Source organism: Ochotona curzoniae, unplaced genomic scaffold (genome assembly GCF_017591425.1).
Source record: "Ochotona curzoniae isolate NIBS_2020 unplaced genomic scaffold, NIBS_Ocur_1.0 scaffold_2453, whole genome shotgun sequence".
Classification (NCBI taxonomy): Eukaryota; Metazoa; Chordata; class Mammalia; order Lagomorpha; family Ochotonidae; genus Ochotona; species Ochotona curzoniae.
In genome coordinates, this window is record NW_024467094.1 from 31,160,556 (window position 1) to 31,229,744 (window position 69,189).

A 69,189-nucleotide genomic window follows, 5' to 3' on the forward strand; every position below is an offset into this window, starting at 1 on the left:
GAGCCCCTCTCTAGGTGCTTCTACCTTCTGCCTCGCCCCACGCGGCACAATCTCCAACAATCAAGGCTGGGGTGGCGTGGGAAGGACTCCAGCCAGGGACACTGAATTAGTGGAGCAGGGAGACCTGGCTAGAAGTCTGTTCTCCAGTGTGTGTGTGGGGGGGGGGGGGGCGCTGAGGGCTGCGCCGGCGGGGGTGGAAACGTGTCCTCCGAGGCTGGGGGAGGGGGCCAAGCAGCGGCCCCTCAGCTTCGCCTCTCCCGCTCTCCTCTCCCGGCTCGGGTTCACAGGCGCTGGGGGCGCCTGCAAGGCTTCCCTACGGCGCCGCTTCTTTCTTCCGCAGCAAAGGACTTTCAGATGTTGGAGTGGCGGCGGCGACTCAGGACAGCGACCCCTCCCCCTAACGGCCGCCTCCCCCTCTCCCCCTCTCCCGCCCGGGCTCCCCCACCTCTGGGAAGGCGCTGGGGGTGTGGCCAGGGGCCGGTATAAAGTCCGTGGGGGGAGCCGGTCCCGGGCAGCCGCTCAGCCCCCAACCCCCGCCAAACGCCGCCTGCCTAGTCCGAGCTGAGGATGCGGCGCAGCGCCCGTGCGGCCACGCTCGCTCCATTCCGGTGCGCTTGCTAACTTCCTCGGCTCCGTCCCGGTCGTCCAGCCCGGCCGCCCCTTCTCCCCGCGCCCTCTGGGTCGGGTCCTCCAGGTGCGCCAAGCGCTGCCGCTGTTGTGCCCCTAGCCACTAGCACGCGCGTCCGCGCTCCCTGCTCGCGTCCCGCGTCTGGTCCTCGCCCGATCATGCTGTCCCTCAGCCTCGTGGTCGCTCTGCTGCTGGCCGCCGGGCCCCGGCCGAGCCTGGGCGACGAAGCCATCCACTGCCCGCCCTGCACTGAGGAGAAGCTGGCGCGCTGCCGCCCCCCCGTGGGCTGCGAGGAGCTAGTGCGGGAGCCCGGCTGCGGCTGTTGTGCCACTTGCGCCCTGGGCTTGGGAATGCCCTGCGGGGTGTATACCCCGCGCTGCGGCTCCGGCCTGCGCTGCTACCCGCCCCGGGGAACGGAGAAACCCCTGCACACGCTGATGCACGGGCAAGGCGTGTGCATGGAGCTGGCGGAGATCGAAGCCATCCAGGCAAGCCTGCAGCCCACCGGTAAGGGTCCTGGCCTGCACCCACCCTCCCTCGTACACTCTCCTCATCCCCTTCCCGCTCCCAGAAGCTTCTTCCCTCCTTCCGGTTGACCTGGAAGGCTCTGGAAAAATCTCCGTGAGTCGAGGAGAAGGCAGGGACGTGGCAGAGCCCAACTGGCATGCACAGGACAGACTTAGCTGAGAAAACTGCAACCCAGCTCTCAGCAGCCTGTTGCCTCTGGCAAGGGGATGGCGTCTCAGCTCTCCCACGGGTGCTGTCTGGGGAGAAGCCTGGCTGCCTGTGCAACAGGGGCAAACAAAGTAACCCGTCTAGGCCAGTCAGCTGTCTAAAACTAAAAACTGGAGCATGGTGATGGAGTGGGGGTAAGGGTGGAGGTGGGGTAACAAAACCATGGCCTGCCCCTCCTTCTGGATATAGAATGGGTTGAGGACCTGGGGCCTGGACATCATCACGTGATGGAGTGGAAAGTAGAAAGGAGGGGGGCGTTGGTGGTGGCGGTGGTTGGGGGCAGCCTGCTGTTCCCTAAAGTCCTGAGCCAGCTCACCTTGCTGTTGGAGGGCTATGCACACGTGAGGGTCTCTACCTAGCCTGGGCCCCTCTGCCTGCCCTGGTCTACAAGCTCCCTTTTCCTGGCAGGTGCCATGTGAGAAGTCTTGGCTGCCAGCCCAGAGCTGTGGAAACCTCGCGGGTGTGGGGTAGGGGCTAGAGATGGGGAGGGAGGGAGGGAGGGAGGCAGGGGGGCGGGAGGGCCGGTGGGACTTAGCAGAACCTCTTGGCCCCAATCTCATCCTTCCACTCTTTCTCCATTTCTCAGTTTCTCCCTAGAATCTTTCTCCATCTCTTTCCCTCTTTCTCGTGTTCTTTTGTTCTTGCCTGCTTCGTCTCTGAACTGCTAGTTTCACCAGTTTTCTTTTCCTCGATGTCTGCCCACGCTCGGTTTCTCTCGTTCTCGCTCCAGCTTATTCCAGGTTTCCGTTTCTGTTGCCCTGCGTCTCTCACTTTCACCTGGCTTTGCATTTCTCTGCAGCCCTTTCTCTCTGTGGCTGTTCTCCTTGAGTGATTTCTGTGACTCCCGGGATCTCTCTGTCTCTGTGTCTCGTTCCCTCTCCAACTCCTGTTTTGTTCTCCCTGTACCTCTGGATCTGGGTCTTCTTTTTCCTGCTGCTTCAAGCTTCCATTGTTGCAATCCGCATGCCTGACTCTGGCCCCCTTGAGCTTCCTGCCCTAGGTCCCAGACCGCCCCACTTCCTCAATCCTCTGCAGTCTGTAAGCTGGCCAGAGAGCAGGATGCAGGGAAAACAGGAAGGAGGTGGGCCCAGGGGGTCTGGTCCTCAGGCCTCTCTGCTCTTCCTGCCCCAGGGCAGGGAGAGATGGGTCAGCAGAAAGCACTCCACGAGGAACGAACGCCAGACTGGCACCCTTGGGAGGAGGGGTCCTGGGGAGGAAGTTGCAGATCCTAGGGCGGATAAGCCAGTGCCAGCCAGTGAGGCTGGGAGTGAAGGCCGAGCCCTTGGACTCCCCCTGTGTACAACAGGGCCACTTGCCTTCTGAATCTCTAACCTTCTCCTACCAGTGGAGCTGGGTGAGGGGGAGGAGGGCACTAGATTAGGGTAGCTGGCTACCTTTTCCCGTTAACCTGAACTGAAGAGCCCTCAGAGGGCTTTCCCCTTCACTTGGGTAGGAAGACCCTATCCTTGGGTAGAGAGGCTGATCTGAGATTGTAACCATTCAGGAAGGCATGGCACAGATAGTTGGTGGCTGCCATGTGCATCCAAGGCCTCCAGAGGAGTCTAGAAGTGGGATGGCTGAGTTTCAGAGCCCAGATCCATGAATCCCCTTCTCTCTCTCCTCCTGGCTATCTCCCCCACCTGGGCTGAAGCTACAGGTGTCTGGAGAGGGCGAAGGGGGAGCCAGGGGGATCTGGGAACCTAGAAACCTGCTTGGCAGGCAAGTCCCAGGCCCTGTCACCTCCTGGTCATCAGAGAAGCCCGTCTCCTACCACGGCCTGGGCCAGGGTGTACTGAGGGAAGGACACCCCCTAGAGTTGTGCAGTGGTTCTGCAGGGCTTTAAGTGAGAGGTGATCAGGGCTCAGTCCTGATTTTGCTACACTTTTTTGCCTTATTTTGTCAATAGGTCCTTGTCTCTCCTTGGATCCCCTCCAGCCCGGGAATGTTTGGTGGAGGGTATTGGGCTGGTTTTTAGAGGCCTGAGCTGCAGCAAGCAGGTGTCTGGGGGAGGGCAACCCCTTGGCCTGGCTGCTTTCCAGCCAGTCATGGTCCCGCTGCCTCTGCCTTGCACCAGGGGCAGCCTCCTCCCCACTTCCATCTCAGGCCAGCCCCACCTCCCATTTCAGCTTTTGCAGCCAGCCAGCCAGCCAGTGTGTGGATTAACACTCCTGAGACCCCCAGAGGTGGGTGGGCCGTGTGTATCACAAGCCCACAGTTCTGCTTCACCCCGCTGACCCTCCTCTCGGAATCTGGGGGAGTGTTCAGTGTGCAGATTAGTCTTGGCTGGGTAGTTCCTCAACTGGGCCCTGTGTCCCTCCGGGCCAGGGTTAGGGAACAAGCAAGCTGGGTTAATTTTTAGTCAATGCAGCAAATATTGTCTTCACTACTTCAGTACTGGGAATCTAGTCATGTCATGGGAATTAGCCTTCCCAGAAATTCTGTGCCTTGAGGGAAGGGAGAAAGAGGAGCCAGGCTGCTTCACATTTTTGTTTCCTTCTTTAGTGTTGGCAAGGCTAAAATTATTGGCTCCTTGGCTATCAGAAGTCTTTCCATTTAAAGACATAGGCACTGCAGAGTTAAGTCTGCCCTTCCTGTCCCTTGGTTTGTAACGGGATAAGGAGCAAAGCTCAGTGACCTGGTGTTGATGAGGATGGTGATGAAGAAAGAGTTGATGCTGAAACTTGGGAGCCAGCAGGCCAAGGGAGCCACGTGGGGAGGACATTGAGGGGCGCTAACAGGGGCAGGGTGGGCTTGGTGCCTTTGTGGCTGAACACATGGGCTGGCCCTTCAGCCTCAGGCCAGCACAAAGGTGAGGGGCCGCTGCCTGAGCCACACCTTGGCTGCTCTTGGATCGGCCTCCTAGAGGGCCTGAGTTAGAGGGAGGGCAAGGAAAAGGTCTTTCTGGCTGGCCGGACAGGTGGGTCAACTCCCAGATGGCAACTGGAGCTTGGTGTCTGGGCTGCCTGCCTCCCAGCCTCGCTGCTGGACTGGAGCTGAGGGGTGCCATGGGGGTGACGTTACACAGCAGGGAAGAGGAACTCCTCCAGCTCTCGCCAACTGTGCAGCCTCTCCTTGCTCTGAGCTCCTTCCTTTCCAGAGACCACGGCTGTCACATGTGGGTGTCAGCACCCAGGGGAAGCTGGAGGAGGATTTGTCTGCTTTGGGAACCCCATTTACCCACAGGCTTTTCAGAGCTGAAACCTTACAGGGGGTCAGGTCTGACTGCAGCCTCTCAGAGGGAATCCCCGGGCACGGGTTCCAGAGGACACCATGGGAGTGGGGTATGATAGGCTGTGTGAGCTGAAGCAGGCAGCTAGAACTCTGACATGAGCCAGAAGCAGCAAGTATCCAGTCGGTGTGGGAGATGGGAAGGTGAATGTTTTCAAGAGACGCAGAGCCACAAGCTGGGCTCCCCAAGCCCCAGTGCCTAGGGGGCAGATCCTGCGCTGGGTCGTCAGTGTGCCAGTTCAGCAAGCTTGGGCAGGGAAAAGTTACAGATTAAATAGAAAGTCAACAGAGGCAGGTGATGTCAGGGTGTCCTGTCTGGGGTCTGTGTCCAAGCAGGGACAGGGTGCCCGAGTGCCCTGTGCATGTGTCCTGAGGAACACACTGCAAGCATAGTCACCTGACTGTGTGTTTGTGATTCTTAAGGGTCCGCCTCTCTGTGTGTGAGCAGGGCTGGGAATTTACTCTGTGGCCCTGTGGCCCCAGGAGATTAGGTCTAAGGCTCCATTGTCTCTCTCTGGAGGAATCTATTGTGAATTTAGCCGGAAGCCAGGTTTCGGTGGGCTTTGCTGCAAGGGGGTCTCCCAAGAAGGAGGCAAGGCTGGCTGCTCTTGCAGGCTCACCCCATGCTGTGCTATCCGCAGCTCTGGGTTTCAGTGTGTGTATGGTTGTCCTCTTAATGGTAAGCACCCACGTATCTGTTAATAATCCCCCGAGGGTGAATCACTTGCCATCTTCTGCTCTGAGACACTCCCCTCGGGAAAGCACGGCAGTTACGAGATGCGTTCTCTGTGTGTCCAGGGAGATCCCGGAGGCCTCCTACCCCTGGGGTGGACAGCTGGCCACCTCCCGAGCAGCCCTTTGCCTTAGAAAACTCTTCCTTATCCTTTGAACTCTTCAAACCTCTGAAATTTCTTAACCAGAGGAGGTTGTTTTCCCACCAAGAGGAACAGGAGTTGCTGTACAAAGCTGTGCTTTTCCTTTATGGCTGTGAAAAGAAAGCAAACTCAGTAACAATAAAGACTGGCCCGCCTGGGAGGGGACAACCTGGAAGTGGTGGCCAGGGCGGTGACAGATCAGTCCTGAGGATCTCCTCTGCCTCCAGCTGTTCCCAGGGCCTTTGGTCATGGCTTCCTGCTGCTTCTGTTCTGCCAAGATTTGGCTCTCATTCTGTTGTGTTTTGTGTTTCCTCTTTCCGTCTACTGCTCAGCTCCAGCCGACTCCCCTGACACCCTGTGACCTCCATCTGCAAGCCTCATGACTTTGCGCAAGGTGGGGACCCAGGGGAGGGAGTCCTGGGCCCGTCTGGATCTTCTGGGGACAGGAAGGTTCCCTGAAGAAGGCCTGGCTCCCAGACCTTCTCTTTCTGATTCCTACAGGAGGTGTGCAGGGTCCGTTTTCTTACTGTCTTCCTTCTGCTGCAGTTCACCACCCCTTATTTTTTGGCCCCCTGCCCTTCTGGGAGCACTTGCTTTGGTGGACCCTCAGGAAATTGATGTGAGGCTGGAGTTCTTTCTGCACTGTCCTTCTGGGGATGTCATGTGCAGATAAGGATGGATTCTAGCTCTCTGCTCCCTTTGTCGCCTCTCTCAGGCAGCCCTCCACCTGTGCCCAAATCTTTTTCCTCCTCTTGATGACTCAAGGTTACCAGTAATCCTGGCTGCGGGACCCTGACAAAGACTTTTTGAGGGCCTAGATTCCTCCTTGTCTGGATTTCCTTTATCCACATGCTTCCCCCTTGCCTACCCATACTCCTCTATGTAGGAGTAGAGAGAGAAGCAGTCCCCAAGCCTTGGCTAGAAGAAAATTACCGTTTGACCCAGAGGCAGTTCTGGGACTGCTGCCACGCACGGAGAAACCTACTAACTCCTCAGGAAAAAAAAAAATCTTGACGCAAACCAGATGTAACCTCTTGTCTGGCTGCCAACATCTGGAATGCTGGCAGGAGCTGTGCGCTGAGGCCCACAGTGAGCTGCCAAGCCCCAGCCTTGCAGAGGGGGCTCTAATCCGCAAAGAGGTCTTCCGCCATCCTTCCAGCTCAGCCCTGGATTCTGGTTGAGGCTGCCTGGGCCTCTGATTCTGGGACTTTGGGATGAGGTTCTCAGAAAGAGCCTCCAGGGAGGTCTCATGGAGGGGGCAAGAGGCCCTGCTCCATCCTGCTATCTCCAGGTGTCCACAGGCATGAGACTTTGAGGTGGGGGCTGGAAGCGCCACAGAGGTGCTCTAAGTCTTTAAGTCTGTTCTTTAAGTCCTGGGGCCTCATAGGGAGACACACACACACACACACACACACACATATACACACACTCACTCCTGCTCCTGCTCTCCCACCCAGCCAGTGGGGAGAGCCTGTGGGCCACATTTCTCATCTCTCATGGAAACTCTGATTCTGGCAATTGGAAAGAGTGTCTGCAGAACAGCCGCCTGGGGGTCTCCTGGCTAACTCAGTCCACACTGCAAAGAGCAGGAAGGGAGAGCAGACAGAGAGGGGGCCGGTGGGGAAACAGACTGGAGGGGGACACGACTGGGGAAGGAGCCTGCCCGCCTGCCTGCCTGCCTGCCTGCCTGCCTGCCACAGAGCTCCCTGTGGGGCCAGAGGGAATCTGCTGCCATCCGGCCAGCTGCAACCAGTGACTCATTGTAGGACTAGGCTGGGTAGGGTGAGGGACAAGTCAAGGACTTTAAGAGAAATATCTTTCTGAGGGGACCCAGGGCAGTAGGAAGGAACTGGGATGCTGCTTTGGTTTCTTGCTCTCCTCCAGCCCCCAGTGCCAGGCTGCAGAGTCCCCGAGAAGGAGAAGGCAGGCAGAGGGGGACTGGCAGGATGCCTTGTCCTCTGGTGCTGACTCTCCCCATCTTTGGCCTCCTGCTGCAGAGAAGGACGAGGGTGATCACCCCAACAACAGCTTCAGTCCCTGCAGCGCCCATGACCGCAGATGCCTGCAGAAGCACTTCGCCAAAATCCGAGACCGGAGCAGCAGTGGGGGCAAGATGAAGGCCATGGGGCCACCCCGAGAAGAAGCCCGGCCTGTGGTGAGGACCTCTGATCTACACACGTGCATATGCTTTCATACGTGCACACGTGTACCGGGGCATGCATCTCCACCACACTGGATCAGGGCGAGTTCACGTAGCCGACACGGACTAAATTCTGAGGACACCGACAATAGTGTGTGTCTTGAGGATCCAGGCAGTCTTTCCTTGGAATGATTTGCCTACTTGGTGTGGTAGCTACCCTAAGTCCCCTGTGGATTGCCCAACCCACACCGTTGCAGTAACTAAGGGGTTAGTGCCGATTACTGCATTCGCCCTGTGCACCCTGTTGCAGGGCTGGCTCCTGTCCCTTTCGGGATGGGCTTCTCTGAGGGATCCCTGCTTGGGTTGTGAATTACATTGCAGGCTCCCTGGTCTCCTCTGTGGATCCCTCACGTCACACCCCACCTTTGTAGAAGCTGGTTGTCTCGAGACCCTATCCTCAATGCCCTGCTCTCTCTATCTGAGCCCTCGGAGCTCACACCCTTGCTGCACCTCTGTGGGCCCTGCCTAGCCTCCAGGACTTTTTTTTGATTCTTCCTTTTGACCTCAGCTCCCAGTGAGCCAAGTCCTGCTTGCCCCTGCTGCCTTTCACCACTGAGCGGTTTTGTTTTTTCTTTTCCCTAGCCACAGGGTTCCTGTCAGAGTGAGCTGCACCGGGCCCTTGAGCGACTGGCCGCCTCGCAGAGCCGCACCCACGAGGACCTCTTCATCATCCCCATCCCCAACTGCGACCGCAATGGCAACTTCCACCCCAAGCAGGTGCAGATGGAAGAAGTTTCTGCAACTCAGGCCTAGCCCCTTTGGCTTTTCCCTAAATGCTACCCTGCCCCATGTCAGAACCTCACTCCTGTGGAGATAAGATGTGTAAGGTCCAGAGAAAAGTAAACGGGCTCAGGCTGGCCCAGAGTCAGAGAGAGAGAGGGAGAAAGAGAGGCACCTTGCCTCCCCACACAGGGATGCCTCTGTTGGAAGGAAGGAGCAGGAGAAAAGGCACTGAGGTGTTCCGCTCTGTATTGCTTTCTGCCCTTGGAATCTGGGGTTCCTTCTAATCTCCTGGGTGGAATTGGCCCGCCGGAAGGGAGGTATATCTGGTTGGGTGCCAGGACCCTTGGCCTGGGTCTGCTGCTCCAGCTCTGTGTGGCACAGACACAACCCTTCCCCCACTCCACAGGCTGTGGACACATCCATCTGGGCAGCAGAGGTCTGGCTGCGAGGACACAGGCTGCTTTGGCTCTGTACTCTCCAGCAGGGCCTCAGGAGGGTGTGAGGCCTTGTATAATGAAAGGAGGCCCGGCCCAGCATAATAGCTTAGTGGCTAAAGTCTTTACCTTGCATGCACCAGGATCCCATATGGGTGCCAATGTGTGTCCCAACGACCCTGCTTCCCATCCAGCTCCCTGCTTGTGACCTGGGAAAGCAGTCGAGGATGGCCCAAAACCTTGGGACCCTACACCCCTATGGGAGACCTGGAAGAAGTTCCTGGCTCCTGGCTTCGGATTGGCTTAGCTCTGGCTGTTGTGGTCACTTGGGGAGTGAATCAGTGGATAAAAGATCTTTCTCTCTGTCTCTCCTCTCTGTATATCTGCCTTTCCAATAAAAATAGATAAATCTTAAAAAAAAAATGAAAGAATGAAAGAAAAGAAAGGAGGCTCAGGGAGGGCTCCTGCTAATCAGTGCTTGACTTTTATCCCAGCACAGATTTCATCCTTTTTCCAAATCTCTAAGCCTTCCCCTTCTGATTTTTTTTTAAAAAATGAATAAGCATTTTCTTAGAGCAGTTCTAGGTTTGTATAAAAACTGCAGGAGGCCCATGGTTCCCAAGTACTGCCTTCTTCCTCCTGGCCAGTTTCCCTTGCACTTAATAATCTTACATTGTGGGACTTACTGGTTGTAATTGAGGGGATCAGCATTGATAATATTATTATTATATTTTTAAAAATTTTATTTGAAAGGCAGAGTTACAGGGAGAGAGAGAGAGAAAAAAAGCAAGAAAGATAGCTTGTCCATCTACTGGGTCATTCCCCAAATGGTTATAGTGGCCAAGGCTGGGCCAGGCCCAAACCAGGAGCCAGAAGCTTCTTCTGGATCTCCCACGTGGGTACAGGGGCCCAAGCACTTGGGCTATCCTCTCCTGCTTTTCCAGGAAGCTGGATGGGAAGTGGAGCAGCTGCGAATCAAACTGGTGCCCATATGGAATGCTGGTGCTGCGGATGGTGGCATTATCTGCCACAACCCAGCACCTGCCCCTGCTACAGTAACTAGAAGTCCATAACTTGCATTAGGATTCACTTCTTGTGTTGCATGATTGTATGCTTCCTTCTATTTCTACCTCCCCTACCCTGCCCCAATGAAAGTTGTGATACCTCATTCCAGCTCTAATTCTGACCCTGAAGTCCACTTTTGCCCTCATCCCCTCTTACCGTCTAAGCCAAGCTTAAGCTTGACTCCAGTTGTTCTGACCTTGACTTTTGGCCATATCCCAGTTCTGCTGACCCGGGCTCAACCCTTACCTAATTCAAGTTTGATTTGCAATTTCTAACCCAATTGCAGCTCTAACCCTGGTCTTATCCCTAATCCCAGTTTGGTTCCTGCTCTTAAATCCAAGTCCATTTTTAATCCAACTGGAGTATGTCCTGAAACATCTCTGACCTGAAACAGTCTTTCAAAGCCAGGCCTTTGCAGGGCCCTGCCTCCCCAAACTCTATCTAGTTGGCTTCCTCAGACGAATACCTTGGATGCCGGTGAGCTCAGGGGACCCATGCTCCAAAAAGAGCCTCTTCCCTCAGACATGCTTGTGGAACAGTTGCTCTCTGGCTTAGGGGCTGAGCTGGGATGGAGACAGGCTATCTGGGACCTTTCTTTTCCCTACTAAGGGCTGACTCTTCATGCTCTTGTCTTGGCAGTGTCACCCGGCCCTGGATGGGCAGCGCGGCAAGTGCTGGTGTGTGGACCGCAAGACAGGGGTGAAGCTTCCAGGAGGACTGGAGCCCAAGGGAGAGCTGGACTGCCACCAACTGGCTGACAGCTTCCATGAATGAGCCCTGCCAGCCAGCAGGTCGGGGGGACTTGTCACCCCCTGCACCCCCCCTGCTCTGGAGGCTACACAGCTGACCCAGAGTGGAGTCTAGATCTGAGTCCTGCTCTCTCTGCCTGTGGTCCAGAAGTTTTCTTGGGGGTGTGTGTATGTATATGTGTGTGCGCACGTATGCGCGTGTGTGTCTTTATAAGGGCATAGAGGTGCCTAGGGGGTGAGCCGGAGCCTGCATTATCCTCTTGGAGGTCAGAGAATGGCAATGGGGAGCCCTGGTGTGTTTCCAAATTGATTTTAGACCTGTTCTTCTGTCCACCCCTCTACCCACCCACCCATCCACCCAACCATCCAAAAACATTTATTTACCACATACTATGTGTCAGCTCTTATTCTGACTTCTTCTGACTTGGGCACATGGGTCACTCCTTAAGGTGGGCACAAACCTGTGAGAGAAGTCTCAATCCCAGAGTTGGAGGAGAAGAGACCGTTGTCCTTGACTGATGTTCCTCCTGCAGTCCAGGCAGGGTGCTGGACAAAGGGAAGGCATGGGGTAAAGATGACCTGAAGATTGTGTGACTTGAACCCACTCCCCAGGCTAAGGCTTGCCAGACTTCCCTTCCTTTCTTCTCCCAGGTCATTCGGGAGAAGGACCTGCAAGGACAAGCCACTTTGGGGCCCAGGCATCCTTTGGCTTGGTTGCCTAGCAGCTGAGACCCTGCTGGACAGGAGGGGAGGGGTCAGAAGAAGGTCTACAGAACAGAGGGCTGGGCGGTGGGGACAACTCTTGGGGCAGAGTGGGAAGAGAATGTAAGCTGGGACCGAATGTGCCTCATGGAGAAGAGGATCCACCTGCTGGGCCAGGGGCTTGCCTGGGGTCCTGCTCCCTGCCCCACTGGGGGGTGCAGTCACAACATGACCCCATCCTTCTGGTTCCTCGCTGCCATTGGCTCCCCCATCCTCTCCTTCCTCAGCAACTCTGACCCCATTTCCCAACCCCATCTCCCTGGGCTCTTTCTGGCATGACTGGATAGAAGGAAATTTAAGAACCTACCAGTTGGCCATCATGTCTTTTTCTTCTTTACTTTTTTTTTTTTTAACAAAACAAAACCAAAAAAATGTCCAGAATGTTGTGTTTGGTTGCTTGATTTACTGTTGGGGAGTTGGGGAGGTGCCAGGTTGGAGAGGGGGCACATTTTGGGAGGTGGTGGTGCTGGGTGGTGCCCAGAGCTGCCTGCTTGGTGAAGGGCTGCGGGAGGGTGCCAGCACACCCTCTGTTTCCCTGAAGCCTGTTCCTATGGGGGTATCCCTGTCTCTGGAGTGGCGACTGTCTTCTGGCTCAGACTCTTGGGGTGCAACAGTGGCTCCTGGAGGAAGGGTGTGACTGAAGACAGCCCCATCTGGGGCCAGCACACTTCCTAGAGTCAGCCTGTAAGTGGGGTGGGCCACTGGAAGTACCTGTGCAGTGAGGCTGCTGCCTTCTGGGGGCATCCCCTCTCCAGTTCTAGAAGTGCCCCCAGAGAACTGACTTCCCTGGCCCCCAATTTCGATGGTACCCGTACTGTCCATGTCTTGAGGCTGGGGCCCAGGACCCATCGCTCTACGTCAGTGTTCCAGCATCTTACAGCCATCTTGTCTTCTGGAAGCACCACACCGCTGCCAGCAGCAGGAGACAGAAAACAAAGCTGCCCTAAGGATGTCCTTTCAGTCTCCTGACCACCCAGCCTAGCAGAGAGCCCACTCTTTCTGGGGCCTGGGCCAAGGCATGTCAGGGTGGGAGGTAGTGCCGGCTGAAGATTAAGTTTCAAGTCCCAAAGCCAAGTTCAGCTCTTTCTTTCCCTAATGCATCACTTTCCATCCCCATTCCCTGGCTTTGTGCCCTCGGCAGTGGGGTAGTAGATTTAACAAAGGAAGGGCAGTCTGGAGGTAGCTTGTGTGTGCCTCCATGATGTCCAGTGCCCGTGTGTGACAATAACATGGGAGTGAGGGTCTGGGCTCTGCAGGTTGCGTATGTCCTCACTAGATGGTTATCAATGGGATGTATACCTGCATGGGGGTCAATGTGAGCTGTGGCAGTCTGAGTGAACAGAGAAATGAGAGTTGTCTGCTGGGTCTTACTCGTTACGCATCCTCACTGTGAGGCCTATGGGAAACTCTGAAGTCCCAGAGAACAGGGGAACACTCTTTAGGGAGGAGGGAGAATTCCATAGGCACACTGCGTCTGCCCTTACCTGGAGCTGGATCCTCAGTTTCAAAAAGAGAATTGAAGCTGCCCCATGTTTGGCTCTGGGCTGAGCTGGGATGGTCAGGCTGCTGGGGTGGGAGGTTGGGTGGGGGAGTGGAGGGTGGGGAGGGAATTTCTTTTTTTCCTGCCCACACGATGGTGTATGGCTGCGTGCGTAGCAGCACTTCCAGCAGGGCCCACACTCCTGTCCCAGTGGGAGCCACCATACCTGGATGACCTTGGAATTGAAGTCAGTGTGCTCTGCTGGGCCTCCTTGGTTTGCTGCCTGCACGCCCTCGCCCAGTGGAGCCGAGCTATATACAACCAAGCATGTGGTTTCCATTTCCCAGCTTTTTAATGTAAATCAAACCCTGATGTGGCTGAGGGCTGGGGGCTGGGTTTTTCGTTGGCAAGAGGGTCCGCTGGGGGAAGGGAAAACGAAGTAGAGACTTGTACTGACTCTTGCACTGGATTTTGGCAAGAGTGAGGGATCTCTTGAGAGATGGTGAGGCTCCGGGTCTCCTTCGCCCCAACCCCACCCCCAAAAACTGTACTAGGCTCTGGTCACCAACTCCTGCACAGACAGGGAAAGGCCTGTTGTTCCCTGCTCTGTCCCTCAGCTCTCACAGAAAGGAGGCATGTTGCACAATGTGGGGATCCTGTTCAACGTCCCGGCCTGTGAGGTGTGGCTGTATGGCAAAAGACCCCCAAACATTCTCAGCCAGAAGGAAATCCCCCTACATTCCAGGCCCCAGGCAAGGTAACCTCTGACCTGGAGAGAGTGGAGCTGCTGGGAGTGGAGGGAGCTGCTAGCTGCTGGCACCTTGGGTGGTCACAGGGGAGGGGAGGGAGCATATTTGGTGGTGATGTGGGAGTGGATATTAAGTAAATGGGAGACGATGGAGCCAGCCTTTGAGGTCACCGCTGGATGGGGCAGAATCAGCTCCTGCCACTCAGGGGCTAATGGGAGCTTCACCGTCAGAGTGACCTGTTGTCTCTGTGCCTGAGGCCCCCAGGGTTGGGGGAAGTTGGGGTCAGGGAGTAGATGAGGAGGGGGAGCTGTGCTTTAGATAATTAGAAACATGCTCTCCTGAGCAAGCAGGCTCCAACAGGACCTCCCCTTCCTTCCCCTCCCGCAGCCCCCTTCCCCTCCACCTGGCATCCTGTCTAGTCCTCCCCACAGCCTCCTCCTGCCCCCACTCCTGGGCCCAACTGAGGGAGGGGCTGGGATAGGCTGCCTGCAGAAGCTCTGTGAGATCGGCTTCCCAGGCTCTTAACTCCGAGTCTAAAGTGCAAACAGCATATTTTCGCCATGCAGTGGTATTTAATTACACGTAAAAACAGAGCCATGAAACTGAAATTAAACCCTTGTTGGAATCACTTAATTCAGAGCATGACAAATTGCTTTCAGTGGAGGCGATGTGCAGTCCCCAGAGCAAAGATGCAGATTGGTGGCCTCCATGCCTGGCTGGGTCCCTTCCTTCTTGGCCCTCTTGCTCTTCTAAATTCTGAAACCCAGGGCAGAGCCCTCTCCCTGGAGACCACCCAAGCTAATGGGAAGTGTCTGGGTTTTCTCAGTTTGGTAGGATCCAGGGACTGGGGAAGCACCCAATCACCGGTCCAATCCTGTTGTAGACAACTCCGCCTGTTTTATGGAGGGAAACATCAAGGCCCAAACGCCGAGGTAATCCAGAGATGGGATTAGAACCTTATGACCAGAGAGGCTGTTTTATTCAGGTTTGTGTGCTTGACTCTGGGCCTGGAGATGGGCAGCAGAAGGTTGGGGAGCCACAGACTAGGAGATTCTGAGAGGGGAGGGCAGAACTGGGTCCCCCCTGCTGGTTCCCAGCAGGGAAGCCAAGGATGCTGGGCCTGGGCCATTCCCTCCCTGGAGGACAGCCTGCTGTCCAGAATCTGGAGTTAGATAACCTGGTTCTTTAGAAGCCTTGCTCTTCCCATCTGTCAAACAGTGGTGTCATTCCTCCCCAGAGTTGATGTCAAGACCAGTGGCTTAGTGCACCAACAGGGCTCAGGAAAACTTCAACAAGCTCTGTTAAGAGTTTCCTTCTCCAAGTTCCTGCTTCACTGCTTGGGAATAAGCTAGAACTCAGGGTAAGACTCAACTGAGATCTGATGGTTTCTAGAGCCTTCGGGGTCTCTCTTTGCAGTCCTTCCTCCTTCTAGCTCTCTTTCCTCTGTGATTTGAAGGTCTGATACAGGCAGAGGTCTGGGGTCTGAGATCAGACCCCCGGGTGGAGAGGGAGGCCCTTGTCTCTAAGGCCTGACCCCTGCCTCGCTTCCCTGTGGTCCAGTGTGTGTGTGTGAGGCCCATCTGGGAGGTAAAAGGAAACAAATGGGAGGGGGGAGAATTGCTCTGGGCAGGGGCTACCCTGGGGACAGCACGGGGAGGTCAAAGGGCTTACTGTGCCCGCCTCTTCCCCCCCCACCCCCGCATTCTCTGGGATCTGATTAGAACCAGATGGGGACTACGGAGGCCAGAGGCCTGTCTGAGCATTTTACTGGCTTAGTGAACTCTCCCAGGAGGGGTGAGAGGAAGGACTGGTGGGGGGAGTGGGGAGTGTCTTTCCTTGCAGGGGCCTGGAAGGGAAAGCCCTCCTTCCCTTCTTCCCTACTCTCCAGGTTTGAGGGTGGAAACTTGTGCAGTCCTCCAGCGCATGGAGGGTAGGGACAGGAGGCAGCCAGCTGAGGACAAGTTCCCACTGAGCTTGGGTGGGCACTCCCCTTGGGACAGCAGGGAGCGGCTCTCTGTCCTGCTCCCCATCTCAGCACCAGGTTGCATTGCTCTCCTAGAGGGGGGCCACAAGGTGCATTCCCCACATCCTTGGCTCCTTGACCTTGTGGGACGGACCCTGGGTGGCTGGGGCTGGGGCGGGGACCGGGCCCTGGGTTCCTGTCATGTCAGGCCTGGCAGCCAGCCAGCTGCAGATGGCTCCCCTGCCAGCCTGGAGGCCCACACAAATGCTTTGCAGCTGCCATCTCCACCAGCTCGCCCAGAAGCCTTGGGACAGAGGCAGCAGTCACACAGGGGCACGTGTGGTGGGCCAGGCCCAGACAGCTGCGAGAGAATGAGAATAACAATTGAGCTTGGGGTCCAGCAAAAGCTGCCCCAGCTTGCTGGGGCTGGAGTGGGGCTGGGTGCTGCCAGGCGGGAGCCGAGCCTTGGGGCTCTCTCCCTCCCTTCCAGCTCCTGCTCTCTGAGCTGAGCCAGAAGCAGCAGGATGGGAGGAATCAAGTCTTGTGCTCATGCAGGGGAAAATCAGACCAGACAGCTCAGGAGATAAATGACCTTCCCAGCTTCCGGGAAGGCGAGCGAGGCAGTAAAGGTTCCACTGCTGCCCGCCCACACGACCCAAGAAAGAAAAAGAAAAAAAAGCAAAAACGGGTCCAGCTGTGTTTGGCTGAGCTGTTTGCCCATTTCACTTCTCAGCTATAGTTCAGGGCTTCTTATTCAAAGTGACATGTGACTACTTGGTGACCCTGGCCTGCTCGGCTGGTGTACAAGAGTCAGCTCAGGCCACAAGAGGCAGACTGGGCTTCTGGGATCTGTGACTGTCCCCTTGGTGACAGTCAAGGCCTGCAGGGCCCTCTCCAGGCAACCCCCATCCTTTATTCAGGACAAAGGCAGAGCCTGTGACTGAAAACAAAAATAGGAACTGGCTGTGTGGCATAGCTGGTAGAGCAGCCGGGACACTGATGTTCTTTATGGGCACAGTTCCGGTCCCTGGCTGCTCTGCTTCCTGTCCAGATCCCTGCTGATGCACTTGGGAAAGTAGAGGAGGGTGACTCAAGTGCTTGGGCCCCAGAAGAAACTCCTGGTTCCTGGCTTCACACTGGCCTAGCTCTGGTCCTTGCAAAGCCAGGAGCCAGGGTGAGAGTTCCGAAAGGGGAAGGCCAGAGTGGGATGGGGGGTGGGGGGGAGAGCTGGAGAGGAGGCTGTGTCTCTACCAGCTCGCCAGGAAGCTGGTGTATGTGTGTTTGGGGGGTGATGTAGGGTGGGGGTGGACAAGGAATGAGGTCATGGCTCTAGACTGGGAGTAAGCATTTGCTCCCCAACATCTTGCAGTGCAGGGAGCTCTGGGTACCCCAATAGGAAAGTGAGGCTAAGTCAGTGCTGTTTTTTTGGGAGGAAGCAGGGCAATGGTGGTGGGGGGAGGGCATGCATTTTCCTGTATGGAAGAGTTGTGATCCTGTGTAAGGATAACCAGTGTGTGAGCGCCATGCTGGGGGCCACAGCCCTGGTCCTAGGCAGCCGGGTGGCTGTCAACTCCAGAGTTCAGGAGCAGAGGAAAGGACTTTTTCCATACCCGTGCTTAACTTGTGCCAGGGACCTCCTGACCTGCGTCCAACTTTGCCCTTAAGGTATTCACGCAACTGTTCTTCAGCAGACAGCCACAGGACTCTTGAACTGGCTGCTCTCTTTGGATGCCCTCACCTGCCCTACTCTGAAGTTCATCTTCCAACTTGGTCTTTCTGTATCTCCTCCACTCCCCGCCGTGACTACCCAATTGGCTTAGAGGCCTTGACCCTCTATGGAATACAAGTGGGTCCTGTCCTATAGCCAAGGCTTTCCAGTTATTGAAAGTGGAGTGATGGCAGTGCCAGGGATCTCACCCTGTCTGCCACCTGCACCTAAGCAGCTCATCTGGGGGGGTTCAGGCTCATCGGGGGGTCCAGGCTCTGGCTTCCCCTTCAAGGATGGCAAGTGTGTGGGGTTTCCCAGGCAGTGTTCTATTCTCCCCGACCACGTTGGATTCCAGCTTGGCAATGTGGGAGAGCACTTGGTTGCCCCAGCCCTTATAAGGATGTCTTGGGGAGCCCTGCCTGGCTGGTGCTGGGAGGGTCAGGAGTCAGGAGTACAGGTGCTTTTCTTCACTTCCAGCTGAGTCTTTCTGGCTATTCTCTAACTTTTTTTTCCCTAAGATTTATTTATTTATTATTATTTTATGTATATATGTGCTTAATTTAAAAGTCAGAATTAAAGGTTTACTTATTTATTCTGAAAGGGCATGCATTATTACATAGAGAGAGAAGAGAGTTTTGTACTTCACTAGAGCTAGTGGATCAAAAACCAACCCTTCACACAATAAGTGAATGAAAAGTTGCACATGAATTTGGGCTACCCAGCACAGCACTTGTTCAGCTTAAGTAACAGCCTGACTTCCAAGGCCTCCCACAGTGCCAGGCTCACACAGTCTCCCCCAGGCGCGCAGCAGCTAACTGCACTTCTGCCTTCTCTACTGTATCTATGGCCCCTGGAACACTCTGCCAGGTTCTGCCTCTGGGTACCTAATGCCCCATTTTTGCCCCTTGGAAGAAGGAGTTTCCATCGATTTGCCTCCACTCTGTCTCCTCTCCAAGCCCTGTACCATCTTTGGGATCCCCTATGCTTGGATCCTCGCCTCCTAGTCTGCTTCTCCTCCCTTTTTCCTTGCTTTTATTTCCCCTTTCTTCCTCTGTTTTTCTGCTTTTCCTTCTCTCCATCCCATCTATCCACAAGTTCCTGGAGGATTCCCTTGGGTCTTTTCCAAGAAGGTTTCTTGTTCCGGTAGGGGACATGGAGGAGGGAGACTTAGCCTGGCATTGGGGAGTCATGGGCACTGCAGGGGAAGGGACATTAGCTCGGAGTGTTTGTTTTGGGTTCTTAGTCTTGCTGGGAGATTCTGAGTGGGGGTGGACCCAGGGGATGTGCCAGGATCCTTTACAGAAAAACAGAGGAGTGGGACAGACATTGTGGCATAAAATCTAAGCTGCCACTTGGGGTGCACTCCTCCCACGCCGGAGTGTCTAGCTCCTTGCGAGTCTGCTTCTGACTCCAGCTTCTTGCTAATATGCACCCCAGGAGGCAACAGCTCCATCCAAGTCTTCCACGTGGATGGAGGCGGGGCTAGTGCGTTGGGCCATCTTCTGCTGCTTTCCCAGGTGCATTGGTGAGGAGCTGGATGGGAAGTGGAACAGCCAGGCCTTGAATTGACACTCTGATGGAGGATGTTGGTGTCCTAGGTGGCAGCTCAACTGGCTGCACCAAACCGCTGGGACCAAATGCACTGATGTTCTAATCGTGGTTCTCTTGCCATCAAATGAAGACTTAGGCAGCACTGCTGTCAAGCTGGATGAGAACACATGCCAAAGCTTCCAAGATGTGACAGCACCTCAGTGTGCAGGTCGCTGCTCTGTGTGTGTGTGTGTGTAGGTGGCAGTGGGGTGAACTCAGGATATGTGTCACATTCGTGCTCACAGGGTGTCAAATCTGAATGCTGTGGCAGACAGAACATCACTTACTGGGACATGTGTGGGCCCAGCCCCCGCCTCCTCTCTCCACCACTGACTGCCTAAGTTCTGCCCAAGGAAGCGAGTGCATGAGGCAGCTTAACGCACATTTGCTGAGCTGAACACATGAATGAGCAGGTGCCTGTTGTTCTTCCTCCTCCTCCTCTCATTCTTGGGTTCCCTCCCTTCTTTTGTGTCCCTTCTCCCCAAGCTGCTAGGGGCCAAGCTCCACTCAGAGCCCCCTCCTCACTCCTTGGCTGGACTCAGCTAGGGGACGCAGAGTGGCTGAGGTACCTTCCAGGAAATGCCTCTGGGAATGCAGAGTCCGAGGGCAGGGTGGGGTGGTGGTGGGGGGGGGTCCAAATTCCTGTGTTGATGACTTCCCACCCACTCCCTCCCCTCTTCCCTTCTCCCCCTCCTCCCCCCAGTTGGAAAACAGAGCCTTATGGGGTGAATTAAGACTAAGTGAGATCATAGGGGTGGGGTCCTAACCTGGCTGGAAGGTTCTCTCTCTCTCTCTTTGGCCAGGTCAGCAGGCAGTGAGGACAGAGATGTCCGCAAGTCAGGAGAAGAGAACTCACCAGAATCCAACCTGACGTCAGATTGCCAGTGGTGAGAGATCTGTGCTAACATTGCTTAATCCACCCGCTTTAGGGTGCTGAGAAGACTGGAAAAACAGGGCCCTAGGCCCCTGCCCAGCCCTCTTCCCAGGCCCTCACCCCTTCCCTGGCCTGAACTCCAAGTCCTCACCTTCCCTCCCTCCCTCCTCTCCCCACTGTCGCCAACCCTGGGTTCCTGGTCCAGGTTCTGCCCCCGCATCCATATTTCCACAGCACAGATCTGGTCATTTGCTCTGATGTCACCTGCAGGGTGAAGCCCAAGCAGAGTGCCATGCGTGCTTGTGCAATGTGCAGCTTGCACAGCTGTGCGTGGTGGTCCTGCATTGCATCATTGATTCACTCAGCAACGATTTACTCCCCAGCAAATCGCAACTTAGCACCTCATGCTCTTTTAGTAACCTTCATTTATTTAGTGATGTATGGGTTGAGGGAAAGAGTATGTGCTTTCCTTTGCTGGTTTACTCCCCAAATTTCCTCAGTGACCAGGGAAGTTGACACTGGGGAACATCGATCTGGATGGTTGAAACCCAGTTACCTGAACCGTCAGCACTACCTCCCAGGATCCATGTTAGCGGGAAGCTCAAGTCACAGGCCAGAGCCTGGTCTGAACCCAGGTACCCTGGTGTGGGATGTGTCTTAATCATGAGGCTGTGTGCCCCACTCCTCCCTCCCCACCAGCCTCATAATCAGCCTGTTTCTCTCCTTGGCTTCCTGTGTCACCTGCTGGCCTGGATACCACGTACTTTTAGCCCTGCTGAATGTGGCATAGTCCTTCCTGTCTGTGTGTTTCTCACATAAATTCACCCATCTGCTAGTCTGCAGATCCTAGGACGGTCTAATGGATGTGGATTTGAACTGTAGTGAGTGAGGGCAGGTTAATCCTTCAAGCCTCAGTTTTCCAAACTGTAAAGTGGAATCAGACATGCACAGTGTGTCTCTGTCCTTAACCTCCCCTTGGTAGAAACCAGATTCACCTGCCTTTGCCTGCCCAGCATCTCTTGATGCTGGACGAGCCAACACCAAGGTCACTTCCTTCGTTACATCACTCTCCATGTGGGCAAAGTTTGTCTTTCCCAATTTCTTTTCTTCCTCTTGGCCTGGCATGGCATAGCAAACCCCTTGTCACAACATTTCAGATCGATCTGTTTTCTTGCTCCCATGAGCAAAGCATCAGGCTGGAAAACATCAGTTGCATGAATCCAGCACCTGTCTTGGGGCAGGAGAACCGCCGCCCCCCCGGCCCTGGCTCTGGGCCCCCAGACTATTGCATATGCAAGAGGCCAAAGGTGAAGGTGGTGGAGGTGTGCAGCCTTGGCCCCCCCATGGGACATGAGTGAGGGAGTGTGTGTGTGTTGCCTGTGTGAGTAGGGGGTGGTGAGTCAGTTGGAGGGGTCTGCAGGGGTGTCTGCTTCTAGGGAGGTTGCTTTGTAACAGAGTTGGGGTTTAGAGGCTGGGGTGGGAATCCCAGGTTTTCCAAATGGTGGCAAAGCAGAGTGTTGCTGCCTTCCTTCCTACCCTGGGTTTGGCTGCGAGTCCAGCCCCCTGGGAACAAAAGGCTAAAGGAATTAAGTGGAAAAAAGGGATGAGTTATGTGGGCATTGTGTGCAGGGGTAAAGTACCCAGTGGAGTGCTTGCTCCCAGCTCTTGACCCCTGGTGATGGGCATCCAAGGAGGTCATGGGGTGGCCCAAGGAGCTAGGCTCCTGCCAGCCCAGTGGGAGACCTGGATTAGATTTCTGACCCTCAGCATCTGGCTCAGGCCAGTCCCAGCCACTTTGTGCATTTGGGAAATGAACTAACAAACCATCTATCAAATCAATAATAGTAACAATAATAATAACAATAATAATAAAGCACGAGGGAGGGAATATTTTCCTGTGAGAGGAGAGGTTGGGCTTGAGTGGATAGAAAAGGCTCAATTGGCTTAATCTTTACCTTGCAAGCATTAGGATCCCATATGGGTGCTGGTTTCATGTCCCAGTTGTTCCACTTCCCATCCAGCTCCATGTTTGTAGCCTGGGACAGCAGTGGAGGATGGCTCAAAGCCTTGGTAACCTGCACCCATGTGGGAGACCTGGAAGAAACTCCTGGTTCCTGGCTTCTGGTTGGTTCAGCTCTGGCTGTTGGTGGCCATTTGGGCAGTGAACAAGTGAATGGAAGATCTTTATCTCTGTCTCTTCTTCTTTGTAAATCTGATCTACCTTTCTAAGAAAAAAATAGTATATATATATATATAGAGAGAGAGAGAGAGAGAAAGAGAGAATGAGGAAGGAGAGCAAAAATGGGGGCTGTGGCAGGCAAATGTGAGTGTCTGTGTGTATAGAAAGGGTTGGGGAGGGTAGGAGGCATGGGAGACACTGGGGAAGAGCTGGGAGGGACCTAGCATCAAGGCTTAGAACTTTCTGGAGGGAAAATTCCTGAGGTAACCGTGTGTGGGTGCGAAGACCCCTCCTCTCCTGGCTCCTGGCCTAAGTGACTACCCTCCCCACGCCCCTGCCCTCCAGCCCTTTGTCCTCTGTTGGGCTATCCGCTCTGAGCTCTCTGCCAGCCTTCTTGGGGACAGGAGGTAGTGGGGTGGGGGCAGCTGAGATGGCCATCTTGTAGCCATCTGCCATGCTGGAAAGTTTTGGCATAGAGTGTCGGTGGGCAGTGGTAAAAGAGAAGGCAGGGCTACCCCAGACAGGTCAAGGCCTTCGGCAGGCTCCCTCACAAGCCCTCTGGGGCCCCCTTCTTAAGCTCTGTGGGAAAGGGCACATCCCTGCCTCCTGTCTTGGTGACTAGGCTGGGACCTCTTATCACCCTGGACTCTAGAACAGGTTGGAAGGGCAGACCCTGGGACTGGAGGGCACAGGGCAGCCCACCAGCTGCTATAAGCTGGGCAGACCCCCCCCTTCCCCCATCCCATCAGGCCCAGGGTGGGATGAAGGGGCCATTGTCTGGCTCGCTGTATGCTGAGCTGGGATTCAGGGCCTCTCGCAGACTCCCTTGGGTTGCTCATGTTTCCCAGCCTCTCCTCGGCTCTCAGGCAGGCTGGGAAAAGCTAGGGACCCGCCAGGGAGGCTCCACATGTTCTACCACTAGCGTGGGCGCAGAGGCCCCCCGCCCCACTTACATTTTTCTGGCCTAGTGGCAGCAAAGGGGTCACGGAAAATGAAAGCAGACTTGTGGGGGGCCACAGAGGAGCAGGGGATGCGGTTCAGGAAGTGGCTAGGTGCCAGAGGGCAGGCAGCACCCTGACCTTCTGGGAGACACCGCCACCCGAGAGCCAGTGATGGGGTAAAGACACTTTATTTTTTTCACCAGGGCCGTGGCACAGGCCCCTGTGGCGGTCTGCAGGCTGCAACCTGAGACGTGAAGAATCTCATTGGCCATGCTGGGTGAGGGGCTGCTCTGAGCCCATCCTGCCAACCCAGGGCCGGTCCTGACTACTTGGGGCTTCCCAAGTTGAAATTGCAGTCGGTCAGGCCTAGCCTTGATGCCAACTGGGTTGGGCAGACTCTTGCTCAGGGGTATTTTTCCCCAGAGCATCCCGGTTCATCAGCATGATATGGTTTCCTTAGAACTCCTGCCTACCAGTCCAACTTCTGGGGGCTGCCTGGGGTTGGAGATGGGGGAAGGAAAGACCTCCCAGGTTCTGTAAGATGCTTGGTATTATTGACTCTCTGCTGCCCCCGTGTGGCTGTGAGGGCAGTTGACACATCACATGGCTGCAGGAGTGTGTTGTGTGTGTGTGTGTGTGTGTTTTGCAGTGAGGTTGGACTGAGTAAGGTTGGAGCTGAGGCAGAACCACAGAGAGATAAAACTTACATCTGCCGTAGAGGAATAGGGTCTCTGAACCCCTGTTCTCAGAGATGGGTTAACCAAGCAATGCTGGGGTGGCTGTAATACCAGCCAACAAGATGCTTGCTTATTGAAAAAATGAAAGGAAAGATGGAGCTGATGCCCATTTAGAAGGGGAGTGGAAATGGACATCATGAGTGTGAGGAAGGCGAGGTCTTTTCACACCTTTGGGGTGACTATGCTGACCTGCTGAATACTAGTCAGGTGGATTCAACAAGGCACTGGGAACGTGGGGGAAGAAGTGGAGGGAAGAAGGGTCAGGGCTTCACCCTTATGTACCCCATGGGTGCCGAGCCAGCACCAGCTGTGTGCTGTGACATAGGGGTTGCAGTCCCAGCCCAGCCTGCAGTGTCTGTGGTGTCCTGGCTGCTGGGACCGGGGGCTCCTCCCCTGTGCGTGTGCTCCAGCACCCTGGAGGCGTGGGAAGACCAGCTGACTGCATTGACCTTCTGTGGTTGAGGAGACTAAAGGCCAGAGGGGCCCGCAGAACGATTCCAGCAGGTTCAAGGCTGTTGACTTGATGCTGTCCACATGGTGATACGGCCACGCGTGACCGGGGGTGGGTTCTTGAGCTGGGAGGTCTGGGAAGGTATGTGGGCAGCCCCTCCTCCTACATCCGTTCTGGGTTCTGCAGTAAAGCTGCAACCAGGCTGATGACCCGCGAGGCTGGCTGGACAGCGTCGTACTCCGCAAAGAGGTGGCACACGTTCTCCTGAGGCTCTGTCTGGCTCTTGGCCACAAATCCAAAAATCCTGGGGGGGAGAGGAGGATCTGAGTGAAGGAACAGCCTGGGAGGTATCCGTAATGTGGGTGGGCAGGCACCCCGCAATTTTCCTTGCCCCAGGAACTCTGGGCTGGGAAGCCTTACCAGGAAGGTTTGCAGTACTTCTGCCACCTGTTTGAGAAAAATAGGCCACGAGTGAGTCCTGAGTCCTTGTTTGCTCCTCATCACCCTGCCGGGGTAGCGGGGAGGACAGGCCAGCCGCACCCTTGCCATGCCCACTGCTCTTCTTCAGCCACCCTTGAGCCCTTGGGGTTCCCAGGCCATCCCTGCCATGTCAGTCTGGGAGGGGGTATCTGGGTCCTGGGTAGCCATCTTTCTCTGGCTCGGCCTTGAACTTACTTCCGTTGCTCGGGGTCCATGCCACAGAAGCGGAGGGTGCTCAGGGGGTAGTGACGTCGGAAAAACACCCTGGGGGGATGGAGGAGGTGGGGCAGAGCAGGGAGGCTGGTGAGAGCCAGTGCCTGGGCCATGTGCCAGCATCCCTGGTTCCCCGCCTGTCCTAAGGAAGCCTTCTGTGAGTTGTGGGGACATGCCCTCTTCCCCGGCTCCTCTGGGAGGATGTCTCTCCATGCCCCCTCTCCACTGTGCAGTCTGAGGATGGCTGCTCCATCTTGGCTCTCAGTGTTTTTTTCCAGCAAGTGCCCAGCCCAGGACCAGGCTTCCTGAGGCTGAGGCAGGAATGATCTTTCCATTCCAGGCCCCAGAATCAGCCAGCCACCTCCCAGATGTTGGTCATCCTCAAACAGGTGCAGACTTTAGCCAGCCCCAATGACTACTCGTTAATTCCAATTCCACCTTTGATGAAGGGCAGCTATGGCAGGCTGTGGTAGTGGGGCCCAGAGAGGGCAGAGGGCCTCACTGTAACCACCAGCATGTGACCAATTCTTGGGGTTCAGTCATCGACCTGCTCTGCCCAGCCCCGCAGCCCTGGGCTAGGTAAGGGAGGGTCCTTACTTCCTCTGTACGTCTGTCAGCGTGATGCCCTGCTCCGTGACCTTGAAGTGCACCACAGTGGGGGTGGGGAGGACGTCCCTCTCCAGTGTGGTAGAGATGGCCTTCTGCACAGCCAGGGCTCCGCTCAGGGTCTCCACGCTCACGGAGCTCAGGTATAAAGTGTGACAGCCTGTGGGGCACACAGATTTTGCTGGGGCTACTGCCAGGGTCCTCACAGATCACCCTGGGCCAGGCCTGTCCTCTGCCCGGAGTTGGGGCAGGGAGAAGCGTGACACGCCTGCTCATGGCTCCTTTTGGAGCCACCAAACAAGAGTACAGGTGATGGCAATCTGAGGCCATGCCCACAGGATGTGGGTCTGCAGCCCATGACGCCACAGGGAGAGAATGTAGGGACTCCAAGAAACCTTCCTCCGACCTGTACCACATCTCTCCCATCCCCTCCCTCTCTTGGGGTCCCTTGGTTCTTTGCTGGAAACAGGAAGAAAAGGGAAGTGGGGTGCCTGTGTATGCAGGGGAGTAGAGTGGGAGCTATTGCCTAGGCACAGGTCCCCCAGCTCAGAGTCACACCCAGGGCAGGTACCTCTGGCCCTGAGGGACCCCAGCTGATACTCGTGTGATTGCGTGTGTGCAGGATGGGGTGTATGCCCTGCCAGCTGCCCCCGTCTCCCACCCCTTCCCTGCTGGCCCCACACCTGCAAGCCCCCCTGTTTGGGTCTGCAGGTTGAGAAGGTTACAGAAGGAAGCTGTGCCTGGGAGGGGCCCTCGGGGGTCTCAGCCCAGTCCAATGTCATCCACAGGCCCTCGGGGTGGGGGTGGGGGGCACAGCCAAGCCCCGTGTCTCCCCAATCCTGCTCACCTGCAGATTTCTTCGGGCAGGAATCTGGGCTGTCTGTGGAAGGATTCAAGCCATCCTTGGTGCCTTCCAGGTCTGAGCAGAGAGAGAAAGAGGTGCCCAAGGGTGCAGTGATGGGGTGAATGTACCTCTGAACTTCTCCCACTCACAGCCCCCCTCACCACCCCCCCCAGCAAGTGTCTGGCAAGGGAGTCAGGTGTAACCAGGCCAGAAGGTACCACTGATGAGGGCTCCCCTGGCTTGCAAGCTGCTGATCCTGCTTCTGGGGCCCTGCACCCTTCAGCCCCACACCGTGGCTTTGTGCTTACAGTCCCCTTCCTGCTCACACTTCACAGAGTGGTGCAGCAACCCAGGAAACACCCTCCCCTTATCTCTGGGCATATCACCCAGGATACAGAGGGCTGCATGTGTTCTGGGTTCAGAGTCTGAGTCTGGGGGTCTTCAGGCCTCTAGGATCCCCCATTTTCTTTTCTGCAGCATGATAATGGCGCTTACTTCCCATGGCTGTCACGGGCAGCAGCGAGCGAGCCGGTGCTTAGGGATGTTGGGTCTAGACACATGAGACACACTCCGAGCGGTTTGCTGTGGGCTCTCTGAGCAACCAAAGCTTCCGCAAATGCATTGTGCTGAGAGCCTGAGCACGTTCAGCCCCCGGGGGGGATCTGTGATGGGGATTCTCCCCATTTCACGGATGAGGAAACTGAGGCACAGAAAGGGTTACACACTCTCAGATTCTCACAGCCAGGAAATAAAGCTGCTGACCGGCTCCCCTTTTAATCTTGAGCCTAAAACGACTGCACGCAAGGGGAAGTGACCCTCTCTCCCTACACCCCCGCCAGTCCCTGGTAGACTTTCTGGTCAGCGTGCCCTGGGGTCCAGACCTACCTTTCTGTGGGATGGTGAGTTTACAGGGCAGGGCCAGGGCCATGATGGAGTGCTGGCATACAAAGGCAGACAGGCTCCCTGCAAGGGAGAGGTGGTGTCAGCTAAGCATGGTCTTCCCAGCCTATCCTCATGGCTCCCGAGGCCAGAGTCCCCAGCCCCCAGGGAGGCTCACCGAAGTAGGGTTCCTCGTCGGCTCCTTTGAGATGCACGCCCTTGGCAGAGGACTCAATGAGGAAGTGCCGGATGAGGTCACTGCCATCCTCAGCTGGACAAAGGGAGGAAGGAGAGTCACGCACGGGGACAGGGAAGCTCCAGTGCCTGGCCCACCTGACTACCTGGCCCACCTCCTCTGCATCCCTCCACACGTTAGCTTGTCCTTCCCCTGCCTTTGCAGCCACAGGTGGGGGCCATAGATCCTTTAAAGGATCTGTTTTATTTATTTGAAAGGCAGGGTTGGCTGGTTCACTCCCCAGATAGCCAGGGCTGGGCTAGGCTGAAGCCAGGAGCTTCAAGGTTTCCCACATGGGTATAGACATCCAAGCATTTGGGCCATCTTCTGCTGCTCTCATAGGCAAATACATTAACATGGAGATGGATCAAAAGTGGAGCAGCTGGGATTCGAACTGTTGGCTCCATGGGCTGCTGATACTGTAACTGGTGGCTTTACCCGTAACAGCACAATGTTGGCCAGGGACTCTGTTTTCTAGATACAAAACACATCTGCTCTGTGTCCAGCGATCCTGTCCTGCTTCCACTTCCGAAGACTCTATTGGTTGAGGATTATTGGGGTGGGTCTCCATTCCTGTTGGGTCAGCCATTAGCTCCCTGCCTGGTTTTGTTTCCTGTCTGCCTTCTGCACTCCAGATACTGCCCTTTCCAGGTCATCCCTGCTGGAGTAGCCTACCCAGGTGTCCTCTGCCCTTCCTTCCCTAGTCCTCAGTGCTCTGCTCACTTTGGGTTCACTGCTTTGCCCAAGGCCATCTGGGCAACCAACACCAGGCCCAGAGGTCCCAGCTACCCTGCTTCTGATCCAGCTTCCTGCTAATGCACCCAGGAAACAACCAATGACTGCACAAGTGCTTGCTTTCATCTCACCCAGACCTGGATGGATCTCTCTGGCTGGCCTGACCTGGTCCTGGCTGCTGCTGGGGAGCTCGTCCAATGTGAAGGGGAACTGTGTCATTGTCTTTCAAATACATAAATCTTTTTTTTTTAAGGGCATATGTTTGGGGTTCATCATACTTGCTCTATTCTTTAATTGCTCTGGGGCTGGTAACTTCTAGCATTTCAGCTCTGCCCGATGAGAGAGCAATCCTGGGGTCTGAAGCTTGGAGTGGGGGGGGCGGGGCGGTTGTAACACCAGAACCTTGTGCTGTAATTGTCTATGACGAAGGCTACATGTGTCTAGCTTCTGTGCATGGCTGCAGCCTGGCAGAGTGGCTGGTGCTTGAGCAGCTATCCAGTGAGCATGCGCAGTTACTAAATGAGCATGTGTGTTCACGGGCGAGCATGTGACCAGCTGTCTCACACACAGAGAAGGCACGCTATTGCACGTGTGATGGGCTGTTACTCACAGCTGATCAGTTATCACACAGCGATAAGCCGGCACTCCTCACCCACACCTTATTTACCATATGGGGATCCCTGGGGATAAGACTGGTCTGGGTAGAGAGCAGCCCAGAAAAGGGCTGAGATCTTCCTTCTCCTTTTCCTCCTCCTCCCACCAGAAGGGTAGACCTGGGGGCCTGGGAGACCTCTAGAAAGTAGTGGCAACTCAGGTTCACTGTGGCCTTGGTGCTTGGCCATACCATGTCATAGCCTCAGCAAGGCCCTGAGTGAGTGCAGATGTGGGGCATACCTGATGGATTCGGGGCAGATGCAGGGACTTCCTGTACCCTCAGGGCGAGGCCAAAGGAGCCCCGGTAGGAAGAGCTGTCCCTGATGATGAAAGCGCCTGGCTCCGCCCTCCGCAGCAACTCGATGGCTGGAACAGACCTTAGGTCAGAGATGATGCCACCCACCTGGATTGGCTCTGTCCCCTGTCCCCCCCCCCCCAGGCTCTTGGAGAGCAGGGGTGACAGAGCCACTTTTTGTCTGATCCCCATCCCTTCTGGTTGTGGCTCCCACTGTCTCACATTGTCAGGGCAGGCAGCAGGAACCCCCGCTCCGTGCTCCTGAGGCAGAGTGCACGGCCCAGACCTCACCTTGTTCTCGGGTGATGCTCGGCTTGAACCAGTACTTAGATGTGTCCATCACGAACTTCATGGTGGGCTGTGTGTCCCTGGTGGGGCCTGAACACAGACAGGATTGCTGAGAATTGACCAATGGAGAGAGGGCTGGCAGAGACCCTGCCCTGCTCCTCTGCTCTGGAGTCCCAAACCCAGCACTGGTATCTCTCCAGACACAATGCCACAGGCAAAACCGAACAAAAGGATGCCAGGGCTCAGGGCACCTGGGACTAGGGAGTCCCCTATGTCCATGGGAATGAATCAAAAACAAAGACAGAAATGGGAGTGAGCATAGGATTCCCACATCCATGGAGTTTGACTTCCACTCCCCTGCCCCTTGATAAACCTGGGAGTGCTGCAGGGATGTCTTCACATGAGAAAGGGGAAGGAAAGAAAACTGATCCTGGGCAGAAGGGCCTACTCCCGGGTTCTGGACCTACTTAAGGACAAGTTTTAGCTCCTGGAGCCCTGAGGGTAACTGTGTGGCTTAGCCATGAACTCGAAATGCACCTGGCTTCGAGAATGTTCTACAGTATCCAATAAACTGCAGGGGCTAATGATTGATGTCTGTGGTCTCTCTCCAGAGCTGGGAGGAGATGCCCAAATGGGGGACTCTCCTGAGTCCCTGGGGCAGAGCGCAGTGGGCATCTGCCTTGGCATTTGAGCAGTTCAGACTAAAGCATAACAAGTGCCCAGAAATCTACAAAGAGTTTGTCCTCCCTGGAAATCCACCTGAGCAGGAGTGGGCATGAACTGTGGGATGCAGTGAGCATGTCATATCCTAGGAACCCTCAGGATGGGACACCAGCAGCCAAGGGCGTGAGGAGCCCGGTCTGCGACCTGGGGACTCCTGGCGGTGGCGGGGTTGTGTGCTGAGGGAGAGCTAAGGTGTCATTTCAGGGTGGAGGGCTGTGTGCCGATGCAGCCTGTTCTTTTGGATGCCTGTAGTCACAAGCTGGGGGTAGGGGAAGGGCGTTGGCTGTTCTGTGATTTGGAATGTTGTCTCCGTTCCCTGTCTGCCCTCCCTATCCTGTTCCCCATCCCTCACCCACGGGTCTCAGCCTTAGGCCTGGCCTTCCTCCTGGTGAGTCACCTTGTCCGCCACTTGTGTGGACATCATGGAGGGCACCTGGTTCTACCCCGTGTCATGCCCCTGAGCGTGCCGATCTGCTGAGCCAGCATCTCTGACCCTGCCTTGCCTCTACTTGAGACTCTCTGATGGCCCCCTCTTCTCTTTTTAGCTTGGCATTCACGGTTGCTCTCTAGGATGCCATCCCTGCACCCAGCAGCCCAGGCATTCCTAAATGTGTCCTGAGCTTCCACACAAAAACCCAGGCTCTCCTCTTCCAGATCCACCTTGGGTGTCACCACTTCTGTCCTCCAGACAAAACCAATCAATCACTCTTCCTCAATGGCCCCGTGACATCTCTTAACCTCATTGGCTCAGTGGGGATTCTTGGCCTTGTCTGTCTACACTGTGCCCATCACTGAGTCCTCCAGCCTGGTTCAGCCCAGGTGCAGCCTGCTGCTTGATTTGCCTCTGGTCCCACCTTTCAAAGCTGGAGATACCAGTTTCCAACATACCCTCTGGGGACATGGTGGAGGGGACATCCGGCAGAGTCTGGCTGTGGCTCTTGGCAGCCTGACTGGGAGGAGTGGCTCCAGGTTGGGCGAAGCCTCGGTGTCCTGGGGTCTGCTGGGGTGGGGATGAGCCCGGTTCTGGGCAGCCATTGATGAGCACGATGGGTATGTCCGCCACGGAGTTGGTGGCGGATGGGGGGCAGCTGCTGGAGTGCTCCTTGGCTGGTATTGGGGAGCTGGTTGCTCCAGGCCGGCCTGTGTTCAGGAAGGGGTTGCTGGGGACCTGCGAGTCACTGGATCTGAGACACAGGGAGGTGGGGCTGAGACTGCGGAGGCTAGAGGAAGAGCTGGTCGGGCTTTCCCAGGATGGAGAGAATGACTGCTGGCTGAAGAGGCTGGAGCGCAGGAGGGACTGGCTGCTGGAGGAGACAAGCGTCATTAGGTGCAGTAGGTGACATGCTAAGGGCAGCATGCCCATCTGTTCCTCGGGGAGGCCAATGGAGAAAGAAACGACTCTGGACTGCTGGGCCTCTCACCACTGGACTTAGTGGACTGACCCCCCTGCAGCCATGTAGTCTTGGGGCATCCTGGATTCCCTCTGCCTTCCCAGCCAGGTGGGGTCTACAGGATTGGCCCACCAGGCGCCCCACTCCCCATTGCACCCCAAGGACCTGCAGATGGACTACAGAAGCTGAAGGAAGCCCCCAGCAGGAGGAGGTGGTGGTGGCCAGTTCTGCATCTACCCAGTCTTCTCCCTGAACGCAGAGGCCAGGGGTGGGCTCAAGAACCTACCTTCCAAACACAGAGCCGACATCAGGTGCTGGACTGGTTGACAGCGCAGAGCTCCTGGTACCCTGCTGTGGGGCTGGGGTCCATATCCCCTTCTCCAAGCCCGGAGAAGCGGTTAGCGGGGAGCCTGAGCTGTGCGATACTGAGGCCTTGCTCCCCATGCGCGGGATGGAGATGCTGGGAGAGGGCGGGGGCTGCGCAGATAGACTCCCAGAAGGAAGAGGGGGGCGCAGGTGGGCCCTGCCCTGGCTGCCAGAGAAGATGAGGCTCTCGCTGCTGCTACGTGTCTCCCTGGGAAGGTCCCTGGAAAGGAGGAGGCCACCGGTGCTGGGGGAGCCAAAGGGCGTGGGAACAGCTGTGCTGGAGCCGCGCTGGGCACTGTCGTGGCACCATGGTCTGGTGGAAGTCACCTCGATGTACTTTATATCTTTGGAGAGAGAGAGAGAGGAAGAGTGCAGGTGAAACTTGGGAGCTTGGGGTTCCCAGCATGGAAATGGCTGCACGACTGTCTGAATGCCTCTCCTTTTGCACAGTTGGGGAAACTGAGGCTGGGAGAAGAGGCGCTTGTGGGAATCAGGGTTCACTCCGAAGTTACCCTGTCTATGACATCTTCCCTAGGGTGGGAGATGCTGTGAGACTCTAGAGGTCAGGTGCACTTGGGATAGAGACCTGACCAAGACATCATATGGACTCAGTGTGTACACCTGGAAGATGGGTGACTCCTCCCAGCAACCAGGAAGGATGACATGAGATGAATTGGCACACCAGGAAGCTCTTCGGTCTTGGTACTACTCCCCAGGATGAAATGGCCCTGTGTGGGGCACACAGGGACACGCGCTGCTCAGGAGGAGTGATGGGGGGAGGGGTCATGTGCAGCTCTGAGGCAGGTAGCAAGGCCTGAGTGAGCCCGGCTGCACCCTGGTTAATCAAATCAGACTCTTTAAGGGGGTGCTCAGTCCTCAGGCCTGTTGGTCTGCTTGTGTTGTTGTGGTTCCCTGGGTGATGCTGGCGTGGGCTGAGCTGCTGCGTAGTGATTTATGGTCCACATCACCTGGGAACTGGTGACTCTCCGGCTCCACCCCAGACCTGCAGGATCACAGTTTACAAGGACCTGGAACACAGGGCAGGCTGAGACGTCTGCTTTACGGGAAAGGGTTGTGCCCTCTGGGGCAGGGCTGGCTGGGACACCTTCATGGTGCCTAGAGACCCAAGGCTGCTGATGGGCACCCATGCCTCTGCATTTCCCAGGGAGGGTAGCCAGGGCACCTGCATGAGGATGGACACCCTTCCTTCCTGCCTGGGTGGGAGGGCAGCTCCCTAAGGCAGAAGCTGGGGCAGGCAGTCAACCTTAACTTGTACCCTAGGTTCCTGTCTATGGCCTCCCCCACCCTTTGGGCCCTGGCCCAGTACCCCGATCCCGGTCTTGACTTGAAACCATTGCTTGCCCCAGCATGCTCCTGGGCAGGGCCTTCTGGCCTTGATTGTGGCTACTGCCTCTGCCTGAGCCTGCCTGGGCTGGGTTGAGGGTGGGAGGATGACATCAGAGGAGTGAGACTGGCAGGATGACCTAGACTTGTTGCTCCTGGGGTGGATAAACAGCCTGGATTTGCAGCCAGACACATAGACCAGGGTGTGAGGCCTGACTTTGCTGGGGGACTTTCTGGAACTCTCTGAGTTTGCTTATCTGTGAAGTGGGCATCAAGGTTCAAGGTCATGGATGGCCAGCTGGGTGCCTGGCTCACAGTGGGGCTCAAGAAAGAGCATTCCCCTCTCCGAGGAGCAGGCAGGTGCTCTTGGCTAAGGTGGACATCCCCCTGCCTAGCTAGTGAAATGGGGACAAAGGGAGACTGATTGAGGGTTGAGAGAGGAGAGATCTGGGAGTGGGGTGGAACCTTCTAGAAGGCTGGTAAGCACAGCTTTTATTTTTATAGGCCTTTATAGACATGACCGCACCCGTGGTCTTTGAGCCTTGTAACAGCCCTGAGGCAGGGCAGGCAGTGCTTTTACAAGATGGGACACTGAGGCTGAGAGAGGTGGGAGCAGAGTTAACGTTTACTGAAGATGGGAATGAAGCCAGCGTTGTGGCTTACTGGGTAGTAACATTGGCATGCTATATGGATGCCTGCTTGAGCCCTGGCCGCTCTACTTCTGATCCAGCTCCCTGCTTATGCACCTGGGAAAGCAGTGGAAGATGGTCCAAGTGCTTGGGTCCCTGCCACCCACAGGGGAGACCTGGAAGAAGCTCATGGCTTATAGTGTTTGCCAGTTTTACCCAGTGGTGGCCATCGTGGTCATCTGGTGTGTGAACCACCTGATGGAAGATGTCTGTCTGTAATTCTGACTTTCAAAATAAGTAAGTCGAGAGAGAGAGAGAGGAAGGCAAAGACTGGTGTGAACCAGGTGCCTGTGGCAGCCCCATTCTAGCAGTGTCAACCATATCAACTGACTCGTTCGGCTGTTACAACAACACTGCCAAATAGGAAGCATCATTTATTCCCATCTCACAGGAGAGGACCCAAGGCCCAGAGAGGTTGGTGAGCTGTCCAGTGTCACACAGAATCCAACCTTTCTCCTGAGCTTTCTCTGGGGACCTTGTCCCAGGATGAGGAGGAACTCCAGGCCTGGCCCTGTGAGAGGTGCTGGGTTGCCCCCAAGAGGGTCTCTGGGTCTGGCTTCCTCTTCACTTAGGGTCATCCTGAAGACCTTGCTAGAGAAACAGCAGGCAGAAAGGGCAGGAGGAGGCTGGGCTATGAGTCACCCCCCTGCTGCTGTCAGGGGCATGTGGCCGCAGGAGGGGAGGCCCCCACCCCATGGCAGGGCACAGCCGCTGTTTGCAGGCCTGAAGGGCAAGTTGGAGCAGGGCTGGGTGCAGGCGGGCGGTGAGTGGGCGGGAGGGTGGAGACAGCTGTTAAACCCCCTTCCCTGGGGACTGGTAAACAGCCCCGGCTGGCAGGCGTGGCTGGAAAGTGTGGTATAGGGGCTGTTATAAAGAGGGAGAAGGGGGGGAGGTCACAGGACAGGGTGTGTGCCTCTAGAGCCACATTCTGTGCAGGAGACAGACCCTGAGGGCAGGACCAAGCCAGGCCAGGCTAGGCCCCGGGGAACCCAGGGAGGTTAGCCTATGGGGTCCTGCAGGAGGGTGATTCTGTGAGATCCATGGAGCCCGGACATGGAAGGCGAGGCCCAAGTGTGGCCTGCAGGACCCACAGTCCCTGGGTTGGAGGCCTGACCTGCATTTGGTGTGCCTGTGGACCCTTCTCCCTGTCTGTACCTTAACTGCCTCATCTGTAAAAACGGGGCTCCCAGTCTTTCTTCCCCAGTGTGGGTGTTGGGCGCCATGTGCTACGTGGAGCAGATTTTTCACTATCAGTATAGGGTTGTTGCAGTTGAATGTTTAGATGTCGAGTTGGGACAGGAGGAGCAGCGAGCACCTGCAGGCACCTGCCTGACTGTCCCTGCTGCATGTAAGTCTTCCCTGCCCTCATCTGCGTGCATCTCCAGAGCTGGCTCCTGCCGGTTTTGAACTCATGGAGCTTGTACCCAGGGGGCATGGACACAACAATCCGGGCTTGTCCTTGCCAATAGCCACGCGGTTTCTGAGGCTGGCTGCCTGGTCATGCAGGGACGTGCCCCTGACTGGCCCTTAGCAGCAGAGAGGCTCTGGAGGGACAGGGTTAGTTCCTCTAGCAGGCCTGGAAGGCCATGTGTGGTGGGAGGAGGGTGGAGGCGGTGAGACTGGAAGAGCTGGAGCCCAGGGTGCCAGAGGGCCTGGGTGCTGGGCAGACCTCCATCCCAGAACCTAAACCTACCCTGGGGCTGGCCCTAACGTGCAAGCCTAATACTTAATCAAAACAGCCTCCGCTTCCAGAGCCTTAGAGCATGCCAGCAAATGGGATTTCTTCAGTCCCTGCAACACCCTTTGAGGCCAGATCTTGGATGATCTGGGCTTTACTCGGGAGGAGTGACCCTGAGACACAAAGACAGGAAGTAAACAGCTTGTGTAAGGTGACTTCAGTGATTACAGCAGACTGGTTCCTTATTCAGTCCCTGCTTTTTCATCTAAAAAAACGAGGATAAAATACTTGTCTCTTGGGGAAGGGTTGAGCAGGCTGAGGATTCTGTACAAGATGCTCAGCTTGGTTCCTTGTGTGTGAAAAGTGCTCAGGGGAAGTGGACAACAGTCCGTGGGGGTTGCACCTTGTTCCTTATACCCTGGGAAGCCTCAGTCTAGCTGCCTAACGGGACTGCTGCCCTAGCCCCTCACTCACAGAGTACGTTTGAAACTCTTGGTTCGGGAAGCTGAGGCTGGAGCGGGGAGGGGAGGGGGGGACAGGACTGTCCAAGTTGCCTCGGGTGGCCTGTACTGGCTTGTTAAGAGATGATTGCAAAATTGTTAGGATTTTGTTCGGCTGGTTGCTAAACGCTACCATTATTAAAAATTAGATCAGATCAACTGACAGTGAGGCAACTTACATTGAAAAGCAACGGCCCTAGACGTTCAAAACGCAGCTTGTCCCAATGGTTTTACTATAATCTGTGCTCTTAACATTTAGTGTACGGTGGAAAAGCAGTAAAACAGCTTGCCACTCACTGTTCATCTTTTCCTGAATCTGTGCTTACAAACATCCTGTGGGAGGCTTGAAACCAGCCAGGGAAGCAGAACTTGGGGAGATATGCAGATTCATCTCCACTTCCCTGAATGAGGGAGCGAGCCATTTGTGACATATCTGTCCACACAGCAATGCTAGAGCACAACAGGGATCCCACTCCTGATAAGGCTGCATTCTGTGTCTGTTAACTTCATTAGGTCCTGCCTGGGCCTCCCAGGAGAAGGTACCTCCTAGTACCCTCACCAAGCACTGGACAGCAATCCCATACCCCCGGGTGGTGGTGGGGGGCAGAAAGGTAGAGCCTATGGCCCTGCTCACAGAAAATGCCAGTTAGGAAAACATACATTCTGAAATAAGTATGCATGGATTTCAAAAGTTTCCTGCACCAAGATATGCATTATGATAATGTGCATTGAGAAAGAAATGCACATGGATTTGCAAATGATTATTTTGCAAGCGAGTAAACTTCTCTTTTAATTCCGTTTTCAGGGAACTTTTTGAAATGGCCTCCTAGTTTGCTTTTCGAAATTCTCATAAAAATTGCTTAAGACATCCCAAACTCAGGAACCAGACAGGACTGGACAGTGAGGGAAATTTGCATTCATCTTGTGCAGCAGGGGAAACAAAGAGGCTGGTCCCTTGCTTTGGGCTGCGCAGCACCTCCTGATGGGAACCAGCTCTGACTCCCCAGGAGCTGCAATTTTCTCCTTCTCAGGAGGCAGGTCCCAAGCCTCCCTCCTGGCACCAAGTCCCAGTGCTTACCCAGGGCTTCAGGCTCCTCCTTCTTTATCCTGGAGGTGGTCCTCCGTGCTGGCTCAGCCTGGGCCATACCAGGCCCTGGGGGCAGCAGCTGGAAGGTGGGGTCCAGCTCCAGAATCAGCTGGTTGAGGCTCTCTAGGCAGAAGTCGATGCGGGAGTCCAGTTCCTCTGGAGGGTCCGAGGCCTGCTCTTCAGGGTCTGGCTGGTTGAAGTGGGCTCTGGCCGCAGCCTGGGGGGCCTGCTGGAGCCGGGTAAAGGACCTCTGGCCAGGTGTGGGGGCCATCAGGGCTGGGGCACCCCAGCCTTCTGTGGTGTAGTAAGGACACTGGGGTGGCAAGCCGGGGCTGGGTGCTCCAGGCTTCCTGGGTTCCTCACACGCAGCCAAGCCGACGGCAGGGCCCCCGGCCAACAGGGGGCTGGACATCACGAGGGACACGGCGGGGGCAATGGCCTTTGAAATTTACCACTGTCTTCCAAGCAGCCTCACCAGCATTCTAGATGCACTGTCACTTGTCAGCAGTGGCTCCTAGGAACTGTAAGAGGCCAGGAGTAGGGACTGAGTAACTTCTGTGGGTGAAGCCATTACCTTTCCTCCCCCTAAACAACAATGCTACTGTTGGGCCCAGCACAGTAGCCTAGTGGCTAAAGTCCTCACCTTGAATACGCCGGGATCCCATAGGGGCACTGTGGCACTAATCCTGATGGACTTGCTTTCTCATCCGGCTCCCTGCTTGTGGCCTGGGAAAGCATTTGAGACAGCCCAAAGCTTTGGAATCCTGCACCTTCATGGGAGACCCAGAAGAAGTTCCTGGCTCCTGGCTTCAGATAGGCAGCTCTGGCCGTTGTGGCCACTTAGGGAATGAATCAACAGACAGAAGATTTTCCTCTCTGTCTCTCCTCCTCTTTTATATATGTGACTTTGCAATAAAAATAAATAAATCTTGAAAAAAAAGAATGCTGTTTATTTATTTAAAACTGTAGCTGCTGGGTTTGCATCCCACCTCTACCGCTTACTAGCTGTCTTATCTTGAGCAAGCTAATTAACTTTCCTGAGCCTCACTTTCCTTATCTGTAAAATGGGTTAATATTTGTAACATGCTTGGAATCTGATAAGCATTGGAAGATGACCGGTCAGTAATGTTGATAGATGCTTATTGAAATGACTGTGTTCCAGGCATATAAGGAAAGAATATTAGATAACGTTATTGAGTAATTGCTATGCACCCCTAAAGCATTTTTTCTAATTTAAACTTTTCATTTGTTTGGAAGGCAACGTGATGGGGGGCGAGGCAGATAGAAGAGTGAGACAGAGAGGAAGTCATTTAGCTCTTTGCTTACTCCCCAAATACCCACAAAAGTTGGTGTTGGGTCCAGCCCAAACCAAGAAGTTGGGACTTCATCTGAGTTCCCCAAATGAGTGGCAGGGACCCGAGGGCTTGAGCCATCCTTTGTCGCTTCCCAGGTGCATCAGCAGGTAGCTGGATCAGAAGCTGAGTAGCTGAAATTTAAACTTCCCAAGGGGGTGTGGCACAATGCTTACCCCTCATAACAACCCTACAAAGTAGGTAGTATTTTATTTTAAAGATTTATTTTTTATTGGAAAGTCAGATATATAGAGAGGGGGAGAGACAGAGAGGAAGATCTTCCGTCCATTGATTTACTCCTCAACTGGCTTCAACAGCCTGAGCTGATCCGAACCCAGGAGCCAGGAGCTTCCTCCGGGTCTCCCATGAAGGTGCAGGGTCCCAAGGCTTTGGCAATCTTTGAATGCTTTTTCAGGCCACAAACAGGGAGCTGGATGGAAAGCGGGCCTGTCGGGATTAGAACCAGCACCCACATGGGATCCTGGCGCATTCAAAGTGAGGACTTTAGCCACTAGGCTACCACGCCAGGCCCTTTATTTTGTTTTAAAATATTTATTTATTTTTTGAAAGGCCAGTTTATAGAAATAAGGAGATACAGAGAGAAAGATCTTTTGTCCTCTGGCTCATTCCCCAAGTGGCCACAATGACCAGAACTGAGCTGATTTGAAGCCAGGAGTTTCTTCTGGGTCTCCCATGCAGGTGCAGGGTCCCAAGGTTTGGGCCATCCTCTATTGTTTTCCTAGACAACAAGCAGGGAGCTGGGTGGGAAGTGGAGCAGCCAGGATATGAACCGGTGCCCGTTTGGGGTCCCGGCAGATACAAGGCAAGGATTTAGCCACTAAGCTATTACACTGGACCTGGTAGTATTTTATTTATAAAATTTAATATTTTGTTCATCTGAGAAGAAGAGAGAGAGAGATGGAAAGAGATCTCCCATCCACTGGTTCACTCCTTAAAAGACTATAGTGACCAGGACTGCACCAGGCTGAAGCCAAGAGCCAGGAATTTGGTAGGAGTCTTCCCCATTGGTGGCAGGGATGCAGGTCCCTGAACCCTTGTATAGTGCCTCCCAGAATGCACATCTGGAGGAAGTTGGGATGGAGCATCACTGGGTCTTGAACCCAGGCACTCTGATATGGGATAAAGATGTTCCTATCAGCGGTGTAACCCAATGCCTGGCCCTAATTGGTTTTTCAAAGTAAAACTCACACTTAAAAAAAAAATATGTACTTGAGTAAGAGAGAGACAGAGAGGGAGAGAGAGGCGAGATCAAGACTGAGAGAAGGCCATGAAGCCCAAGGGCCAAAGCTGGGGGCCAGGAATACAATTCAGGTCTCCCATGCAGATGGTAGGGGCCCAGTGGCTTGGCTATCCCTGCTGCCTCCAGCACTCAGAGCAAGGGGCTGTCCCAGCAGGAAGCTGGAGGCTGGAGCTGAGTCCAGATACTCTGACTGGTGTGAGCATCTTCTCTGGCATCTTAACTGCATAGGACAAACACCTGCCTGCAGGCTGCCATTATTATCCAATTTTACAACTGAGAGAAGCAACACACAAGAGAGAGCAATACCTTGCCAAGAGTCACAGTGGCAGCAAGCGTCAGAGCAGAGTGGGCTCCAGGCCGCCCGAGGATCTGTGCCCATGAGTGAGGAAGAGGGAGAAGCAACCCTAAATGATATCACCAGGGAGGAGAATTGGGGCGGGGGGACTCTGTAGACCCTGGTGGGGAGTGCAGGGAGGACTTCCTGGAGGAAGGGTCATGCAAAGGGAGATACGAGCCCAGGAGACTGCTGGGCAAGAAAGACAGAGTCCAGGAGGCAGGTGAGTGTTCGGAGGGCACAGTGTGTGTGTAGAGAAAGGTCTGGTGGTCAAGGGCCATCACGAGAACTCTGCTGCAGCCCAGGGGAGTCGCAGGGCCCGCCTGGCTGGAGCCCTGCAGGTGGGGCTAGGGACTGCCCACTCAAGCCTGAGGACAGTGGGAGCCACAGAGAGGTCTGGGCTTGGTGATATCAGCAGGTGATATTCACTCCCCTTCCCTCTGCCCCCGGGGTTGCTGATCTAGGAAAGCAGCAGCCCAACTTCCTCATCTTTTAGTTGGGAAAGTTCTTCCTCTTGTCTAGCCGTGACACCACCAACTAGTTTCTTGGCGTGGTTGGAGGTGAGAAGTTCTGGGACTGAAGGCAGGAGGGTGGCACTGCCCCCCACCTCCCAACTCTTGTCCAGAGCCTTGCAGCTGGCCCATTCCCACCCGTCCCCGGCATCGCTGCTGCCGACATTCGACATTCCTAATGCAGTTGAGAAATAAGGGTTGAGGGGCACAAGGGCCCCAACACCATGGCTGCCACATTCTAGCTGCTCCCTGTGTGTCACGCCACCTAACGGACACGCGCATTACACGTGGTGACCTGTAGTTCCAGGCCTGGGGGGTCGTACACTATGATCAGCCCATTTTATGCAGGGAGACATTGAGGCTCAGGTAAGTGGAGGGACCTGCATCGATTGTACATGCAGAAGAGGGACGGAACTGGGATTCAAACTCAGACTCCGGGGATTCTGAACTCCCCATGCTACAGTGAAGTTCAAAGGCAGAAGGGCATCTGTATTGTCTAGATTGGCAGAGTCAGTGAGAAAAACCAGGTCCTCTCCTTACCTCCTGCCCCTGACTCCTGTCGGCTGGCAGCCAGCCTTCTCCCTGGCCAGGTCCTGAAGGGGCGGTACATCCCGGGTACGGGAAGCGTGTCTATAAATGGCAGTGGATGGGAGCTGCCTCTGGGATCCTTCCTGGGGGCAGTCGAGGACACGGAGCTGGAGTTGCAGCTCTTTTGCAGGCAGGCGCCAAGTGTCCTGGGTTTGTTGGGACGAGATTGGATCTGGGCTCACCCTGCAGGGGTTTCTGGCTGGGTCCACGAAGAATGAAGGTCACTGACTGTGCAGAGTGCATTGGTGGTGGTGGGCGGGGGCAGGGCTGGGAGAGGAGACCAAGCTGGGTCTCCTGCTAGTGCGCATGCTCAGATTACAACTTTTATGCCACCCTGAGCAAGTGTCCTTTCCTCTCTGGGCAGGTCTCAGTTGTCCCATCTGTGGAATGGGTATAAAAGCATAATAGCTACTTGAAACTGAACTCATTTGCCCAACAGTAGCGTGAGAAAGGCACTATGACTGTATCACTGAGAGATTCAGGGCTTCATTTGGGATCGTGCAACTGGCAAGTGGGTTTGAACCCTATAGTCCCACACTTTAACCCTGCACTACCACGTGGGAGATTTAGAATGTCTTCTGCCAATTCTGGGATTTTACAACCAGCGGCACAGACCACGGGGAAGCAAAGGGCAGGCAGCCCTGGGGCACTCCTTCTAAGCACCTCAGGGTTCCTGGTGCGGGGTCTGGGTTTCAGTCCCTTCCTCCTGCACCCCGACCCCTGCCTGGCTCCAGCATCCAGCTGCCTCCTGCTTCCTGCTGGGAGCGGCTGGAAGAGTCCTTGGGCTCTGCACTCCTTGTGTGCATTGGGCGTGGAGGGTGGTTAGGCAAGGCTCCGGTCAGCTCGGTCCCGTGTGTGGGTTCTGTCCGGTGTAATTCTTCCCCCACCTGTATCCCCAGCGCCTGGATCCTGCCTGCCGTGCCTTCCCACCCAGCCTCAGGGCAGTGGAGACCTGCAGGAGCAGTCCCCAGTGCTGCCTGCCACTGACCGAACCAGAGCCAGGCTGGGAGGTGGGAGACCTGGACTCCTTGCCAGGTCCACACAACCTTAGCCAAGCCTTGACCCCTCCATGGACCTGGGTTCTATCATTTTTCCATGGTATGGACAGGGGGGCAGAGTTAGCACCTCAGAAAGTGCTGGGCTCAGGGCTCTGGGACCCTGTCGTCCCTCTCTTGTCCACAGCCTCCTCCCACTTCCCCACTTCTCCCAGTACTCTGAGGAGAGGTGGAGAACCTGAGGGTCACCTACCTGGTGTGATGGGACGAACTGGCTGCTCCTGCTGCACTGCTGGCTCCGAGGACCCAGGTGAGAAACTGGAGGAGGCACCCGCTCACTTCCCACCTCCACCGAACCTGCCTTAAGAACAGCCCGCCTTCCCCTCCCCTCAGGCCCAACACGTGGCCTTGACAGCAGCTAGCCCCACCCCTGATGCGCTCAGACGTGCTCAGGTGCAGCGGGCAGGGGCCGGAAGGGGAGGGTGCAGCCTTGCGTGGTGCTAGGGTTCCCCGCCCCGCCCCGGCACTCCCTACTTGCCCTTCCCAGACCATCACGTGGCCAGGGGCGCTGGTAGGGACAGGGCTTCCCTGCGACCAAGGTATGCTTTGGACCTGGCTCTCATGGTGGTTCTACATAACTGGCGCTGAGAGAGGACCTTGGCCTGGGCGAAGCAGGCAGCCAATCGCCAGGAGGGTCTCCTGCACCTGTTCCTGTGTGCCTGGGAGGATCCTGCTGTGTAGGTACAAGTGGGTCCCACTGAGAGCCAGACTGCCCATGGGTCCTGCACCTTTTTTTCCTTTCTGTACAAAAGCCTCTGTAACTTGGGACTGGGGCTCCTGCACCTGTCTGGGGGTTGTGAGGAAGGACGAGCCTCAGAAGCTGCCCTTCCCCACTGGCTGCTTTATGGGCCAGCATGTCTGGGATTTTCTCTTCTTTGGGAGACTAAGATGAACCCAAAAAAACAGGAGGGAGATGTTCTTGCTATTGACTTGGATGTTCATTTTTTTAAAAAATAATTATTTGTTTATTTCTTGGAAAGTCAGATATACAGAGAGGAGGAGAGACAGAGAAGAAGATCTTCCATCTACTGATTCATTCCCCAAGCAGCAATGGCCGGAGCTGAGCTGATCTGAAGCCAGGAGCCAGGAGCTTCTTTTGGTCTCCCACACAGGTGCAGGGTCTCAAGGCTTTGGATCGCCTTCAGCTGCTTTCCCAGGCCACAAGCAGGGAGCTGGATGGGAAGCCGGACTGCCGGGGACGCAAACCGGCGCCCATATGGAATCCTGGAGTGTGTAAGGCGAGGACTCTAGCTGCTAGGCTACTGGGCTGGGTCCGGATGATCAATTTTTGGAACACCCTAGACTTTATTTGCAGCAGAGGCGTTTGTAAAGGATGACAGGGAGAATTTTGGCTACCAAAACCCAGGCTCTGCAGAGCAGGTGGAAGGCTAGAGCTGGCACCCTGACTGTCCCGGTTCATAATTAAGTCTTGCTTGCTGGTCTGCCAGGATGTGCCCGGAAAGACATCTACCCTTTCAGGAAAGGAAAGCCCTTTCCCCGCCCGCTGGGAGGAATAGAGGGAGGCCCTTCCGGTTCTAGGGTGACAGATGATGGGGCTGTTCTCTGCCAGTTTTCATTCTTTTGACCTCTGACTCCTTAGCTGTAAAATAACGCTTGCCTGGAACTCTAGCTGATCCATTGCCTACACAGGGCTAGTGAGGCCCACTCCAGGAATCTTTCTTTGGAATGTCCACACCCGGGAAGGGCAGGGCCCAGGCAGCCTGCAAGATCGTGGCCTGTGGCCTTCAACCCCGGTTTCGTTGTCTCCATGATATGGACTAGGCACCTTGGTGTCTATAAATTACCTCCATAGACCTTGATAAATTACATGTATGAGCTACATACATGAATACAGATTAAGGCTTACAGTGTAACATTGTACATACATTACAGAATAGATTATGCACATTATACATTGTATGTATAAATCGTACTATGTGGATTATGCAACTATTCATGGAAACGACAGTAAGATGCATGCTAATTAGAAGTAATTTTATGGTATTTCATTTAATAAAAATCCTTTTTTGCTTTCACTGTGAGAACAACGGGATTGAATATGTTTGTTTATTTTTTAAAACCCTGGTCTTCCACTTGGTGGGACAGAGATTTTGACAACCTTATTCTAAATTTGGTTGACTTCCATATTCAGTTTTACTGGCTTGTCACAGCCAAAAAAGGAGCCTTTACAATGATACCTACATCCAAATGGCCGAGGTGCATTGTGGGCCCAGTTCGTTAAATCGTGACATTAATTTTCAATTCTGTCCACCAATTATGCAGAGTTTCTTCAAAACTGGCTTGCAAATTTCCATCTTCTGTCACGTCAATCAGCTGTTCTCGCAGAAAAATTGGAACATGTTGCATTTTAATACTTGCGGCAAATGGATGTAAAACCCACTCACTCTTCATTTAGAAGATCTTGAGACAAGTTAAAAGTGGTCTTTTTTGGTTCGTTGTTTGAAGCGCAGCTATGAGGGATCTTGGGAACACGCAAGGTTTTCATCTGCAAACTCGTGTAACAAAGGGAACTCATGAGTTCATGGGCAAATGTTCTGTTGTCTGGCTTTCCCTCCCCAACTGCTGCTTCCTTGGTAACTGCTTGCCCTTCACTTTGATCCCAAGGTAGTGATCTCTGTGGCAGCATTCCACCGACCATGTTTGGAGCAGACCTCAAGTTCCGAGGTGTGCTGCTATATTCTGTTTCTTTGTCAAGGTCTTTCCAAGCTGCATGCCCTCTTTCTCAAAGATTGTTAAGTTCAGCTCCACTCAGACATGGTCAGCGGTACATTTCCTGGAGCTGACGGCCTCTGCAGGCCCCCTCCTGGCCCCACACATTTAGCACTAGAGTGAGGCGGCAACCCTCAGGGTCTGTTGGGTGGAGTCTTCTGCCCCTGTCCCCTGCGTTCTCCTTCCTCTGGGACGTAACAGGTCAATAAATCCACTGTAGGAAGGTACCAGGGTCAGACGGTAGATCAAATATTAGTAGGCCCATTTCTTTTCTACGTTTTAAACTTCAAGACCCAACAGCTGTCTCTCTTTCTTACTTCTGGATAGAAATACATGTGCTTTACGTTCTAGCAGCTCCTTTCCATGTTCTGTGCACTTGAAGGTGGATCTGACTCCTGGGTCAGTGGAGGCTTGGGGTGGGTTTTGTTTAAGGACCTCATTGCCGGCATGTGACAGGGTCAGAGTGAAGGCAGGGCCTTGCCCTCCAGGGTCATCTCCCTGCCCTAACAGGCTGGGTGAGTGGAGGTGCTACAGGGTGATCTGTGCCTTCCTCCCAGCCCTCCATGCTGTGCAGGGTCATTGGTTCCCGGAGACCCAGGGTGTGTGTGTTGTGTGTGTAGGGGGCACCTTATGTCTGTTCTGTGCTCCCTATGGGCCTATGCTGGATGGTCCTTGGCCCCTAAGCCCCTCTCCTCTTCCCCCCTCACCCCATTCCTCTCTCTTGACAGATATGGTCAGGTCTCTCAGACACAGTGCGATCACCACAACCCTCTCTAGACCAAGGACTTGGCGCTTGGCTTCGGGATCTCCTTTGCTGATTCTTACACTTCATTGGCGTTAGATGTGCACAGAAACTGTGTTTACAATCAGACTGGTTGGGGTCTTGGCACCTGCAGGTCTGCCCTGCTTGGCTTCTCACTCTCCATAGGGGAGGAGAAGTGGGGCTTTGGGGCATTCATGGAGACATTGTTGTCTGACCAGGAGTGGCAATGACCCGAATTGCTGGCCTGTCTTGCCCTGGAGCTGGCCAGCACATGTGCCCTCCTGTCTGGATAGCCCTGGGCCCCTGATGATGAGCTCATGTGATGAGCAAGGCCTCCTGCTGGGCCTGGTGGTGTGCATGAGGAAGTGTTGTTTGCGCTTTTGTCTTCCCTCTGGCTCTACTGCTGTGTGCACATGTGCCTTGGCTGGTTCTCTTTCCTATCCCGGTGCCGGATGTGGAGGGCCTGGAAAAGAATGCCAAGGCCTGCACTGTGGTGGGGAGAAAGGGAGCTTCATGGACGAGGTGATATCTCGGAAGACCTTGGAGGAGAGCAGGTAGCCTCTGAGCCATGCTGGCGGGCAGTAGCTGAAGTGGAGGTCCCGTAAGTAATGTCTGAAGAAGACAGAGAGAGCCAGGTGTACCTGCATGGAGCCTAAGATTTTCAAGCTCCAAAAGGAGGCAGAATGTTAAAGATAGCTTGCCAACTCAATCCCAAGATTTCCATCTCTTGGCCACTGAGTCCAATGCTGATCTACGTACCACAGGGAAGGAATTATGCAGAAATAAATTTCCTAAGCAGCTAATCTTGGAATATGGAGATTATTTGGGCAGATGTGTGTGTGTCTGGGGAAGCTGACCTAACCAGGTTAGCTCTTTCCAAGAAGAGTTTTCTCCCCCTGGTAGCTGAATAGGGAATAGAGAAACTTGAGTTAAATGAAAGACTTGATTCAAGAGTGAACTTGGCCAGTGAGAAAAGAAGGACCTCTGCCCTTCAGCTATGGGGCACTGAGTCTGGCCAGCAACCTGGGCATCCCTGGAAGAATATTCTTTGTGTGCTTCAGTGGGTCCATGTGAATCTACCAAATGTCATGGAAGAGCCTAGCCTAGCTGTTACCTTGGCCTTTAGACTCCAGACAGAGCACTCATGCAGGCCAAGAGGCGTGGAGCTGATGGTGTTTTAAGACACTGAGTCTATGTTTGTCTGTTACCAAGACATGTGACTCTTCACGATGACCATACAGGCCAGGGGAATGGTTCTGTGGTGACTTGGACTGCTGGGCAAGGTGGTAGCTGTCTGGGGAGGACCAGCCCCTGAGTCCCCAGGCCTGGCTGTGAGCTGACCCTCCTTCTCATCCTTGGCTCCATTAAGCACTGCAGAGGTGGCCACCAAATTCCATTCATTTCCCTCCAGATGGCTGTCCCTTGGACCCTGACGGAGGCTTTGCCCCTGGGGAAATGAAGCAGGAGACCTGGCTCCAGGGCTGTCTGGGTAGCTCCCTCAAGGCACAACTGTGATTTAAGGGCAAGGTTTTGTCTGCCTCCCAGAGCTGCGTTAGGTCCCTCTACTGCTGCAGACCCAGGAAAGGGATCTCTTTCTCTCTCTTTAAGATCTATTCATTTTTATTGGAAAGGCAGATCTACAGAGAGAAGGAGAGACAGAGAGAAAGATCTTCCATCTGCTGGTTCACTCTCCAAGTGGCCGTGATGGCTAGAGCTGACTGATCTGAAGCCAGGAGTCAGGAACTTCTTCTGGGTCTCCCACACAGGTGCAGGGTGTCCCAAGGCTTTAGGCCATCTTTCTTTCTGCTTTCCTAGGCCACAAGCAGGGAGCTGGATGGGAAATGGAGCAGCTGGGACACAAACGACACTCATATAGAACCTGGTGCTTGAAAGCAGAAGATTAGCTAACTGACCCGTTGTGTTGGGGCCCCCCTCTCTCTTGCATCGCAGTAAAATACCTTTGATACAACACTTTGTGTTAGTGACGTTAGTAGATTCTAGATCCACCTGGAAAGGAAACTCCATGCCGTTTAGGCAGTCACTGCCACCTGCTCCTGCACTGGACCCTCACAGCCACAGCTCTGGGTTGTATTTTTGCAGTGTTTCCTGCTCTGAATATTTAATATCGATGGGATCCTATCACATGTGGCCTTTTCTCAGCTAGCATCCTGATTTTGCATTCTCCAACATTATTGAATGGATTAGCATTCCATTGCTTCTGATGGCTGGGTAACATTCTGCTGTTGAACTTACCACAGGCGCCAGGACCTGCGTTGGGGTTGGGAGGGGACTGGGGGAAAGTCGGGCGGAGGGGGGCAAGCTTGGCATCCTTGTCCTTTTCTCTTCTATGCCTCTTGAGGTCTATCACTCAACAGTCTGCTGTTGGGGACCCAGGGAGACAGCCAGTCTCACCGCGTCCTCTTAGTCTTTGCAACTTGATCCTGAATCCCACCCAACGGCAGCTGGTGTGGCCCAGTCCTGGGAAGACTCTCCTGTTTTAGGGTTCAGGGTGCCCCAGCTGAGTTGAGGACAATCTCTGGGGACAGGACTGAAGTCACAGAGGGAGGAGATGCTGGTGGTGGGGAAGGAGGACATGGCCTCAGGGAGCTGGGATTGCTCAACCACTGAGCTGGGAGGCAGTGGGAATCCAACCTGGCACGGGGCAAGCCGTAGGCCCTGTGCCCAATGAGATGCTCAGATCTCAGCTCGCAGGGCTGTTTCCCAGCAAGACGCAAGCCCACAGTGTTTGTTCTATACTCCGCAGACACCCCTGCTGAGCCAGCCTCGGAAACCTCCTTGGAAGAGGAATTTGCCCCTGGAGTCCCCTCCCCTCTGGCTGCTGGGAGGCAGCTACCACACCACAGGCATGCAAGGAGTCACCTGGGGACAGGGGGGAGTGGACTACAAGCCCAGGGGTCTGCCATGTTGAGCTGGGAAGCCATGGACTTGGAGGGTACAAGCTTTGTGTGGATCTCGTGTTCCGCTGTCCTGGCTGGTGGAATCTATGGCAACCACATGTGGGGCTAACCGTGCTCACCTGTCCACTTGGGGGCTCAGCCAGATTTAGGAGCCAAGTGTGGTCGTGGAGAAAAGCCATGGACTGGAAGTGGGCGGGGGTGGTTTGGGAGAGAGTTTATGGGCTAGAATACTCTGGCTTTGGGTTCTGCAGGCTGAGTTGAGGAGATGTCCAACACCCATTATTCCAGCGAAGGGCATTGGTCAGGGGACTGGCCGGCTTCTGGCATTCTCCGATATAGCTGGCACATTTCTTTTACATATGGGGAAACTGAGTAAGGAGAAGGATTCATCTGGAGGAATAGATGCTGAGAGTAGAGACTAGACAGAGGATGCCTGCCTCCCGACTGAGTTCTTCCTACCTCTGCTCTACCCTCTGACCTGACTACAGCTGCTTTCTTGGTGGGTTTGTAACTGGCACCACAGTTGCTTTGTGAGCTGGAATGGACTGGATGCAAACTGACCACTCTATGAATGGAGCAGCAGGAGCTCAGAGAGGGAAAGCATCTTGTTCTGAGTCACCCAGGCAGATGGCAAATCTGCCCCATCACAGTGTCCGGCCATTGGCGTACTTGGGGAGATCCCTGTGGTCCTGGAGCCACAGCTGTTCTCTTGGGGACGGGCTCTCCTTGCTCTGCCTAGCTCAGAGTCTGCCCATGTGTCTGAGCCTGCAGCTTTGCAAATTTTCACTTTCAGTGAGGTGCATCCTCCAGGACTCTCTGGGCAGCTCTGGCAAAGTGAGGCAGTATCCTGTGCATGCCTCCCTCCCTGGCATTTCTTACCAGGGACTCTGCAGCAAGAGCCAGGGCTTGGGTCAGGCCAGGCAAGCCAGGCATGCATTGATCCATTGTCCTGGGTAGTGGTCTCCAGCCAATGATGGGTGAGACCTGGATAGGAAGCTCCTCCTCCTCGTCCCCTAGGAAGGCGTGGTCCTCCGGCCTCCCTGTCATCCCTATTGACCTGGAGCTGGCTGCCCTCCTCCATGGCCTCCTACCTTGCTCCCTGTCCCTTTGCTGTTTTCCTGGTGCTTCCTAGGACAACCTTCCAAGTCAGAGACCCATCCTTTTTTTTTTTTTTTCTTTTTTAAAGACTTGTTTCTGCATTTGAAAGAGCTGCTCAGAGAGAGGGAGAGGCAGAGAGAAAGAGCATTATCTGCTGGTTCACTTCCCAACTGGCCGCAAAAGCCAGGGTGGCCCTAGACCATGGGCCAGGAGCTGATCTGGGAGGCAGGGATACACACACCTGGGCCATCATCGTGGCGCTCCCAGGCCACGAGTAAGGAGCTGGACAGGAAGTAGAGCAGCCGTGATTCAAACCACAGCCCGTAGGGGATAGTGGCATTGCAGCCAACAGCTTCATGGGCTACTCCCTGATGCTGGCTCCCAGGGACTCATCCTTGTCTCAGAGTCTGCTCCTGGGGAACCCTAGGTGAGGGGTCTGGCTTGCTCAGTAGGGTGAGAGTCTGTACTGACGGTTTCTGGTCTCAATGGATTCTCTACTTTGCAGGTGGAGCTTGACTGCTCCCAGCTGCCTGCGAGCAGATGCGTCTATAACATTGGGACCCCCGGTGTGGGTGTGTATAGGGGTCACTGTAGCTGTTATGGATATGTGAGGGAGGGAGCAGCTTCTCACTGCAGGGTAACATCAACATTTCTGGTGGGTTAGCATTGTGCTTGGGATGCCCCATCCCATATTGGAGGGGCTGGAGTTGTATCCTGGCTCTGTTCCTGATTCCAGCGCCCAAGGAGCAGCAGGTGCAGGCTCAGATACTTGGGTCCCTGCCGCCCACGTGGGAGACCGGGATGGAGCACCTAGGTTTCCGGCTTTGGCTCAGTCCTTCCAGACTTAGCTGTTGTGGGCGTTTGGGGAGTGCATCGGTATATAGAAGATCTCTTTCAAAGAAGTGAAACGAGAAAGCATCAAGGCTAAGCTCTCTAACAAGCCACATGAGGTGTGCCCCCTCCCTTTCCACCTGCAGGTCTGCCCCACCCCGTCTCCTCTGATGTTCTCCTTCCTCCCAGCAGCAGGTGGGGCTCCCTGCCTTGACTGCCCCTCATCACGCTGTCAGTCTCAAGACACAGCTTTGTCCAGAGAGCTCCTCCTTGCCCTCCCCTCCTCTTCCTTGCTGCAACATCTTCTCCCCAGGAAAGATGGCTTCCCTCTCCAGCCAGCGGGGTCCTGCTGTTCCCTCCTCCCTTGGCGCCCTGCATAGCCTGGCAGGCTTCACAGTGAGGAGACTGCAGTTCCAGGCTCGTGGAACTGCTTAAGTAATACTGAGACTTGTGTTTGCATGTACGTTTGTGACCCACAGCAAGGCATCTATTTAGTACGGCCCAGTTCTCCTAACGCATATATAACTGAATATTCACCCTTACTCACAGGCTACACTGATGCTTGCTATTCCGTTGCATTCCGTACTGAAATGAAAATACAAAACCGCTGCCTGTGACTCACTCCCTGGCCTGCAGGCTGGCAGCATGAAAACCGCCGGACACAAGCTGGGCGCCCGCCAGTTAAGAGGAGGCGCCATCTGCCTACTGTGGCCTCAGGGCTGAGCACTGTGCCTGGCCCACGGGAAGCCGTTCAGTCAGTATTTGTTGAATGACTGAGTGTTGCAGACAAACCCGGACAAATACGTGAATGAATTGCCAGCCCCACCCAGACAGGAAAGTGTGGCTTTGATCAGATTGTTCCGTTACTGAGAAAAACCAGCCCACTTCCTGTGGCTTTGATCTGCTGCCTTGGTTCGAAACTGCCTTGCCTCAGCCAACAGTTCTCGAAGCTCATTTCCTGCACTCTGGCTCCTTATCTCTCTTTTCAAACATTCCTCACCTTTCTCTTTCCAGGGAAGTTTGCATGGCCCCCTCCCCAACCCTCCAATGTCTTCCTTTGTTGGCACAGTGTGGGGTTTCCCAAATCCCAACCTCCTTGGGTATACAACCTTCCCAGGTGGGCATCTGGATCATGGCTCTGAGGCTGGTGTGGTCCATATCCTGCTGCTGATGGTCTTTAGGGTGGGATGAAAGATGGGGTTGGAGGGAAGACACTGATGGCTTAACCATGTAAAGGTACAATTCCAGACTGGTGCTGTGAAGAGCAAGTCAAGGCTGCCTGGAGAACGTGCACATGGGAACAGGGGATTGGACACCTAAACACAATGGAGGGACCCAGGCAAAGAGGGAGAAAGAGACTGCAGGTGGAAGAAATAGCAAGTGTAAGGCTCCCGAGGTGGCTACGGCAGGGATCCACTTTAGGAAACTCAGTGCAGTGACTGCAGAATACAGGGTTATGGCAGCCAGGCTAGGGGCCAGTCTTGGTGCAGCAAGTTGGAGATTCGTGTCAAGAGTGGTGGGCAGCAACAGAGTATTAGAAGAATGGGGGTGGCATTGTAGCCGTACTGTGGCTGAGGGATAGGGAGGTGTTGGGGTGAGGAAGCTGGGACCTGGTATCCTTTGAGAGGGAGCAGCTTTGGGGTGGAGGCAGTGGAGGTGCAGGCGCGTGCTTGGCTTTGGCAAATGCTGAACTTAGCAGGCAATTTGTTCCTTCAACGCTTTTAATTTTCTTATGAAAATATTTTTGTTTGAAAGGCAGAGATACAGAATGGGACAGAGATCATTACTGCTTCATTCCCAAATGCCTGCAACAGCCAGCGCTGGGTCAGGATGAAGCCAGCAGCCCAGACAACCCAGGTTTCCCACATGGGTAACAGGGACCCAAGGGACCCAGCCATCACCTACTGTCACCCAGAGTGTGCTTCCATAGGAACCTGGAACAGGCAGAGGTAGTGGGGACTTGATCCCAGACACTCTCTCTGATAAGGAAAGCAAGCATCTCAGGCGGCATCTTAACTGTCCCATCTGATGCCTGCCCCCCATCAGCACTGTCCAACGCCCGCCATGACTCCGTCCCGTGTGGAGTCCCAGGTTTCCCGGGAAGGCGGTGGAAGACAGACAGGCCAGGATGACTGTGCTTAGACCTGTGTGTGGTTCATGAGGGTGCAGCTCTGCAGCACCTGCCAGAAGGAGCTGCCGTGAGAGGCCTTGGTGGTGGTGGTGGTGGTGGGATTCTGTGTGAGCGCCAGGCAGACAGGAACGCAACCTGTCCCCATCTGCCATCCTTCATGGGCCTCTTGGCTCTAGTGGTTTTCTCTGCACCCCACAGGGGGCCCAACTCCCTGGAGTAGGTGGGGCTGAGGACAGGAGAGTGCACCAGGAGGGTCTTTCCCTTCGGGCCTGGAGTGACAGAGCCCACCAGTTCCTCACTCTTCTTGCCCCTGAGTCACCTTTCTTGGGAGTGCGTTTCTCTGTAAACTGCTTACTCATGCTGTCTCCACCTTCCACCTGAGGGCCTTCTGTGCCCTTCCTGGGTGGAGGGGTTGGGGGGTGTCATGCAGGAGCCCAGGGACCTCAGTGAGCAAGCCTGCTTCTCCCTCACCATCCCTGCTCAGGGGGATCTCCCAAGGGCAGAGCTGTGTCTTTGCCTGGGACTTGGGACTCCTATCTGAGCCACATTTTGCTCCCATGAGCCTTGCAGCCAGCAAACCTCCTGGCCCACCCCGTGCTCCCCGTGGCTGCAAGGGAGCCTGCTGGTTGGTGGAGTTTTGGGGGCAGAGGACAGCATGTGGCTCTGTGTCCTGTCTGTGGGTGGTACGAGCAACCCCCAAGACTGTGTCCCCACCAGAACCTACCCTGCCTACTTCACCCTCAGGGCCCCAGGGCCCTCCTTGCTGTGGCTATAGAGGTAGGCTCAGGGTTTATGGGGTTGCTGGAGCCCTGTGAGGTTTATGCGGCAGGACCCTGGTCTGTTTTTCCTGTCTGTCCTGGGCCATCCTCACGGGTCTGCTTTGAAGACCACAGACTTGCACAGGGAGGGTAAGCATTGCACTTTGAGCAATAGGAGGTCAAAAGGACAGTAGGTTGCATGGGCCAACTGCAGGCACTGGAACTGCAAGGTCATCTTGTCCAGCCCAGTGCCTTCCTGCGGAGGGAAGGACTCCAGCTGCCCAGAGCCAGAGAAGATGCTGTTGCTTGCTCTGGCCTTGCTCCATGTTGCTGACCACTCAGTCCCCGGGGAATCAGGACACTTGCTGCCCACACTGCTCTCCCTGCCAGCTCTCTCAGGCTTTGGATGTAGTGTCATGGAATCCTGTGGGGTTTAAAGGCTGTGCAGAGGGGAGAGAAAAGGGCAAGAAGCATTTAATTTTTTTTCTTTCATTTTTTATTTGAAAGTCAAAGTTAGAGAGAGGAGACAAAGAGAGAGAGAGAGATTGAGAGAGAGAGAGAGAAAGTTGTTCCATCCACTGGTTCATTCCCCAAATGGCCCAAAGGCCGGGGCTGGACTGATTGAAAGCCAGGAACTAAGAGCTTCTTCCAGTTCTCCCACAAGGATGCAGGGGCCTAAACACTTGAGCCATCCCGAGCTCATTTCTCAGAAGCATTAGCAGGGAGCTAGATGGGAAGGGGAGCAGCTGGGATTCAAACCGGTGCCCATATAGGGTGCTGGTGCTATAGATGTCAGCGTAACCTCCTGCCTCACTGTTTCCACAACAAGCATTTGTGAGCAGAATCCTGAACCTTCAGTGGGATCATGATAAAACTCCACAGATTACAACCTGTGCGTGATGCAAAAGGACCCCTGGGGATACAGCATTGTGTGTGGTTTGAGGGGAGATCAGAAGGTACTGGAGCAGCCTGTGGCTGAAATAACTCACGTGCTGCCTTCCAGAAGGGCTGAGGGTAAAGCCCTTGGAGTGGCTTCTAGACTGGGCAGAACAGAACAACAGTCCGCTCACTCCCGCCTTGCGTGTGGGCGGGAAAGAGAATGAGCAGAGGGCTCAGAGATTGGAGCATGGGAGGTGAGGAGGTATCCCAGAGAGGGGATCTCAAAGAGGAGCTTTTAAAATTTAATCATTCAATTAAATGAATTACCACTTTCTTTTTAAGAAAAGATTTACTTATTTACTACTTTTATTGGAAAGTCAGATACACAGAGAGGAGAGACAGAGAGGAAGATCTTCTGTCTGCTGGTTCATTCCGCAAGTGGCTGCAGCAGCCAGAACTGAGCCAATCCGAAGCCAGGAGCCAGGAGCCTCTTCCGAGTCTCGCATGCAGGTGCAGGATTCCAAGGCCCTGGGCCGTCCTCTACTGCTTTCCCAGGCCACAAGCAGGGAGCTGGGTGGGAAGTGGAACAAAGATTTAGCCTCTGAGCCATCACACTGGGTCCTTCCTTCCTTTCTCCCTTCCTCCCTTCCTCCCTTCCTCCCTTCCTCCCTTCCTCCCTCCCTTCCTTCCTTCCTTCCTTCCTTCCTTCCTTTCTCCCTTTTGGGTTTATTTGCAGGGCTGGTGCTATGGTGTGTCCCTGACACTAAGTCACTACTTGTTATGCTGGCATTCCATAGGGGCACCAGTTCAACTCCTGGTTACTCCATATTTGATCCAGCTCCCTGCTAATACACCTGGGCAAGCATCAGGGATAACCCGAGTCCTTGGGCCCCTGAACTGATGTGGGTGACTCAAATGGAGTTCGTAGCTCCTTGCTTTGGCCTGGTCCAGCCCTGGCTGTTGTGTCCATTTGGTAAGGGAAGCAGTCTTCGTCTTTCATTCTCTCTGTTGATTCACTCCCGAAATGGTTGCAACAGCAGAAGCTGAACCAGGAGGCAGGCAGGAGCCTGGGACTCCATCTTGGTCTCTCATATTAGGGGCAGGTGCCCAAGTACTTCAGCCACCATCTGCTTCTCAGGGGCATAAGTGGGGAGCTGGTTCAGAAGTGGAGCAACTGGGGCTTGAACTAGTGCTCGGATGTCGAATTGCCATATTGTGAACAGCGGCTTAACTGTTTAACACGGTGGCCCCAGAAGGTCCGTTTTTAGGTTCCTCTTGACTCTGCAACAGTGGTGAAGTTTCTGGGCAAAGGGTGGCCCCTCAGTTTTCCCACCTGAAGAATGGGGCCGCACTGTCTGCCCTGCCAGCCTTTGTGTTCTGCACTTGGTTGCTGTGTGTGAACTGTGTGACAGGACTACTGCCTCTGGCTTCAGTGGTTCCCTCCCTCGTCCCTCTGACCCCCCACCATCGGTATCTTTCTTCCTGCTCCCCTGCAGTCCATGAGGGACTGCATGAGGGAATCCATGAGGGCACATCCTCTCACACGGGAAGGTGCAGGAAGTGGTGCATGGTTGAGGGAACTCCCCCCTGGAGACAGACAGACATAAACACGTGCCTGGCCTGAGGGGCTGAAGAGGAACCCACCACGCCTCAGAGATCTCTCTCCCCGCTGGGTGCTGCCTTCAAGTCCTGAGTCACTCAAGCTAGCTGCCTGCTGCCGTGCCTGCTGCATGGGGGCCACGGGCATTCATCCTATCAGGACAGGATTCAGCAGGTCCCTGTGGCTGTGCCTCCACTACCTAGCGGCGTGGCCTGCCCATGGCCAAGTGTTGCTGGCTAAGCTCGGCTGTGTGTTCCCCTAGGGACTGGGGGCGGTGGCGTCTACCCCATCAGTTTCCCAAACTCTGGCTTGGCTCCTTCAGTGTGTTTTCACCTCCCTTGCTCTCCAGGAAGGAGGCTGGTTTTCTGGGAACAGTCTTTGGGCTAGAATGCAGAGTGGGGGTGGGTGGGCGGGTGGGAAGAAGGCCGCAGGGTGATATTTAGCCAGTAAGCAACCATGGTGTGTGGCAGGAGAGAGTGAGTGAGAGACAGGGGATGAGTGCAGCCTTACTGGGATCTAGGAGCTGCTCCTGCGAGGGATCTGGGAAGCCAAACAATTAGGTGGTCCCCCTTGATGATGTGACTAAGCTGCCCGGGGGGGGGGGGTGATCTCCCAAGGGATGCGCTGTATCATGCTGGGCACACAGCAGCTCCAGACTGGAGCCACGACCTCTCCACCAGATGCACATGGACCATCTCCCATGTCATATGGGTGTTTCTGGAGATGACTACAGGGGTCTGGGAGCTACTCGGGGCTGGGCCTAGACTCTTATTTCCCTGCCTCTCCCCATTAGACTGGGGGCTCCCTGAATCCTAGTGCTGTGGTTTCTTCATGAGACCAGCAGCTCTCAGCATGGGCTGCTGTCCTTCGCCATGCAGGAGACCCCAGGACACAGGCCTGCTTGACATTTGCCTGACCCTGCTGGGGCGGGGAGTGAAGGGAGGGGAGGGGCAGGAGGGAAGAGGTGCCGGCATAGAATGTTCTCTCCTCTCCTGGGCTCCCCCAAGGAAGTAGAGAGAAGAGTCACTGAGAAGGTGTGAGCCACAGCCCAGCCCCGGAGCTAAACAAGTCATCTTTGAGCGGGAAAAACACCCCCTGCAGCTGGCAAGTGTGCAGAACGCCAGGTGTGGTGTGTGCCCTACCCACTGCCACATATTCTCCCCGGCTCTGTCTCATGGGGAGGGGCAAGGCCAAGGCCAACCAACCTTCTGTCTCTCCGAGTCAGCTGCGTCTCTGGGTGTCTGGCGAGGTGGAAGGTTGTTAGGACAACAACTTGGAAGCTCCTGGAGGAAGGAACCTAGCGTTTGCTTTGTGGACAGGTTAGAATCTGTCTGCTTGGCTTACAACTTGCTTTGTTTCCCTCAGCTTGGCAAGGGGTCAGGATTCTCCACCATCCAATTCCATTCCAACACTGACCTGGAACACACGGCACTGGGCACCCCCCGGGTGGGGGTCAGGGGAATCTCAGGAGAAAGAGCAGGACTCTGCCTTGAATGTGGCTGGCCGTGAGCACAGCTCCCTTTGCAACAGAGCTTGGAGCTGAGACAGGTGTAAGCAGATGCTGGAGGGGGAGGGTGGGGGTGACGGCGGATACAAGAGACAGCACTGTCCATCTTCTGGAATGTTGGAGAAGACTTTGTCGATAAAGGGGATGTCTCATCGGAACTAAGAAGAATGAGAATAGATCTGATAGCTTGGGGTCGGGGGATGGAGGGTATCGGGAACGAGGTGGGACCAGATCTAGCATTCAGTAGGAGGAACAATGAGTAGCATTTATTGGGCATCTATTAACTACCAAGCTCTGGGTTGGGTGCTTAGGGGTGTTTAGCAATCATATCATCTCATTTAATCCTTGCAGCCATCTACGGAGGTAGGTGCTGATGGGGGAACTACCATTTGGAGAGAACAGATGGTTGAACTTGTATTTGCATCAGGTTTGTTCGACTCCAAATTCCATGCTCTTTTTCTTTTTCTTTTTCTTCTTCTTCTTTTTTTTTTTTCCTCTGTGCCAGTGGTTTCCTGAGTGTATTCTATAAAAGTTTTAGGGTTCTGAGAAGTGCTTTAAGGACATGTCTGATTTTAATCTCATATTTAAAATGTAATCAACAGGCACTGGAGCGTGTTATGCAACAGAAAACCCTGCCATTTCTGTGCAGATTGCTGGGTTGCTTATAAACGCATCGTTGAACAGAAAAGGGGCCACAGAGAGCTTGGCTACTCCTCGCCCTGCCTTACAAGGCAGGTGGGATTTGGAATCCCAGAAGGCTGACTCAAGGCGTTTGGGCTTATCTGCTCTTCCTCCAGACAAGCCTTAGTGATAGTAGAAGTATGAATCCTTCCAAAGAGAAAGAGGGGCCCCTGCGGATACGGGAAATCTCAACACATTCCTGCAGGAGTGGCTGGAGGATGGTGAGGGCGACAGAATGAGCAGAGCCGCTTGGCTGCCGTCTCAAAGCTGCACCTCAAGGGCAGGGTGGTGGGGTTTTGCAGCCCCAGGGGGAGCTGGTCTTTCCTCCTCCCAAGAAGCCTGAAGAAGCCTAGGACAGGCTGTGCTGTCTGCGGTGGGGAATGGGAAAGAGCTACGTGGCTAACAGCAGTGCTGGCCTGAGGATCTGCAGGTGGAACCAGGAACTTCCCTGACCCTTGTTTGTGGATGGCTCAGCCAGTGTATGCTTGGCCCCTGTCCCCTCCTGTCCTACATGCAGAGTCTTTCCAGGAGTTAAAGTGCCTGAGAGAGAGACTGGGAGAGCTGCGCTCCAAGGTCTCTTAAAGCAGAACTGGTGGTGGGGTGACCTTTATGTGTCCCCAAGCATGAAGAGCCCCTCACTTTTTGAAACAGAGGCTGTCATCTTGAAGCTTCCAGGAACGTTTCCTAATGCCTCATCTTTAATGACGAGTGGACACTCAGAAGCCAGGAGCTGTTTGTTGAAGGCTGAAATACGACTTGGTCAGAGCTAGGCAGATTGGAAATGGGACCAACACAAGACATGTGAAGTGACACAAGACATGTTTGTAGAGAATGTAAAAGTTTCAGGAAGGCCCTGGATCTTTAAGACACGAGCAGGGCTATGAGAAAGGCATGAGTACTAACACAGTAAAAGCCCTTGGACATAAAAATGCAATTAAGATTCAGTGCAAATGCAGAAAGCTAAGGTCAAGGCAATGTCTCAGAAAATGAAGCAAATATGAGAGGAAAGCAGGATCAGAGCTGGAAAAAAGTCAGTATGAGAGGACCATGATTAATTCAAAAATATTTCTGGGAGAGAAAGCCAGGGGAAGGGAATTTTCAAGTAAATAAGTGAAAAGAATTCTCTAGATTAAAAGTACTCAAGCCCTCCGTCTAACAGGGCTCATCAAACCCCCAGCATAAAGAACATACAAGGGGGCCAGAGTGGGGGACATGATGCCCTGCATCTCATTTTCAGCCTCAGCTGGAGTTTTGACTGCTCCACTTTTTTTTTTTTTTTTTTTAAGATTTATTTATTCTTTGGAAAGTCAGATATACAGAGAGGAGGAGAGACAGAGAGGAAGATCCTCCATCTGATGATTCACTCCCCAAGTGAAATCTATGCCGATCTGAAGCCAGGAGCCAGGAACTTTTTCCGGGTATCCCACGTGGGTGCAGGGTCCCAAGGCTTTGGGCCATCCTCGACTGCTTTCCCAGGCCACAAGCAGGGAGCTGGATGGGAAGTGGAGCTGCCGGGACTAGAACCGGCGCCCATGTGGGATCCTGGGTGCGTCCAAGGTGAGGGTTTTAACTGCTAGGCCACGGCGCTGAGCCCGACTGCTCCCCTTCTGACCCAGCACTCTGCCAATGCACCTGAGGGAGCAGTGGAGGATAGTCCACCTGCTTAGATCTCTGCCCTCACGTGGTGGGCCTGCTGGGACTTGCTGGCTCGCGAACTGGGCTCAGCCCAGTTCTGGCTGGTATGGTCATTTGGGAAGTGAATCAGCAGATGGAAGACCTCTCTCCTTGTTTCTCCCTCTCTGTAGCTCTGTAACTCTGCATAGCAAATAAATACATAATTTAAAAAAAACACATGATTTTGAAATTTCAGAAATATCTTGGCAATAGAAAAAGACGCCAAGGTTTCAGAGTGAGAAAACAAATTACATTCAAAGAAATAAGAATCAGAAATTCACTACAATTTTCCCTAGCGGCAGTGGATGCTGAAAAACAATGGATCAGCCGCTCCCAAGTTCCGTGGGACAATTGCTTTTGGCTAAACTGTCCTTTGAGGATGAATACAGAGCAAAGATGTCTAAAGACATGTAAAGATTAAGAAAGTTTACTTCCCACAAACCCTGTTTGGAAGTTGGTTGGGCATGTGCTGTAATAAGACAAAGGAAAAACCAAGAAGAAGCAAAACATGGCATTCTTGTCCGCTTGTGCACTAGCTTGGGACATTGTTTTAATAAATGAACAGGTTTGTGAGAGCATGCATTTTCTCTTTATTAGGTTCAGGAAGCAGGATTATGCACCCTTAGAAGACAAACTAATACTATTTATTTATTTAACATTTTTAGTTCTGAAAGTTTACAGGGAATTCTCTCTTTCCTGAGTTATTCACAGTCTTCTGTGAATTCTTTCATCGTTGTTTGGGAACTGTGTGGCAGGTCATTCTGCTCTCCAATATTCCTTCTTCTCCCTTCAAGTGGAAGGATCCATGTTTGCCAAGTTAAAATGTCACCGGCTCCCTGCCAGCGAGGTGGGGCAAATGACACAATACTGGCTAATGACAGGAAAGCACACACTTTGAGAAAAGCCATTGTTTTCCTGATAAAAGGGAAAGGCTTAGCTGTACCTTTGTCCTCCATGCCTCTGCTCGGAATGTAGACAAGATACCTGCAAGTGATGCAGTGCAGCCGGACGTTCTCTGAAGATGGAGGGGCAGACAGAAGCTAAATCCCGGTCCCTGGAGGCTCAGGGACCTTCCTACTGACCCAGATCTGCCTACTTCTGGATTTCCTGTCATATGAGAAAAATGCACGAAGCTTACATGCCTGATCTGCTCAGCTCTCTGTTATTTGCAGTGAACTAGCAATCAGCTGCTTCCTGGAACAGAAAAATCTCCAGATTTTATGAAAAAGTGTTGAGCAACCAGAAGGCTTGCCCCCAGGGACACACCAGCCTACAGTCCAGGAACTGACCCCCTCCATGCAGTCCTGGGGGAAAAATGTTTCCAATTTCTTGGTAGTTCCTTCCCTGATTCCTCCCCAAGAGGAGGTGGGCACTCTAGGTTTGGTGAGGTTGATGCAGGGCACGCGTAGGCATTGCTCGGCTTGTTCTGGGTACTCTCAGGGGCCGGCATGACCATCTGCAGCATGTTCAGCCTCTGCTCCTGGCTCCTGCGGGTGGCACATACCAAGGCAGGCCCAGTGCCTGCTCCTGTCTGATAGAACTTTAATGGTCCAGCTGCTCTGCTGTGAGTGGGAGGCCAAGTTCAAGGCAGGGGAGGACTAGGACATCCATCTGGGCTCTGGACTCTAGCCACTTCCTCCAGTCCATCTGGACCAGCAATAAAGCTGACATTTTGATCCTCCTTGTCTCCAATGACCACTCCTCCATCAGGTCAGAACTTGGAGAGGAGAGAGGTGTGACTAACTCACACGCCTGACCCCCAACATCTGCTGCATACTTAGCCCCAGAGGGAAAAGCTCAAGTTAGATGCAAACACTGGTATGAAGATTTCACTAATTATTATAGACAGGCCTTCTCTCTATTAAGTTGTTTGTACCCCTTTTGATCTTACTGTAAATGTGTCTCATGTCATTATTTTTCAAGGTAGGAGCCTGGAATGAGAAAGACAAGTCTTGGCTGCCCTTAACTTGCTCCGTGGCTTTACTTTTTCTAGCATTAATTTAAAAAATGGTTTATTTAATTTATCTGAAAGGCAGAATTGTGTGAAGGGGGAGAGAAAGTGAGCAAAAGAAAGAGATTTTTTTAAAAAAATTTTTATTTAATTTTATTGGAAAGGCAAATTTACAGAGAAAAGGAGAAACAGAAAGAAAGATCTATTCGCTGGCTCCAAAGCAAAGGAGCCAGGAGCTTCCTGTGGGTCTCCCGTGCAAGTGCAGGGTTCCAAGGCTTTGGGCTGACCTCGACTGCTTTCCCAGGCCACAAGCAGGGAGCTGGATGGGAAGTGGAGCAGCCATGACATGAACCAGTACCAATATGGGTTCCCAGTGCTTGAAGAGGGAGAATTAGCCAATTGAGCCATTGTACCAGGCCCTGAAAGAGGTCTTTATCTGCTGGTTCACATTAAGTACCCACAAAGACCTGTATTAGTCTAGGTCCAAGCCAGGAGCCTAGAACTCCATTGTGGGTGCCAGGGCATCAAGTATTTGCGCCATCTTCTACTTTACCATGTGCACTAGCCAGGAGCTGGACCAGAAGCACAGCAGCTGGGGCCTGAACCTGAGCTCATATGGGATACTGGCTGTCATAGGCACCTCATTGCACCACAGTGCCTGCCCTCTAGCTTCAGTTGTGCAGGATTTGTACTGAGGGGCTTAGAACATGATGCTAAGTAGGGGCCCTCTCTAATTTTGCTATCCTTACTTTTGCTCAACAGCTTTTTACTATATGTGGTGAATTCTAGGCCACCCAAAACAAACATGGCCCCTTCCACCTTGGATTTAGAGTGTGGTAGGAGACACACACACACACACACCTACATCTGCTACATCTGTGAATAACTGCAGGTATTTCACTGTTTTGATCAATCACATTTAAATACGTGAGTGATTTGCTTGTGTCCAGCCTTCCTGCTTATCCTCACTCGCCCCACTGAGGGGAGACCTTGCTGGGTGGTTCAGTAGCTACGGGTAGTAGCATCCCTGCCCAAGGGGCTGTGCCCTGCCCACTGTGTTCTAGAATATAAAAAGATGCTTCTAAAAGACTGGCTTGGTAGATGGAAACAAAAAGTTAAGCATTTAAAAAAAGTTACGAATTTAGGGCAGGTGTTTGGTGTAGCAGTTCATAAGCCACGTGGGTAGCCTGCATCCCATATCAGAATGCCTCGGATTCAGTTCTGGCTTTGTTCCAGCTTTGATTCCAGCTTCCTGCTAATGTGCACCCTGAGAAGCTGCAGGTGATGGCTCAACTAGCTGAGTCCTTGCCTGCCTTGTGGGAGACCTGGTTTGAGTTCTAAGCTCATGGTTTCAGCCTGATCCAGCCACTGGATGGTGGGGTGAGGGAGTGCGTTTGGGGAGGGAAACAGCAGATGGACTCTCTCTCTTGTATCACTGCTTTTTAAATACACACCTGCCTACCTACATACATAGTTGCACATTAGCAAGAAGCTGGGTGGAAGTGGAGCTGCCAGGATTCAAACCATCACTCTGACATGAGATGCCAGCATCCCAAGTGGGCTTTACCTTTAGTGCCACAGTGCTGGCCCCATATAAATCAATGACATTTTGCTTAAACATTTTCAGCAATACAGAACAAATAAATTAGTGTGTGTGTGTGTGTGTGAGAGAGAGAGAGAGAGAGAGAGAAAGAAAAAAAAAGCCTTTTGCTTCCCCTCTGAGTTCACTTGGAAACAGCAATAAAGATGTCCACCCAGCCCTGCCTTGCCCCCATCAAGATGGTACCTTGGGAACATTAACTGGGAGTGTTCTCCCTCAGCTCAGATCGCCATGGCCTCTGGGGCTGGATCCAATAGTGCAACAGTGTTGCTCTCCGCTGCTTTCAGGGGAGAAAGCCAAGGGTGTTGTTGCAGACACCCGGAGTGGTGCTGCTACCGCCACCCCCCCATCTCCTGCTGTTTTGTGGGAGTTATTCCGTGTTGTGCAAGCTCTTCACCCAGATGACCTCAAGCTCACTTGATAAAGAACAAGCTGACTGGGTGCCAACCTTCTTCCTTCTATTACTTCCTAAAGGATTACTCTCCGTGGAGCAAATATGCCAAGGAGGTGTGATGGGAGGAGGCCCGAGGCCCTCAGAATTTGCTCCAGGGACTTGTAGACTTCCTGTCTGCTGGGTGGCTTATAACCCCAGCTCACCCCGGTGCTTCCATGGGTCCTGTGACTGTGGAAGGCACTCGTTAGCTGCGCGTGGAACCAGACGCTCTGAGGAAATAACAGGTGGATGCACTTCCTCCTGGCAAGCTGCATGTTTAACTGCAGATTCTAGGAGGGCAGGGCCGGGACCTGCCTCCAGCATTGCTGTATTCCCTCCTGGTGGGTGCCCAGCTCATGAGCAAGTGACACTCACACATAAAGGCACATATTTTAGATTAAAAAGGAGGATCATCCCATCCTTGTTTTTCTCCCTTGCATCTTACTGATTTCCCCTCAGAAATCCACGATAGACATCCTCTCATGTTCTGATCTCCATTTTCTGTGCTCCCCTTGTCGGGCTGAGCTGTGTTCCCTGTAAACATATATTGAAGTCCCAATACCTGGTGACCCTATTTGGAAGTAGAGTCTTTACAGGCTAACCAAGTAAAGATGAGGCCCTATTCTGACTGGTATTCTTGGAGGAAGAGTAGGGACAGAGGGACAAGGCCACTTGGCAACTGCACAGCGGGAAACCACGAAGCGCCACAGCTCAACAGCTGCTGCCGGATGCCAGCAGGAGCCAAGGACAGGTTCCACCAGGCTCTCGGAGGGAACGTGATCAGCCAACATCTTGGCTTGGCACTGCCGGTTCTATGGACTGTTTCTGAGTTGCTGCAGGCCCACTCCTCTTCAGGCCTGTCCAGGCTGCCTCTGGTGGTGGGGGAGCCATAGTTGTTGCTGGGAGAACCACCCCCAACCTGAACACTGCAGGCCCTGCTCTCAAAGCACCATCCTGGGAGTTTGTGGTTCTCCAGAAGCCTTGGCGACAATCTCAGATCCCTGTCTGGGATTTTTGTCTAGCGCAGTGTGGCCAGGTAAAGGGCACCTCAAAAAACTAAAGATGACTTGCCGATTTTCAGAAATGAAAATTTCCATGGGGCTTGCCTGGCTGCTTGCTACAGCTGGGCTTTGGGCTTCCTGCTCTGCGAGTCTAGGACTTCCATAGAAGGTCTCTGCCCACCCTAATTCCCTGATTCCCACCTGGCCACTCCTGGGGGCACTCAGGGACCCACAGTCTGTGTTAGCCAGTGTGCCTTGTGGGGAGGTCTGAAGGTCCAGCAGGAGGGAGGGGAGATGAGAGAGCACAAGGTGTCTTGAGGATAGGTGAGCAGGACGAGTGGGCCTGTCTGAGCCCAGAGCGGAGGTCACTGCGCCTGCAGTGTTGCTGTGCCAGAAAGGGCTGGACCGAGTTTGGGAACACAGACAACTCACATCTGGCCAGGACTTGGGCTGGTTGAGAATGTAGGCTCTGGGTGGGCATTGTGGCTTTGCAGGTAAAACTCTCTGTGCAACTCTCCCTTTCAAATAAACAAACAAATCTTACAAAAACAAAACAAACAGCGACAAAAATTCAGCCTAGGAGTGGACATTGTGGTGTCAGAAGTTAAGTGACTGCTTGTGAGTCAGCCACTCTCAGGGGAGTGAGGGTTTCTAATCCCAGCTGTTCCGCTTCCCATCCAGCTCCCTCTTAATGTGTCGGGAAGGCAGCAAGTGACGGCCCAAGTGCTTGAGCCCCTGTTATCCATGTCTCTCTCTCATCATTGCTTTGCCTTTCAAATAAATAAATGAATCTGGGCCCGGCGCGGTGGCGCAAGTGGTTAAAGGTCCTCGCCTTGCACGCCCGGGATCCCATATGGGCGCCGGTTCTAATCCCGGCAGCCCCGCTTCCCTTCCAGCTCCCTGCCTGTGGCCTGGGAAAGCAGTCGAGGACGGCCCAAAGCTTTGGGAACCTGCACCCGCGTGCGAGACCCGCAAGAGGCTCCTGGCTTCGGATCGGCATAGCATCGGCCGTTGCGCTCACTTGGGGAGTGAATCATCGGATGGAAGATCTTCCTCTCTGTCTCTCCTCTCTATATATCCGCCTTTCCAATAACAAAATAATAATAAAAATAAATCTTTAAAAAAAAAAAAATAAATGAATCTATAAAAAAAAAAAAAAAGGAATGCAGCTCAGGAAGGATTCCCCTGGGATAGGGACCAACCAACCATTTTCAAAGATGAATCCTGCTCATGTGTGCAGCAGATGGGCAACAAGAGAAAGCATAGCTTGCACAAGGCCAGCCATTCCCTGTCATTCTTAACATACGTATTTACAGGAATTGAAATTATGGGGGATGAATTCATGTTGAAGTCTTTTATCTTTTTTTTTAAACTTATTTATTTAAGATTTATGTAAGATCTACCTTCCATCTGTGAACTTACTCCTCAGATGCCCGTAACAACGAGGAGTCCCGAATTCCATCTGGTCCCTCATATAGGCTGCGGGGACCGAGTACTTGGGCTGTCATCTTTTCTATTTCCAGGTACATTTGCAGGAAGCTGGATCAGGAATAGCCAGTTCTCAAACTGGCTCTCTCATATGGGACATGGGTATTTCATGTGGTTAGCCCAACCTGCTGTGCCAGAACAATCACCTAAATGTTTTAAATTTGTAAATGTTTATTCATTTTCATTTACTTAAAATCTGGAAGAGAGAGAGAGAGAAATCTTTTATGTATTGGCTTTACTCCCCCCAATATTCGCAGCATCTTGGGCTGGGCCAGGTTGAAGCCAGGAGCCAGGAATTCCATCTGGGCCTCCAATGTAGGTGGCACTAGGCCGATCATTTTCTGCCTTTCAGGTACATTAGCAGAAAGCCAGATGGGAAGTGGAGGCAGGACTGGGTATGGGATGTAGGCATCCCAAGTGGCAGCTTAACCTGCTGCACCCCTTGGTGTCTTTTTCGCATCACTTCTCGCGGCGGAGGAGGTGTGCTGGATCAGGGTCCACAGTCTATGTGTGACTCTCAGAGTCTGGTCAGCAAGCAGGAACCACATCACTCCCTTGATGGGAAACAGCATGGAGAGTTACACTGCTTACTAACCAGTGTGGTGTGAGAGGTCAAAGTCATCGATAACAGCTGACCAAAATCATTCCCAGGAAATCCTGTCCCTTATCAGGCCCTGGTGCCTTGAAAACTTAAAAGCCAGGGATTATTTGCATACCAGCTTCTCTTCCACATCTTGGGAGCAGCCGGGCTCTATGCTCACTGCCTTGACGTAGCTGCTTGGGTGGGCATGGGGCTATAAGTTACGTGGTAGACTACGTCCCATGCTTCCCCTCCCAGCCATGCAGCATCCTTTCCAGCCCATTGTGCTGCTGTCCCAGTTTACAAAACCACTTCCCTATTTTGATTCCCAGGGTTTTACCTTTAAAGCAAGATTCCAGTGCGAGTATTTACATGTATTTACGCAGATAACACTTGGCTTCCATTTGGATGGTTTCCTCGGGATAAACTCCCATGAATGAGACTCTGGGGTCAGAGGCAGAGCAGCCTTTTTTTTTTTTTGCCTTTTGCTGGGAATTGTTTGATTGCTTCCCAAGGGCATGAACCCAGCTTAGATCAACAATTCATAACACAGGAGGGATCTGCTTCAAGGCAGCAAGCCATTTGCCAGTAGGAAGTCATCTTCCAGGTCCTGTAAGAGCCATCCCAAAGGAGGGATGTGGGGGCCAGGACAGAGAATCCAGGCTGGGAAGGAGGCAGTGCCCAGCAGGGAGGGTGACCACAGGTCCTGGTTTAGATGAGAGCTTTGTCACGGAGGAAGCCTGGGCAAGTCACCAAGGCTTTCCGACATTAGATCTTTGCACCTGTTAAAGCTGGAGCTGTGCACATAGAGAAGAGACAATGGAATGATCCCATGTCAACATTCAGTCAACACTATGGTGAGGGTGTAGCTATTTCTTTTAAAGATTTTTTATTTTTATTGGAAAGGCAGATTACAGAGAAAAGGAGAGACAGAGAGAGCAAGATCTTCCATCTGCTGCTTCACTCCTCAAATGACCACAATGGCCCAAACTGAGCAGATTGAAGCCAGGAGTCGCCTCTGATTCCCTTAATGTGAGTGCAGGGGTTCAATGACTTGGGCCATTCTCAATTGCTTCCTCAAGCCACAAGCACAGATCTGGATTGGAAGTGCAGCAGCTGGGACTGGAACTAGGGCCCATATGGAAAGCCAGTGCAAGCAGGTGAAGGATTAGCCTGTTGAGCCACAGCTCTGGCCCCAAGTGTTGCCAGATCTGTGATGTACTCAGCCTAGATCCAGGTACCTGCTGACCACCTGCCCCTCCAGCTTTCTGTAACAGACACCAGCATACCTGGTTATCTGCTTTGTCTTTCTGAGGCCAAATAGTAGTAGCCTTGACTTTGAGACCTGGAGTCCCGTGATCTTTGGATGCCCCCTTGTGGGCAGCTGGCTCAGGTTTGCTCTTGGCTCCAGGGGAGAAGCCATCCTGCCTCCTGGGTGAAGGAAAGGTGAACAATGTCAGGGGAGGATGTGAAGGAGGGCTTCGCTTTTCTTAAATGAAGCAGGGAACAGAGCATCAGGGCAGCTTCCTCTTGGGCTGGAGAACACGGCTCTGTGGAGATCTGTGCTCTGGTACGCGGGCGCCATGGGAGTTGTATGTGCTGCCTGGAGTGTGTAAGTGTGTGTGTGTGTGTGCGTGCCACTCCCCCTGATCTCACTCTGCCACAGGGGTCTCCTTGAGGCACTGTGACTTGAGACATGAAAGTGCTGCGGAGTCAGCCGCCACCATCCATCCCTCTTCTGAACATCTGGCTCTGTCAGTAGTTGCTGAGTACTCACGGTGTACCAGGTTTCCCCGCCATCCCCTCGGGGCTGGGGAACAACAGCGACCAAGATGGTGTCGCTCAGGGGCGCAGCAGAGATGGGGAAGAAGGCAGCATTGAAGAGGTGACACTGAATCAGCATCACAGAAGTGTGGGTGCACTGCCCGCTCCCCAGCTTCAGGTCAGGGCTGTGGGTAAGCCCTGGCTGAGGACAGTTTCCAGCTCCAAGTTGCTGATCAACTCCCATGCTTGCCTTTGAGCTCCTTCCAGCTCTAAGCTGGGGCGCTTGGCCCTGACACCCAGTTTCTGCGGATTTTTTTTAAAAAAATATTTATTTTATTTTTATTGGAAAGGTGGATATACAGAGAGGAGAGACAGAGAGGAAGATCTCTGATGATCTGATCTGATGATTCACTCCCCAGGCGGCCGCAACGGCTGGAGCTGAGCCAATCCGAAGCCAGGAGGCTGTTCTGGGCCTCCGAAGCGGGTGCAGGGTCCCAAAGCTTTGGGCCGTCCTTGACTGCTTTCCCAGGCCACAGGCAGGGAGCTGGATGGGAAGTGGGGCTTCCAGGGATTAGAACTGGCGCCTATATGGGATCCCGGGCGTGCAAGGTGAGGACCTTAA

The 69,189-nt window shown here is 54.0% G+C and overlaps 2 protein-coding genes across 2 annotated transcripts; one reads left to right on the forward strand and one right to left on the reverse strand.

Moving 5' to 3' along the window:
* The first annotated feature begins 513 nt into the window (after positions 1-513).
* Positions 514-11,707, forward strand: IGFBP4 (insulin like growth factor binding protein 4). Its single transcript, XM_041001365.1, has 4 exons — positions 514-1,135; positions 7,464-7,621; positions 8,249-8,383; positions 10,528-11,707. The coding sequence occupies exons 1-4, from the start codon at positions 787-789 to the stop codon at positions 10,660-10,662; spliced, it is 777 nt and encodes a 258-aa protein (XP_040857299.1). The 5' UTR covers positions 514-786; the 3' UTR covers positions 10,663-11,707.
* A 12,497-nt stretch (positions 11,708-24,204) lies between these two features.
* Positions 24,205-49,942, reverse strand: TNS4 (tensin 4). Its single transcript, XM_041001509.1, has 13 exons — positions 49,931-49,942; positions 37,070-37,517; positions 31,701-32,124; positions 30,912-31,327; positions 29,304-29,390; positions 28,958-29,083; positions 27,272-27,364; positions 27,100-27,177; positions 26,218-26,289; positions 25,362-25,530; positions 24,747-24,815; positions 24,492-24,518; positions 24,205-24,375 (listed from the first exon to the last, which is right to left on the reverse strand). Exons 1-13 carry the CDS (start codon positions 49,940-49,942, stop codon positions 24,234-24,236), a joined length of 2,163 nt encoding a protein of 720 aa, XP_040857443.1. The 3' UTR covers positions 24,205-24,233.
* Between the last annotated feature and the right edge of the window lie 19,247 nt (positions 49,943-69,189).

What these genes read in the sequence shown, in the direction of transcription:
- IGFBP4 (XM_041001365.1), top strand. Translation starts at nt 787, where the DNA reads ATGCTGTCCCTCAGCCTCGTGGTCGCTCTGCTGCTGGCCGCCGGGCCC. An exon ending in GGCAAGCCTGCAGCCCACCG is followed by an intron (nt 1,136 to 7,463) that starts GTAAGGGTCCTG and finishes CTCCTGCTGCAG; the next exon opens with AGAAGGACGAGGGTGATCAC. An exon ending in GAGAAGAAGCCCGGCCTGTG is followed by an intron (nt 7,622 to 8,248) that starts GTGAGGACCTCT and finishes TCTTTTCCCTAG; the next exon opens with CCACAGGGTTCCTGTCAGAG.
- TNS4 (XM_041001509.1), bottom strand. An exon ending in CTCCACCATGTCCCCAGAGG is followed by an intron (nt 29,391 to 30,911) that starts GTATGTTGGAAA and finishes GTCTGTGTTCAG; the next exon opens with GCCCCACCAGGGACACACAG. An exon ending in ATCTGCCCCGAATCCATCAG is followed by an intron (nt 27,365 to 28,957) that starts GTATGCCCCACA and finishes CCCTTTGTCCAG; the next exon opens with CTGAGGATGGCAGTGACCTC.